A 72,089-nucleotide genomic window follows, 5' to 3' on the forward strand; every position below is an offset into this window, starting at 1 on the left:
CAGTTTTACTCAATTCGTCGATGAGTTACCCCGATTCGTCGACGACTTTACTAATTCATCAACTAATCACGTAGGCAGAAAACACAATTTAGCTATTGGTTTAATTAGTAGACAACATGCTCCAATTCGTCGATGAGTTGCCTTAATGCGTTGATGATTTACCCCAATTCATCGATGATTTGACTGGGCAGAAAACCATGTTTAGCTATTGGATTAATTCATCGATGAGTAGGGTTAATTAGTCGACTAATTACCTTATTTCTCATACTTATATGCTTTTTAATGAATCAATCCATTATATGACAAGTGTACATGAAAGATATTAAATATAATGACAATTAGAGCTTGTCCTTATGAAGTTCCATTTGATTATAAGACATCTTGTTTATGAAAATACATTTGAAAGCTCATTTTGATATCTTATAAACTAGTATGTCCTATATAAATAATATACTTGATATTCTTGAACCATTAGGACATAAAACTCATTTTGACTCAATTGGAACCAAGTATATTAAAGCTCACAAAACTAAGATGTCAAAAACTTGTCCCTTATGAAAACATATTTGAGTATAGGATATTTTTGTCAAATTCTTTGTTTTACCTTGAAAACCATGAGAGTTGAAATTATGACTTAGTGAGATCCTATACATGTTGGGAAAGCAACAAGGCAACTAGCACAACGGATAAATTTTTGCCAAAAATTAAATATGTGACGAGCAAAAATAACTAACCAAAAATAATAATAAATCACACACCACAATAGGAACACCACGATTTTTAACGTGAAAAACCCCTCTAATGTGAAGGGTTAAAACCATGGGGCCTATGAAACCCAAAATTTACACTATTATAAAGGTAACAATTACATCAATACAATCACCAAAAATGCTCACAAATTTAGAGCAAAAGGACTCCCAAAAGAATCGCGATAAACTAAGAATGAGCATAAAGAAGTCACCCAAACGCAATTAGTGTCAGTACTACAAAATAAGGTCATTCAAAGTTCTAAAATAGATCTTCACCGTCTAGATCAAAGGTCGACAAATCCCAAAAGTTCTCTCCAAATTTTAGCAAAATCGGATGACAAAAGACCTTCCGATCATCGAGTTGATGAATAGTGCACAACACACTACTACTGCCTTACACACTACCGCACATACACTGTTTTTTTTTTTTTTTTTTCACTATTGCGGCGCTCCACACTGCCACACACACTTTAATTGCCCTAATGGGCTTCAAGCACATGGACCTCCCTTTTTTTTTTTTTTTTAATTCTTATGTGGGCTTGACCCAGTAAATCTCCCCCTCCAACCCATAAGAGGAAGGAGACATTCATTGAGATTATCAAATAATTTTGATATCGGTTGCCTCGACACACAACTCAAGCTGCACACGAGGCACCACCTTTGTCATCATATTAGCAACATTCTTATTAGTGTGGATCTTCTCAAGTTCAAGCAGCTTAGACTCCAAAACATCTCGAATCCTTTGATATCTCACATAAATATGCTTTGATTTACCATGAAAGGTTGAATTCTTACTGAGACACTTTGGTTATCACAAAGTAACACAAACCTTTTCTGAGTGAATCAAAGTTCACGAACCAATTTCTTCATCCACAATAACTCTTTACATGTCTCAGCAGCTACAATGAACTCAACTTCTATAGCAGACAAAGCAACACATTTCTGCAACCTGGATTGCCAAGACACAGCTCCCCGTGCAAAGGTAATCAATTAATCTGAAGTAGATTTCCTCGAGTCCGAATCTCCGGCCATGTATGAATCTATATAGCTAACCATAATAGGTTTTTTAGAACCAAAATATAGTTTTAAATCAGCTGTACCATAGAGATACCTCATAATCCATTTCATAGCATTCCAATGCTCTCTAGCTGGATTAGAGAGAAATCTACTAACTACACCAACTGCATGAGCTAAATCTGGCCTTGTGCAAACTATGACATATATTAAGTTTCCAACTACAGATACATATGAAACACTTTCCATATCTATTTTTTTTGCATCATTAGAAGGAGATTGTTTACTACTTAACTTGAAATGTGTAGTAAGATGAGTACTTACCATTTTTGGCTTTTTCCATGTGAAACCCTTGAAGTACCTTCTCAATATACTTTTCCTGAGATAACCATAACTTCTTATCACTTTTGCCACATGAGATTCTCATGCCAAGAATCTGTTTCACTAGACCCAAGTATTTCATGGAAAAAGACTTGCTCAACACGTGCTTTAACCTGTCAATTCTAGAAGCATTGTGACCAATAGTGAGCATGTCATCAACATAAAGCAAGAAAATAATGAAATCATCATTAGAGAATTTTTGAACAAATACACAATGGTTTGAAGTCGTCTTCCTGTAGCCTTGCTGAACCATGACAGACTCGAAATTCTTATACCATTGTCTAAGAGCTTATTTTAGGTCATACAAGCTCTTCTTCAATATGCAAACATAATTCTCCTTACCTATCACCACAAAACCCTCAGGCTAGTTCATATAAATTTCTTCCTCAAGATCGCTATGGAGGAAAGCAGTTTTCACATCCATCTGCTCAACCTCCAAATCAAGACTAGTAGCCAAGCCCAAAAATAACACGGATTGACAACATTTTAACTATCGGTGGGAAAATATCCCCAAAATCAATCCCCTTTTTTCTAACTAAAGCCTTTGACAACTAATCTAGCTTTGTACCATGGGAGTGAAGAAATTTCTTCCCGTTTTAATCTATATACCCACCGATTTTTCAAAACTCTTTTACCTTTAGGTAATTTTACCAACTCAAAAGTGTGGTTGTCATGCAGAAATTTCATTTCATCTTCCACTGCACTAAACCATTGTTGCTTCTGCTCACTTTCAATGGCTTTTTCATAACACTTTGGTTCTCCCTTATTAGTTAAAAGAACATACACATCTATAGGATATCTCGTGGAGGGATGTTGATCTTTGGTAGACCTCCTGAGTGAAGCTGTAGGTGGTTCAATAGTCGAAGTACCTTCCTCATCAACAGTTTCATGATCTTCCACCGCATGATCATTCTGAACATCTACCTCTATATCGCACTGATTTCCAATCTCAACTGTATCAAGAAAATTTTCAGAAGGAATTAGATTCAAGTCTACTAATCCATCACTATCTTGAAATAGAGAATTCTTTATCTTGCCAATGTCTTTAATGGTTTGATTCTCACAAGTTTATTTTCCACTGGATCATAAAACATGTAGCCAAACTCATCCCGACCATACCCAATAAAAATGCACTGTCTTGCCTTGACGTCTAATTTGGACCTTTCATATTTAGGCACATGAACAAAGGCTTTGCAGCCAAACACACATAGGTGGTCATAGGAAACATCTTTCTCATACCAGATTCTATCAAGGACATCAGTCTACAGCGCAATAGTACAAGACAAGTTAATTACATGAACAACAATATATAATGCCTCACCCCAAAATGATCTGGGTAGTTTTGCTTCTAAAAGCAAACATCAGACTCTCTATACCAGTGCTTTGTTCATCCTTTCTACCAAACCATTCAACTTAGGAGTCTTAAAAGGTGTCTTCTGATGTCGGATGCCCTGTTGTCTATAGTACACATCAAGTGGATCACAATACTCACCACTATTATCAGTGCAAATACATTTTATCCTCTTTCGTGTTTCTCTCTCAACTAAAACCTGAAAATCTTTAAACATATCAAGCACCTGATCTTTGGATTTCAAAGCATAAACCCAAAGCTTTCTTAAATGATCATCAATAAAAGTAACAAAATAAAGTGCACCACGAAGTGTCCTTACCTTCATTGGGCCACAAACATCTAAATGAATCAACTCAAGTAACTCTGTTTTTCTGGAAGGAGGATGACTCTTAAATGAAATCCTTTTTTACTTCCCGACCAAACAGTGAATACATCTTTTTAGTTTTGAACCATTTGAGCCTAACAACAAATTCTTCTTGGCCAAGCAATTAAGTCTTTTCCCACTTATGTAACTGAGTCGCTTGTGCCATAACTCTGATGTGATATCGCTATCAACTGCATTCACAGAATTCAAGTAAATAGAAGTATTCATAAAATATAAATTAGAAATTTTGTTACCTTGGACCACAATTAAATTTCCTCTGGTAAGTCTCCGTTGTCCATTACCAAAGAAGTTGCAATATCCATCATCATCAAGTCTTCCAATTGAGATCAAATGTAGATGAACACTAAGAGCATGCTTGACATTATTGAGTACCAATTCTGTTCATTGTTGGTCTTTAAGCAAACAATTCCAGTGCCAACTATCGATCCACAACATCGTTTCCCATCTTCAAAACTCCAAAGTCACCGGAATTATATGAACTGAAGAAATCCTTCCTTGATGTCACATGAAAAGAGGTATCACTATCAACCACCCAACTAATTTCATTACAGGCAACACTAATTACATTATCATCATAAGCAAGAACCAAATCATCTTCCACAGTAGTGGCAACATGATCATTATTATCCTGATCCTTCTTTTCTTGCTTGTCACTGTTACTTTTATTTTCTCTCCTCTACTTCTAATAGTACTTCTTGATATGACCACTTTTACCACAATAATGACACTCAGAATTTTAAAATCTTGACCTTGTCTTGTATCCGCTTTTACTTCTACCCCTTTCATTTTTGTATTAGCTTCTCCCCTTATCTTTTGTAACAAGTACCTGGGTATTATCTGTAACGACCCAAAAAATAATGATTTTTAAATAATAAAGAGGAAGGGAAAAGGAAACAAAAACAAAAGGTGGCAGCAGGCTTCATCGATGAATGTGGAGCGATCGTTTATGATGTTGCACTTTGGACATAATAACCTGGAAGTTTTACACAGAGCCTCATCGATGAACACAGGGAGTTCATCAACGAGCTCATAAGTAGGCCTCGTCGACGAAGCCATGCCTCATCAACGAGAAGATGCCAAGAGGGGCTTTTGAGCAGTCTAAATTTTGTCGACAAGGAGGTAGATTCGTCGACGAAATTACTTAAGGACTTGTCGACGAGGTGACGTGTCTCGTCGATGAATTCGAGCCTATAAATTTCCAAAACCTGGATTTTTTAGCAGAATTTCGATGCAAAAACTCTTTATCTCTCTAAAAAAACGCCTCTCCCTCTATCTCTCTTTGATTCCGAGCTCGTTTCTCGTCGGATCAAAAATCCGAGGCCACCACGACGCTCCTGGCAAAGTTCTATGCAAGTCTACAAGAGTTGATCATGAGAGAAGCTTTGGAATTCATCCCAAATCCAGCATAAGCTATTTTATTTAGATTATGTCTTCCTTGTAGTTATAAGAAATGTTATAGGTAAGAAAATACTGATATTTTGTTCTAGGGGATGTGGTTTTCAGGGTGTTGAGTAGAGAACCGTGCGGGTATCGGGCTAGAGTATAGTGGGGACTTTTCAGAGATAAGGTAAGAGAAATATGTTATGTTAGGAGATTTATTTACGTTATCAGAAATTTTATATATATATATATATGTATGCATGTATACCAAATATTATACAGAATGTGAATTTTCAAAGTATGTGTGGCCTGAGTACATGATAGTGATATGGAGTTTTATATAGTTTTTCAGTATTTCAAGTTATACACCTATAAATAGATATTTACAGATTTTATACAGATAGAATATGTATACATATACAGTTTTATTTCAGATGATTACATAGACAGTTATATATATATATATATATATATATATATATATATATATATAAGTATACAGATATTTATTTAGAACAGTATCTACAGTGTATATAGAAAGTTATGTTTTCCTAAATGCCATAACACTTAGATTATACAAAAAGGAAGTATAGACAGATTATATAGAAGGAAAGTACAGACAGATTACACAGTTATAGCATCAAGATACTACAGATATTACAATATTTACAGTATAGCAATATAGTGTTATGGTTATTTTGGAAATATAATGAAAACAGTATAAAGAGTATAGTATGTATATATATAATATTAGATCCCTGTGGAAAGATTACAAATAGATACAGTACAGATACAGAATACAGAGCATGGTACTGTTGCTAGATACAGATAGAGTGCAACCACATATCTCAGATAGTGTGTGTGTACTGTTGACTGTGCTCGGAGAGTATGCAGCTCCTTAGTTCACTGGGTTGAGGGGGCTGGTTTGACGAGGTAGCAGCCAGTCCCATGCCTAGGAGAGTATGCAGTTTGGCCAAGCTAAGGTAGTATAGAGTATAGTGACTTACTTGGAGGGCCGACCAGGTTAAGTCCCGCCTACGGGCCGCACAACCCTATCATGAGGGGTCAAATCATGGCATACAAAGTTCCAGGGAAAGAACACAGATATGTATATGTATACAATTTTACATCTTTTATTGTATATAGTATGATATAACACTATGAATGATAGAAAGTTCAGATGATACAAATATTTTAAGTTATTATACACGTGTTTTACAAAATTGCTAGACTATGCAGTTTTTTTAATACTATTATTATAATTTTATGACTCGGTCGTCACACACTAGTAATATCATATTTCCACTTACTGAGCATCGACTCATCCCATTACTTTAATATTTTTCAAGTGAGCCAGTTAGGTGAGCAGATCAGGCTCGCAGATAGGAAGTTTACTTGATTACCCCAGTTGTAGGGTGAGTTATGACAGAGTTTTGTATTTTTGGGGTAAATGATGTTGGAGGGCTTATTTTGTATGGCTATGGTCTGTATATACTGGATTCTGGTATTGTATAGTATATATGTAAATGGTTTTATGATTTGTGTTTCCGCTGCTTAGGTATGAATGTGGATATAAAAAAAAATGATAAGAATTTTGAGGATGTTACATTATATGTACCCATTTCTTTCCTTCTAGTCTCTTCATTAAGCAAGCTACCTTTAACAAATGACAAGGTCAACATATCGTTTGGGGTTGAGTTGCTAAGAGATACTACAAGAGTCTCTCAACTATCTGGCAAAGAACTTAATAGCAACAAAGCTTATAGTTCATCATCTAAAATTATCTTCATGTTGGTTAACTGGTTTACCAAATTTTGGAAATCGCTTAAATGCTTAGTAACGTATTTTCCTTCTCTAGGCTTTAAATTTACAAGCTTTCTAATTGTAAAAACTTTGTTGTGAGCAGTCTTTCTCTCCTAAAGACTCCCCAACTTTTTCCAAAGTATTTGGGCATCTGTCTTTTGAGCCACATGATGAAAAACACTATTATCCACCCACTGCCTGATTTTTTTAACTGCTTTCTTATGCATTTTCTTCCAATCAGTTTCAATTTTTTTTTCCGAATTATCGCTACCCAACTCAATCTAATCAAATAAATCCTTACAATAAAGAAAATCCTTCATCTTTGGTTTCCAAATTGAATAATTTGAAACTGTGAGCTTGCATATAGCACCTACGTTGTCTTCAACATTTTATATGAACCAAGCTCTGATACCACTCGTTGGGAAAGTAACAAGACAACTAGCACAGTGGATAAATCTTTCCCAAAAAATAAATTTGTGATGATAAAAAATAACCAACCAATAATAATAATAAAACACACACCACAGTAAGAACACCACGATTTTTAACTTGGAAAGCCCCTCTAATGTGAAGGGTAAAAACTGGGGCCTATACCCAACAAAATTTCAACTATAATAGAGACAACAATTACAGTAGTACAATCACCAAAAATGCTCACAGAATTAGAGCAAAAGGATTCCCAAAAGAATCGCGATAAAATAAGAATGAAAGAAAAAGAAGTCACCCGAATGCAGTTACTGTTAGTACTACAAAGTTAGGTCCTCCAAAGCTCTAAAACAAATCTCCACCATCCAGATTGAAGGTCAACAAATCTTTAATGTGCTCTCCAAATTTTAGCAAAATCGGATCACAAAAGACCTCCCAATTGTTATGTTGATGAAGACTACACAACACACTACTACTGCCTCATGTACTGCCACACAAACATAGTTTTTTTTTTTTTTTTTTTCACTATTGCGGCGCCCCACACTGCCACACACATTTTAACTGTCTTAATGGGCTTCAAGAATATGGGCCTCCTTTTTTTTTTTTTTTTATTCTTATGTGGGTTGGACCTAACAATATACTCTTATGTCCAAGTATGCACATGTATTTTGCTAAACTCTTGCTCGGTAATCATGGGTGAAACAAAACCGCAAGAGTTGCAACAGACACTACCTCAAACACTCCCCATTACATATGATTCTATATTAGTTTCCTTAGATGTGCTTGAGTTCTTCCAAGTGAGTGTCTTTATAATCTTTCTTTCTTGAATGTTTACTCGGTCCGATTTTTTCCTTTTGATATCTTTGTCACTTGAACCTATACTTAATATGATCTGCAAAGATAGGATACACTTGGAACAACAAATAGATTAATATCTTCAAAACACAGTAAATATGATTATGTAGCCACTAAGGCTAACATATTTGTTGTGTGATCTTTGAATATAGAGTTCATTTATGTTTTACCTAGGTGGGAAGGAGAAATGGGTTAAAAGCACCATATAATATGTGAAATTTATTTCAATTGTTTGCATATAAGATGACATATCTTTATATATATAAAATTCATGTTACTAGGCACACTCTTGCATCAAATAAGTATTATTATCTTGTTGATGTTGGATATATGAACGGTGAAGGATTTCTTGCTCCTTATTGTGGGCAATATTACCATCTGAATGAATGGAGAGATGGACATCAACCAAGTAGTCCCCAAAAATTCCTCAACATGAAGCATGTTGCAGCTAGGAATGTGATAGAAAGGTGTTTTTGCTTAAGATGCATTGGATGACTCTTAGAACCCCCTTTCTTTTTGCCTAATCAAATCACAAAATCATATTGTTGCACCTATTGTTTGTTGCACAATTTTATTAGAGGAAAAAATGCCTTTGGACCCACTAAGGAGGACCTTGTTGGGAATTAAGAACAAATTCCCGAAACCTGTGAGAAGCAAAATAGAGAAAGAATACACACCAAAGAAAAATCAATCACACGCACAAGACAATATTTACATGGTTCGGCAATTTTTCCTACGTCCACGGAGTTGCATGGATTTCACTATTATCAGGAAGAAAATACAGAGAGTGTGGTTGTACAATGCTCTCCCTCTCGCTCTCTTGCAAAGTGTGACCGCATAACCCTAATCACCAAAAAAAAAAACAATCATTTTATATGCTGCGCATAGGGTTCCGAATGGGCTACAAAACGGGCCCAAAAATTTTCTCAGGGACGTTGACCCCGGACCCCCACGAGTACGGCTTGGGCCGCTTAGTCCATGAGCGCTGCGGCTTGGGCCGTCACTCCATAAAATAGGCTTTGGATAGAAATCTCCCATTAAAAAAAGGTCAGGTCATCATCTAGATTGAACACAACTAAGCTTCACAAAATCCCAACAGACCTTGATATCTAAGGAACATGTACACATGTTGAATCAATAACAACGATTGAGACATCAGATGAATGGAGCTCTTTTAGAGTTAGTCTAGCACATCAAATGCATAATGGTTGGAGGGCAAGTAGAGAAGCTACTTGAACTAGTCATATTTTTAGTTTTGCTCTCTTTTATATATCTTAGATGATATGTTTGTTGGAATACAAGACTTTTTAATATGTATTTAGAATATATGTTAATTTGATCGGCTATCCTTTTATATGAATTCTTTCTCTCTCTCTCTCTCTCTCTCTCACACACACACACACACACACACACTCATGAATATAAGAACACATAAATGTATTTACTGGTCTTTGGAAAAAAAAATTACTCTCTATCCCCAATTTGAGTAAATATTTTCTAACCTTTTAATTCACACTAGAGCATGTGCATGCGATAAACTTCATGTGTACGTAGATGTATGTGTGTGTATTTTAATGTTTGTAATAGGGAGGAAATCATTACTAAAATATGTTTATTTTGGCACATAAAGGCATTATGATAATTTTTATGTAATTAAAATTTTATAATATACATTCATGATCGTTTTAAATGTCCATGCATTTTGATAGTAGTAGTAAGGGCATTATGGTAAATATAAGGAAATTATTTCTTGAATATTAATTTTTGGGACATAAGGGAATTATGTTAAAATTTATGAAAATATAATTTCATAATATACATTCATTGTCATTTTAATTATTTTGATGTATGTAATAGTAAGGGCATTTTTTTATTAAATATTATATTTTTTCACACAAGGGTGTTATGTTAAATTTTATATAAACATAATTTTCCGTATTTTACATGCATATGTTCGTTTTTTTTTTTATTATATACACATGTTCATTTTTCTTTATTATCAATGCATTTTGATGTTCGCAGAGTAAGGGGCCAGGGGTATTTTGCTAAATATAAAACAATGTTACTAAAATATTACATTTTTTATAAGGGCATTATGGAAAAATTATACCAATAAAATTTCCACTATAATAGATACAACAATTACAGTAGTACAATCACAAAAAAATGCTCACAAACTTAGAGCAAAATGATTCCCAAAAGAATCGCACTAAAATAAGAATGAGCGGAAAGAAGTCACCCAAATGCAGTTACTGTTAGTACTATAAAATCAGGTCCTCTAAAGCTCTGAAGCAAATCTCCACCGTCTAGATCGAAGGTCGACAAATCTTAAATGTGCTCTCCAAAATTTAGCAAAATCAGATCACAAAAGACCTCCCAATTGTTGAGTTGATGAAGACTGCACAACATACTACTACTGCCTTATATACTGCCACACACACACTGTTTTTTTTTTTTTTTTTTCGCTATTGCAGCGCTCCACACTACCACACACACTTTAATTGTCTTAATGGGCTTCAAGAATATGGGCCTCCTTTTTTTTTTTTATTTATTTATTCTTATGTGGGTTGGACCTAACAATATACTCTTATGTCCAAGTATGCACATGTATTTTGCTAAACTCTTGCTCGGTAATCATGGGTGAAACAAAACTGCAAGAGTTGCAACAAACACTACCTCAAACACTCCCCATTATATATGATTCTATATTAGTTTCCTTAGATGTGCTTGAGTTCTTCCAAGTGAATGTCCTTATAATCTTTCTTTCTTGAATGTCGACTCGGTCCGATTTTTGCCTTTTGATATCTTTGTCACTTGAACCTATACTTAATATGATCTGCAAAGATAGGATACACTTGGAACAACAAATAGATTAATATCTTTAAAACACAATAAATATGATTATGTAGTCACTAAGGCTAACATATTTGTTGTGTGATCTTTGAATATAGAGTTCATTTATGTTTTACCTAGGTGGGAAGGAGAAATGGGTTAAAAGCACCATATGATATGTGAAATTTATTTCAATTGTTTGCATATAAGATGACATATCTTTATATATATAAAATTCATGTTACTAGGCACACTCTTGCATCAAATAAGTATTATTATCTTGTTGATGTTGGATATATGAATGGTGAAGGATTCTTGCTCCTTATTGTGGGCAATATTACCATCTGAATGAGTGGAGAGATGGACATCAACCAAGTAGTACCCAAAAATTCTTCAACATGAAGCATGTTGCAGCTAGGAATGTGATAGAAAGGTGTTTTTGCTTAAGATGCGTTGGACGACTCTTAGAACCCCCTTTTTTTTGCCTAATCAAATCACAAAATCATATTGTTGCGCCTATTATTTGCCGCACAATTTTTTTAGAGGAAAAAATGCCTTTGTACCCACTAAGGAGGACCTAGATATCTAAGGAACATGTACACGTGTTGAATCGATAACAACGGTTGAGACATAGATGAATGGAGCTCTTTTAGAGTTAGTCTAGCACATCAAATGCATAATGGTTGGAGGGCAACTTGAACTAGTCATATTTTTAGTTTTGCTCTCTTTTATGTATCTTAGATGATATGTTTGTTGGAATACAAGACTTTTTAATATGTATTTAGAATATATGTTAATTTGATTGGCTATCCTTTTATATGAATTCTCTCTCTCTCTCTCTCACACACACACACACACACTCATGAATATATGAACACATAAATGTTTGTAATGGGGAGGAAATCATTACTAAAATATGCTTATTTTGGCTCATAAAGGCATTATGATAATTTTTATGTAATTAAAATTTTATAATATACATTCATGTTCATTTTAATTGTCCATGCATTTTGATAGTAGTAGTAAGGGCATTATGGTAAATATAAGGAAATTATTTGTTGAATATTAGTTTTTGGGACATAAGGGAATTATGTTAAAATTTATGAAAATATAATTTCATAATATACATTCATGCCCATTTTAATTATTTTGATGTATGTAATGGTAAGGGCATTTTTTATTAAATATTATATTTTTTCACACAAGGGTGTTATGTTAAATTTTATATAAACATAATTTCCCATATTTTACATGCATATGTTTGTTTTTTATTATATACACATCTTCATTTTTTATTGTCTATGCATTTTGTTGTTCGTAGAGTAAGAGGCCCAAGGGTATTTTGCTAAATATAAAACAATGTTACTAAAATATTACATTTTTTATAAGGGCATTATGGCAAAATTCATACAAATAAAATTTCATTCTTATAACTTTATTGCACATAATAAACAATGGAATGAAATTAACATTCCATTTTGATTCCATGATCAAACCAAACATCGGAATGGAATGTGTCATTCCTATTCATCCTTACTTTATTCCTCCCTAAATTCCATTTGACGAACCGAAAATGTTGTTAGAAGTGAGGCAATGGTGTCCTTATGGAATTCCCAGGGCAAGATAGTAATGGGACTATTCAATGCATAAAAAGTTGGTGAATTAAATTAACATGCAAGATTCAAGAGTCATGTTTAATTGAGTATAAAAGGTAATTATTGTCTAATAAGGCATTATTTGTTACACGAATGTATATGGGGCATCAATACATTTTCCATGCATTTCTGAACCCTACTCGTGTTGCGTACGCCAAGATTACAAGCTTACTGAATTGAGGTTAGTAGCAATTTTGTTGAACATTATAAACGAATAATATCATATCTTATTCTCTTGATTATCATTTGAGTTGAGGTGATTAGACCGATCCTTAGCCTAGACATGTTGACAAATTTGATTAAAAATATATGAATTATGTTATTAAATATGTGTATTAAAATATATTTTAGTTTAATAATATATTAAATTATTTTTAGATCACATTTTATAGTTATTAAAACAATATCTTCAAATTTACTATGTTTAATTAACTTATTAAAACAAATTAATATATATTTTTTATGTATTCAAAATATTAAATTTATAGGTAGATAGTTTTATTAAAGTAACTACATATATATATATATTTTAATAATATATATGTCAAAATATAGTTATTTTATATGATTTATTAAATATATATATCTATAATGTAAATATATAATTTATAAAACATACTTTATTAGTTTTTAATTAATAATATTTGTTAATTAAATTACATGTCAGCTAGCATTAAATACTAATGAACAAAATTACAAGTTTACAATCATATAGGTTTTATAAAAGTGTCATAAATTGTTTATGATTGCTTACAAAAAATTAACTTAAAAGAAGATATTTTTTTCTAAATATTTTACATATAAGCATTTCTTAGTTCACAATGTCATTTACCACGCACCTTTTTAATTATAAAAATCCGAAATCACTTATTATGTACAAGAACTTACTGTAAGTGATATGTTTGTTATTAGTATTTTCTTAAGCGTGGAGGCATTTTCCCCAACGACATTTGGCAACGACATTCTTCTGCCTTTAATAACTTTTGGCAACAAAAGTATTTTGTCGTGAAAAGCCTCACGCCGGCCCCCGTTCCCTTCGACGGTTGTTTGACGGAAAAAATTGTTGCCAAAAGAGACAGACGGAAACGACGTCATTTCGTCTTGCACATTAAAATCCCTAGAATTCCCTTTCCCTCCCTTCTTCCTTCGCTGTTTTTCCTGCTCCCGCCACCATAGTCGCCTGCCGTCGCATGTCACCGTCGTAGCCGTGCGTAAAGGAGTGCGAAATTAGGTACGTTGTTCACCCTTCTACCGTGCGCACCCAGCTGCACCCGCCCCACCACCGCCGGCTTCGACATCATGTAAATCATCTCCACTCTCATTCTCCTTTTTGTGCAGATCCCTCCCCCCCCCCCGGTCTCTATAGCTCTAGTCATCTCCACTCTCATTCTCCTCTGCACATAAACAGGTGCTGCCAGCCTAGCACTGAAACTGGCTTCCCCTCCCGGTCTCTCCTAAGTTAGAAGCACCACTGCTCCATTGCTCACGAGGGAAAGAGGCTGAACCAGGGTTAGCAAGGAAGATATGCTTCATAAAAGATTATCTGTAGGTTTTAATTCTCTTCTTGTCCCATACTTCGATTTATTGAATTATCTGTTTGTTATCTGGTAGTGTTATGAACATGCTTTGATTCTTGAAAGAACACTTGTTACCTTTTAGAATAAGAGGTAAGAAATACTAGCAAAAGTTGTCGTAGGTCTTCTCTACATTAATTTTCTATTATGAAAAATTAAGCTGAAACTTCTTTGAGGTAACATGTATGACCGTGTGACCTACTGTGGAGTTCATAGACCCATATTTATGGATTGATTAAACATAACTGAATTTGTTCTACAGCTATCTTCCATTTTTGCTTAGAAAAAAATATTAATTTCAATTGAAAATATTTTGCAATTTTCTTTGATGAAAATCCTAGTCCAAGGTGTTAGCAAGTTCAGTATCAGCTTCAAGAGCTTTGATTGATTCTTTGTTGGAAGATGTATTGGGCTGTGTTTTTACCACATATATCTGCCAAAAAGATGCCCCACTGTAGAAGATTTTAGCAAACTAATTCCACATATATCTGCCAAAAAGATTTTAGCAAACTATATCTGCCAAAAAGATGCCCCACTGTAAAAGATGCTATATATCTTTTTGGAAGCGGAGAATTTTTCACTAAAAAATGCTATAGGATGGCCCTCTTGACTCAAGATCCCCCCTATACTTGTCCCAAAGACATCCCAAGCCACCTAAAAAGCTCCACTAAAGTCCAGATGCCTAAGTATATGTGCTTTAGTCATCTTCTGTATGAGCTCTTTAAAAGCTCCAGTAGTTGATGGGGTCCAATGAAACACTCCTTCAAACACTCAGTGGTAGGAGCCATGATGGTGCTAAATCGCCCTATGAATCACCTATGGAAGGTAGCGAGGCCATGAAAGCTACAAACCTCAGCAATTGTCCTAGGCTCTGGCCACTCTCTAATGGCTCTAACCCTTTTTGGATCAATGGCTATTCCATGCATGGAGATCACAAAACCAAGAAAGAGCACACTAGATTGTAAGAAGCTACACTTCTTGAGGTTAGCAAACAACTTCGTTTTCCTCAAGGTGAGAAAAACCTTATGACGATGTGTCAATTGCTTCTCCTTAGATTTACTGTAGACAAGTATATTATCAAATTATACGGCTAGGAACTTTCCTATGAATGGCCACAGAACATGTGTCATAACCCTCATAGAAGTGTTAGGGGCATCCAAAAAGTCCAAAGGGCATGACCACCAACTCAAATAACCATCTTGGGTCTTAAAGGCTATTTTCCATTAATTTCCTAGTCTAATTCTAATTTGGCGATACCCACTATGTAGGTCAATCTTGGAGTACCAACTAGTGCCAGCTAGCATGTCGAGCATATCCTCAAGTCTAGGGATAGGGAACCTATACTTGATGGTGATTTTGTTGACGACTCTACTATTTACACACATTCTCAAGATCCATCCTTTTTCAAAGTAGGAGAGCCGGTACAACACATGGACTAAGGCTATGTCTCACAAAGCCCTTGTCAAGGAGTTCTCCTTCTTGCCTATTCAATTTAACACGCTCTTTAATGCTATAATGGGGCAAGTTAGGTAATTGTGAACTTGGAATCAGATTATGGCATGCTGAATTTCTCGCATAGGTGGTAGCTCACTCAGTAGCTTGCTAGGCACAACATCAGAGAACTCAATTAGCAACTCTCCTACCTCAGGTGGGTACTTACATGACAACTCTCGATCCTCAGAAGGAACCTATTAAGTGGTGATAGCTAAAATGCATCAGTTTTTAAGATCTCTCGCTCAAAAGCCCTATGATCAAGCAAGTGAATGCTTCTTTGAATTGGGACTTGACGGGCTACCTTGTTCCTTAACTTTGGATCTTTGGGAGTGGGCTTGGTAGGAGTCAAGATGATATTCTTATCTTTGTGCCTAAACAAAGTGTTTTCCCTAATACAATTGGTTACATCATGATCAAATAACCATGGTTGCTCTAACAAGAAATGGGCCACATCCATCGGGAGACAGAGTACATCACATTAGACCCTATCCTTATAGTCTCCCATTTGGATGGGTAGAAGACACCTCTCAATAACTGGACGATTTGTCCTATTTTCCCAATTCACCTTAAAAAGTTGAGGGAGTGGCTCTCCCTTAAGGTTTAGTCTACCTAAAGCAGCATTGGAGATCGCATTCATGTTGCTACTCCCATCAATAACTAGTTTGCATGTCCTATACCCACAAAGAATGAAAGTGTGGAAAATAGTGGTCCGTTTTCACTTCTCACTATCCATGGTAGTGGTTAAGAAACACCTAACCATACTAACATGGCAGTTATTCTCCTCAAAATCATGTACAAGCTCACCCTCAACTCCCGAGTACTCAACAAAAAAAAGAAAAAAAGAAAAAAGGGCAGCCCAATGCACAGAGTTATTGTGTATGTGGGGTCTAGGGAAAGGGCAGACCACAATGGGTCAACATCTACAATTTGATCCTTGCAATCGGGTAGATCATCAATCTTATGCTCTAAAGCTAAGGCTTGTTGGGAGGCACTAATGAGCATAACACAACCTCCAAGAGACAAAAACGCCCTTGGGTCTTTAAAAATTATATAGTTAGGATTTCCCCTAAGAGGGAGACCAGAAAAGGAAAGAGACTACTCTAAGGAAACACAAATCGCTGAGGTTTAACTCGCCAAGTCTTTACTGCCCAAATTGATACCAACCACCTTGCTAGGGGATAAGTTGATCTTCAAACCCGTTATATTTTTCAAGATTTTTAACACAATAACAACCTTTCATAATTTTGTGACATTGTCTTCGAGAAACAGCATAGTATAATTGACAAGTTGAAGATGTGATGCCTCCACTTCCTTCTTCCCAATTCATAAAACTCTAATCACCTCCAAACCCTGAGCATTTGCACAAGATATGCACATCCAATGTATACAAAAAAGAAAGACAATGGCCCCTCTTTCCTAAGGCCCCAAGTAGCCTTAATCCACTATTTAGGTTAACCATTGACAAAATTGCCAAATGGTTTGAGCTTATGCAACCTACGATCCACCTCCTTTGCAAATCCTCAAAACCTTACCTACACATCACCTTGTCCAAGAAAACCCAATTTATCATGTTGTAAGCTTTCTTGAAACCTAGCTTAAATATAAGCCCCCTTGTACTGTTTCTCACATCCTTAACCAACTTAATAGCCATGGCAATGATGTTTAAAATTTGTCTGTCTTGAATAAATGTCGATTGACCCATGTTCATATTGCCCCTTGAAACCTCTTGCAAACTCATAGATAAGACCTTAGAAAGAATCTCACGAATACTAATCACAAGACTAATATGTTTAAAGTCTTCCATTGTCATAGATCTCTCCTTTTTTGGGGATAAGGGATAATAAGGAAGAATTCACACTATTTCCCACCACCTCAAATTCCTTAAAAAACCTCAATATGTCCCCTTGCAAAACCTCCCAATTCTCCTAAAAAAGATCCTCGTGAAACTGTAAGACTAGGAGCTTTTTCCTTGCTCACCTCATATATATCTGTGTGTGTATTTATTTATTTGTTCTTCAATTTGAAAGGGTCTTTCAAGCCATTGAAAACTTGCCTCGATGGGGCTTCAATCGATGGGAATTGCAATCACCTTTTTGTACCCACTCTTTTCTCTTTTTGGCACCAACTTATGCCCTCCCTCACTAAGACCAACATCAAATCATTACAAAGAATAGATTTTTGGCCCTAGTTACCTCCTCAAGGATTTGCACTCCTCAAGCCTATCCAACCCAACAATTTAAGAGAAAATGTTGTTTTTAATCACTTTGAGATTCTTAAAGACCCCTTTTGTTCTAGTGTTTCAACTTCAATTTGTGATACTTAAATTTATATATATATATATATATATATATATAAATTTATGTCTGTGTGTGTGTAAATATATATGTGAAAAAAGAAACGATTGAAAAATATTTTCTTCATTATTTTGTTCATATGTACAATCCAATATATAATACGATTACCTATTCTAAGCAAGGAAACAATTTCCTACTGAATAATATCAAATCCCCCATAATTACCCACTTTCCTAATTTGTATATTATTTACAAAGATATTCGGGATTGAGATTTTAACACTCCCCCTCAAGTTGGATCATAAATATTAATCATCTCCAACTTGCTAATAAGATCATCAAAGCTCTGTCGTTCCAACCCTTTAGTGAGAATATCTGCAGTTTGTTCCTTGGTTGGTACATAAGTCATACATATAATTCCTTCTTCAATTTTTTCTTTGATGAAGTGCCTATCTACCTCCACATGTTTAGTCTTGTCATGTTGAACTGGATTAAGAGAGATGCTAATAGCTGCCTTATTGTCACTGTAGAGTTTGATAGGAAGGTTCACCGGTACCCGTAATTCCTCCAATAGTTTTCGTAACCACAATCCTTCACAAATCCCTTGAGCGATTGCCCTGAATTCAGCTTCAGCACTACTACGAGCCACCACATTCTGTTTTTTGCTTCTCCAAGTTACGAGATTTCTCCAGACGAATGTACAATATCCTGTGGTGGACCTTCTATCTTCAACTGATCCTGCCCAATCTGCATGTGTAAAGATCTCTACTTCCTTGCTTTCACATTTCTTAAAGAAGAGTCCTCTTCCCGGGGATCCCTTGAGATATCTAAGGATCTTGTATACAACATCTAAGTGAACTTCCTTTGGTGAATGCATGTGTTGACTTACTACACTGACCGTAAATGCAATATCTGGTCTAGTATGTGATAGGTAGATCAGCTTGCCAACCAATTTCTGATACCTCTCCGTTTCTACCGGTTTTCTACAATCTTCAACCCTCTTTATTGTTTCTATCGGGGTTTCGCTGGGTTTGCATCCTAGCATGCCAGTTTCAACTAGGAGGTCGGTAACATACGTTTGCTGAGAAACACTAATTCCCTTTTTCGTTCTTGCCACTTCCATGCCCAAAAAATACCGCATCTGTCCCTAGTCTTTAACTTCAAATTCAGTAGCCAGAACCTTCTTCAATCTCTCCATTTCTACAGTATCATCACCAATAAGGATTATATCATCAACATACACTACTAGAATTATTCTCTTACCTCCTTCAGACTGTTGGAAGAATAGTGTATGGTCTGATTGCCCTTGTCGATACCCTTGATTCTTTAGTACCTTTGCGAATCTGTCGAACCACGCTCTAGGAGATTGTTTGAGGCCATATAAAGATTTCTTTAGTTTACACACTCAGTTTTCTTCACCTGTTCTACTGAATCCTGGTGGTATAGTCATGTAAACTTCCTCTTCTAATTCTCCATTTAAGAAAGCATTTTTAATATCAAGTTGTTGTAGTGGCCAATCTAAATTGGCTGCCAGGGACAAGAGAACCCGAACCGTATTTAAGTTTGCCACTGGTGCAAATGTCTCAGTATAGTCAATGTCGTAGGTCTGTGTAAAGCCTTTTGCAACAAGTATGACTTTATATCTTTCAACTGTTCCATCAGATTTATATTTCACTGTGAAGACCCATTTACAACCCACTGACTTCTTCCCTTTCGGTAGATCTGTCAACTTCCAAGTTCCATTCTTTTCTAGGGCTCGCATTTCTTCCATGACTGCCTCTCTCCATTCTGGTATTTCTAGAGCTTCCTGAATGTTTTTTGGCATTTTCATCCTGTCAAAATTAGAGACAAACGCACGATATCCTGTAGACAAGCTTTTATAAGACATGTATTTTGACCAAGGGTATTGAGTACATGACCTGGTTTGTTTTTTGATTGCAATAGTTAAATTGATATCATCAGGTGCAGAATTATCAGGGGAAGACTCAATTACTAGATCAGGATAAGGCAAGGGCTCATGGTTATTCAGAGCCATCACCGGTTCCAACGCTCTTGGTGCCTTAGGTATGAGATTCTCCCTCTCCTTTGTTTTTGGCTTTCTTGAGTAAACCAGTATGTCTGCGTTGTTTTGCTCTCTTGCATCTCCCCCTGAGGGTAAGTGTTCAGTTGTGTTTGGCAAGTGGGGAAGTAATGCAATGGAAGACTCATTAGATGGGTCAGGGAATGGAGTAACTGGAGTAACCGCAGATTTAGTAGTAAAAAGATCAAAGAACCGATTTTCACTCCATATCTCCCCCTGAAGAGAGGGCTTTGGGAAATAAGGGGTGGTTTCAAAGAAAGTGACATCAAGACTAACGAACAGTCGTTTTGAGACCGGGTCATAGCATTTGTAGCCTTTTTGGGTAAGTGAATAATCAAGGAAGACACATTTAATGGCACGAGGATCCAATTTATCACGATGGTGTGCATGGACATGAACAAAAGCAGTACAACCAAAAATTTTCAGTGGGAGACTGGAAGGGAGTCGAGAGGTAGGAAAGTGTTCTTGAAATTTCTGAAGAGGGGTGACAAATGAGAGTGCTCGACTTGGCATTCGATTAATGAGATGTGTGGCTGTTAAGATGACATCGCCCCAAAAATAATGTTTCATGTGGGTAGTAAACATTAATGCCCGGGCTACTTCAAGTATATGTCTATTTTTTCGTTCAGCAACCCCATTTTGTTGAGGGGTATCTACACAAGAACTTTGATGAACAATCCCATTATCTTGAAGGTAAGTTCCCATGATGGTATTAAAATATTCCATACCATTATCAGTACGTAGGATCTGAATATGAGTTTGGAACTGTGTATGAATCATGGTATGAAAATTGATGAAAATGGAGCGGACTTCAGTTTTTTCTTTCAGTAAGTAGACCCAACAAATACGAGTATGGTCATCGATAAAGGTCACAAACCATTTTATATTGGTGCGATTTAGGGAACGTGAGGGACCCCATACATCACTGTGAAACATAGCAAATGGGCGAGATGGTTTGTATATGGATGATGGAAAAGAAGTACGACAATGTTTAGCAAGCTCACATACTTCACATTGAAACTCATAAGCCATTTTATTTGAACAAAGAGAAGGAAACAAACGTTTTAAATATTGAAAATTGGGATGACCCATCCATGAATGCCATAACAAAAGTTCACTATTTCTAGAAGTAAATGCAGAATCACAAATTGCAGTATTACATAGTTCACTCAAACTTGCCTCCTCAAAGTAGTAGAGTCCCTCATACGCTTTAGCAGTGCCAATCGTCTTTCCCGATGATAGCTCCTGAAAAACACAATGAGAGGAAACAAATTTAGCAGAACAATTCGAGTCTTTTGTTAACTGACTGATAGATAACAGATTGCAAGATAACTTGGGGACATGTAAGATCGATTGTAAAGTTAAGGAATTAGATATGCGAATACTTCCTTTTCTAGCAACTGGTGAGAGAGAGCCATCTGCAATTTTTACCCTCAAATTCCCGGCATATGGTGAGTAGGATGAAAAATATTAATAAGACCCTGTCATATGATTGAATGCAACCGAATCAATTATCCATGGAGATTTGTAACAAGATGTGGTATTTAAAGTTGACAGATGATTACCTCGGTGAGCCAGGGAACCAGAGGAAGATTGACCCGATGTCTGCATTGATGAAATCATCTTATATAACTGATCCAACTGTTCAGGACTGAATGCATTGCTGGATGGGGTATTGTTGTTCTCTTCTTGTGATCTTTCAGTTGATCCGTCAGTGTTGGCCTGGTATCCACGATTTTTTTGGTATTGTCTCAGTTTCCAATCTGCTGGTTTTCCATGAATCTCCCAGCAGGTATTTTTTGAATGGCCTGTTTTTCGGCAATGTTCACACCATATTTTTCCTCTTTGCGGTCCTTGACTAGGTCCCCCTGGGCCTTTTAATACAAGAGCTGAGGCATCCGGCCCAGTGTGTCTAGTGAGCCCATCTAATTTTTGGGCGGATACAGGTACAGGAAGGTCCAGCCCAGCGGATTCGTTTTGAGGCCGCAGCATCACCCGCCTCCTGTTCTCTTCCCTCCTGACCTCTGCGAAGACTTCTCGGGTTGAAGGGAGAGGTCGCCGGCCAAGGATCCGTCCCCTCACGTCATCGAGCTCTCGATTCAGGCCGGCAAGAAACTCAAAGACCCTCTCGTTTTTGAGCCTCCTTCGGTATTGCGTGCTGTCGCCGGAGCACTCCCACTCCTCGTCAATGCTCAAATTGAGCTCCTGCCAGAGATGAGTCATCTCCATGAAATACTCGGTAACACCTCTCTCACCTTGCTTCATCTGCCACAATCGGGTCTTGATGTCGAAGATTTGTGAGTAGCTTTTGACATCGGAGTACGTCTCACGTACGGCTTCCCAGACTTCCTTCGCCGTCGGCAAGAACAAGTAAATTTTTCCGATTGATGGTTGCATCGAGTTGATGAGCCAAGCCGTGACCATGGAGTTTTCGAACCTCCATCTTTGCAAGGCTATAGCGTCGGAAGGGTCTTGTTTCCTCTGCTCACTGGTAAGATAACCAAGCTTCCCTTTTCCCTCAATCACCAGTTTCATGGACTGAGCCCATTCACGGAAATTTTTTCCGTTTAGTTTTTCCAATGAGAGTGGAAAGACTGTATTATCTAGTCCATTCATACCCCCACCGGACGTAGCCTCTGAGTCACCGGTGATGTTTGCAGAGGAGGTAGAGCCTCTGCTGTTAGCCATCGTTTAGCTAGGTTTAAGAAACCCTAGCTCTGATACCATGAAAGAAGAAACGATTGAAAAATATTTTCTTCATTATTTTGTTTATATGTACAATCCAATATATAATACGATTACCTATTCTAAGCAAGGAAACAATTTCCTACTGAATAATATCAAATCCCCCATAATTACCCACTTTCCTAATTTGTATATTATTTACAAAGATATTCGGGATTGAGATTTTAACAATATGTGTGTGTGTATATTATATGCATGTGTGAGGAAGAGTGACTTAGTTACTGTGGGGGGCAGTAGAAGGGGAAGGGGTAGACGTATAATAACTTGGGAGGAGATAGTGAGTAAGGATTTAATATCCTTGAATCTATCAAAAGAAATGGTCCATGATCGTATAAATTGGCGGAAAAGGATTCATATAGCCGACCCCACCTAGTGGGACTAAGGCTTGGTTTTGTTGTTGTTGTTGTATATTATATGTGTGTGTGTGTGTATTTAAATCCTTTTGTTCCTTGATCATCACTCTCCCCATTTGTCTCTTTCACACTCTCTCCCAAAAGGAAGAGTGTGTTGACCACATGTTCTCAAAATGAAAAAGGGTTGGTCCCTACTGCATTGGGTTGGAATCTAAAGGAGATGGAAATGGTTAGAAGGAGGGTTCTCTTGCACTAGATGTGAAAAAGTGTTTTCCCACCTGTTGGTAAACAAGCTTGTCTATCTTGAATAGAGAAATCAATCCTCCTCATATTGCTAGAGATCCTCATCACTCCTATTTATTTGTGGAATTAGGGATAATCCCAACCCACTCCCCCCCCCCCCCCAAAAAAAAAAAAGGAAAAAAAAGTGAAAAAACAATTGCCCAATGCACATCCCTCTAATCTCTAACTAAGCCCATGGAGAGAAGAATTTGCAAGACTATCCTTAATGGAGGGGAGCTTAGACGCAATGGTAAGGTTGTCGCCGTGTGACTTGAAGGTCACGGGTTTGAGGTGTAGAAATAGCCTCTTGCAAAAATGCAAGGTAAGGCTACTATAGACCCATTGTGGTCCGCCCCCTCCAGATGAATGGAGGAAAAACACTTTAATACCTATATAAAAAAATAAAGGAGATATTCAAAATTGTAATAACTATCGTGAAATTAAACTTATGAGTCATACGATGAAACTATGAGAAAAGGTAGTAGAACAAAGATTAAGGTTAGAAACGAAGATATCTGAAAATCAATTTGGTTTTATGCGTGAGAGATCTACCACAGAAGCTATTTATCTTTTAAGAAGATTAATGGAAAAGTTTAGGGAAAAGAAGAGGGACTTGCATATGATATTTATTGACCTTGTGAAAGCATATGATAGGATACCTAGGGAAGTTCTATGGTGGGTTTTAGAAAAAAAGGGTGTATGTTGTAGGTGTATGTCATTAAGGATATGTACGATGGAGTAATGACTAGTGTAAGGACTATAGATGGAGAAACTAGAGAATTTCCAATTACCATAGGTGTACATCAAGGATCTGCTTTGAGTTCTTATCTTTTTGCTTTAGTGATGGACCAATTGACTAGGGGTATTCAAAAGGAGGTTCCATGGTATATGTTGTTTGAAGATGATATTGTATTAATTGACGAAACTAGAGACGGAGTAGAGACTGAGTTAGAATTATGGAGAGAAGCTTTGGAATCTAGAGGCTTTAGGATAAGTAGAAATAAAACGGAATATATGAAATGTAATATTAGTAATGATAGGAGGAATATTGAAGACAGAGTTAAACTTGATGATGAAAAAATAAATAGCACTTGTAGATTTTGATATCTTGGATCTATTATGCAAGTTGAAGGAGAAATTGAAGATGATGTAATGCATGAGTTGAAGCAGGTTGGGTAAAATGGAGAAGTGCTTCAAGTGTGCTATGTGATTGTAGAATACCCTTAAAATTGAAAGGGAAGTTTTATAGGACAGCTATAAGACCAGTTATGCTATATGGATCGGAATGTTGGGCAACGAAAAAATATAATATCCAAAAAGTAAATGTTGCCCAGATGAGAATGCTTAGATGAATGAGTGGTATAACATTGAAAGATAAATTAAGGAATGAACATTTCGTGGTAAGTTAGGTGTAGCTCTTATAAAAGATTAGATAAGGGAGGGACGACTCAGATGGTATGGACACTTGCAACGTAGGCCACATAGTGTAGCTGTGAGGAAGAGTGACTTAGTTACTGTTGGGGGCAGTAGAAAGGGTAGGAGTAGACCTAAAATAACTTGGGAGGAGATAGTGAGTAAGGATTTAATATCCTTGAATCTATCAAAAGAAATGGTTCATGATCGCATAAATTGGCGGAAAATGATTCATATAGCCGACCCCACTTAGTGGGACTAAGGCTTGGTTTTGTTGTTGTTGTTGTATAATATTTTGTTAAAAGATTCAAAGGGTGAGCAACCCATAGACACTAGATGAATGCATAATCAGATTTTTGAGAGAATACTATCAACCAGATCTATGAAAAAAAACTGTGACCTAATAAAAAAATTTCTTGTTTCTTGTCAGCAAAAAATTTGAAGTGGAAAGCAACTTTAATTTGATAATTCCCAAACTATTTCAACTTCCTTGAAAACTCTCAAGTTATTTTCTCTCCAAATTAGCAACCAAATCTACAAAAAAAACTGTGACCAAATAAAAAAATTTCTTCTTTCTTGTCAGCAAAAAATTGGAACTAGGAGGCAACTTAATTTGATAATTCTCAAACTATTTACAACTCCCTTGAAAGCTCAAGTTCTTTTCTCTCCAAATTGTCAAAATGATGGCTGAGGGTATGATATCCTTTGCTTGCTTGTTTTTTGCTTTTGTACTAATAACCTCTCCAGGCTTAGAGTTCTTTCTATATCCCAGCTGAGATTGACAAATACACCCCAAGAGTTGTATACACCAACTCACCAAGTAGTAATGTGTTCTTACCCAATTGCAATGGAGAAATAAGCAGTTGACTGATTCTCCTGATTCTTTCAAAGACAGCATGTATTCACCAAACAAATCCTTCTGTTCTTCAATTTCTCTACAGCTTTAATTCTTGCATAGAGCATCCCAAGCAGAATAGGAAACTCTAGATAGCCCATTAACCTTCAAATAGATTTCCAAGGAAAGGAGATCTGCTTAGATAGTTAGACATGCCATTTACAAGGATTTAGCTGCAAACACCATATTGTTTGACAGCTTCCAACTAAAGTTATTCAGATCTCCCTTGTATGCGACAAGTCCCAACTATTCTTATCCAAATTTACACCTTAGATATCCAAATTTACACCTTAAAAACAATAATTAGCACTTAGTAATTCAAGAATGGTTTTCTTCTTTACCCATTTACACCTTAGATGCTTAGTTTCATTTTTATGGCAGCCTTCTGGCCTACTACATGGTAGATATATTGTATAATTTTAACAATTGTTAATGTAACTAACTACTCTTCACATCATTCGGAGATTTTGGATCTTTTGCTACTAAAGGACCTTTCTAAAATTGGTTAGAATCTTCAATAAATACATATTTTTCATGGGGATAACTGAATTGTCTATATTTGTCAAATGCTATTGCTCTTCCAGAAACACATAAGCCTGATAGTGAAGATGTTTTCATGGAGGAAGATGAGGTACCAAAAGCTTCTGACACAAAAAGAGAAAATGAGGCTGGGGGTTGGACAGAGGTAAAAGATAATGAAGACCCTGTTAATGAGAACAAGGAGGAGATTGTTCCAGATGAAACTATTCATGAACCTGCAGTAGGGAAGGGATTATCGGGTGTGCTTCAGCTGCTTAAAGAGCAAGGAACACTGAAAGAGAGTGTTGAATGGGGTGGCAGAAATATGGACAAGAAAAAGAGCAAGCTTGTCGGTATCTATGGCGATGAAGGGCAAAAAGAGATACGTATTGAGAGGACGGATGAGTTTGGATGGATTGTAAGTGATTCTTTTTCTCTTTAAATTTATTTGTTCACATTTAATGCTTTAGCATTTTTACGTCCTGCGAATGCCATTAAGACTTGCAGCAGAAATCTGGGGACCTGGTGTGGTTGGTGTAAGAGCTATGATAGTTATCAATGATGACAAATTTGTAGGCCAGATTCCTATTTACGCTGTGGCAGAATGATAGTGATTTCTTGATTGATCATATTCTTGTGAACTTTTTACCGTTTTGTTCATCTAGTCCCTGTTGCATGAGTCCACGGCTCTATATCTTAAGGTGGAGACATTGATAAATCATGCCGTCATCTGTTCATGACCTTAGAGAAAATAGAAAAGAGACAGCATTGTCTCATCCTCTATATTTTATATGCGTCAACAGAAGACATATCGCAAGTTGCTATCTAATATTGAGGAGAATGATTTAATTTTAGTGGCACCAAACTTAAACTTTGATTTCTATGGACATTGTATTTATTTGTGTAGACATGATAGCACTAAATATTATTGTTGATATAAGAGCCATGGTTCTCCTATTGAAAAAAAAAAGATGTTATGACTGAAGCTAGTAAGTTTGTGTAATTTATATAATGGGGATGCAGACAGCAGGGTTTTTGCACCCCATGGATAATGTTTCAGTCTTTATGCTCTCTTCAAAATCTTGTTTGCCTGCATGGTGAAATATCATCAAATACTGCCATTGGCATGCTTACTAAACTATCAGCCTGCCAAAAAAGTATAAGATTGCAGTGGCTGGTAGCAGTGGAAGTGTTTTAAAGCTTAGAGGGGCTTGCTAGTCTGATAACTAATTGGTACGGTGTGTGGTCTTCCGTTTCATTAAGTGTAGTTTTATTTCATCATAACAATCATATTGGTGAGACATAGAAATCGTATAAATTTAGTGTTATTTTGCAGTATATATGTTGAGTTTCTTTGCTTGTTTTTTGCCAGCTGACCCCAAAGGAAGCCTTTCGAATAATTTCTCATAAATTCCATGGGAAGGGACCTGGGAAAATGAAGCAAGAAAAGCGCATGAAGCAATACCAAGAAGAGTTGAAGTTGAAGCAAATGAAGAACTCGGACACACCATTACTTTCTGTAGAGAGGATGAGGGAAGCTCAAGCTCAACTCAAGATCCCCTATCTTGTTCTTAGTGGGCATGTTAAACCTGGGTATGCTTCAATCTTTTTTTCCAATAATCCATTTAATATATTTATTATAAATGTTGATTTGTTTTGAGCTGGACATTTTTGGGTGAATGAATGTGTGTACTTGTGAAGCCATCCCAATCAGAACAGCTCTCTCCTTCTGTCTCTCTGTCTCTCTGTCTCTCTCTCTCTCTCTCTCACACACACACACACACACACACACACACACACTACCCAGAGAGACTCCATCTCTATCTATCAATCTATTTATCTATCTAAATACTTCTGAATGTCTAAAGTTTATATTTAGGGAGGTAACAAGAAATAATAATTTATAGGGATGGCTACTGGAAGATTGTTCATTGACTAATGTTACAGCCTGCTGCCATGCCATAAAATGGTGTTTCCTTGGGCTTTATGCTACATCTACAAGATTCTTTTTAAAACAATTGTGGCATTTCATGATAACTGAAGGTATAATTATAAGTGTCAAGCTTAGTTTATTGGATTAATCTGCTGATATTTAGATTCTGGTTATGGTTTACCAATTATGGCCTTCTTTTTATGGCAATTTTGCATTGTTATACCAGCTTGGGATATTATAATATGTCCCGTGGATATGTATTTATGTCATGGAGAAACTGTTTTCCAGACCCTTCTGAAAAGCTTAGTTTCTTGCATGGATAGCTTGTGTAACTGGAATTTTAGGCATATGCAGTGTATCCGCAAAGGAATTATTTTTAAATTAATTAAACAAAAACTCCATCCCGCCTTCCGCCACCCACCCCCTCCTAAAATTTGATTATAAAAAAAATAAGATTATGGAAGAATACAGTTGGAAGGAGGAGGTTGGAGTTGCTAATAGTAGTTCTTTAACTTTTGATATTGGGTGAAAACATTCTTTACCTTTTTATTTGTTTTCTTTTTTAAGTTGGCTATGGCTGATATTATGGCATAAAGGGTGCCACAACAAGATGACTTCTTGCTTAATGTATAGTAAATGATAGGGCCAAAGATCTAGAATAGTGAAACATGTGTTGAAGCATAACCTGTTCTAAAATGGCTTCAACTTACGATTCATTTACTTTTTTAAAAAAATATGTATCTTACTGTTTTCAGGCAAACTAGTGATCCTAGAAGTAGATTTGCTACTGTTGAGAAGGATCTGCCTGGTGGCTTGACACCTATGCTTGGTGACAGAAAGGTCAGTCAACTTCTACATGTATAATTTTTTTGTTGCATGGTTTGTGACAAATAGATATGTTGATTAAACGGATTCATGTGCAATTCATATCCACATTTGTATTGTTACAGTTTTTTGTTTGATGGAGCTGTAGAGGTTATTCTTTAGTATCACTATAAAAAACTATGAAAATGAAAATAGAAAGGAAAACTAGAAACCAGAAACGAAGGCTAAAATTGAGAAGGCTAAATCTATGGTTATACTCAATTGAAACAAATTAAAATCCTTATTGAACATCTTAGTGTTGTCCCTAGATCAAATAACAATTAATTATGATGCCATCATTCAACGACTATAAAATTTTTCATCAAGTAATTTAACAATGAAACCAAAATTACAAGTAAAATTTAAAGTTTGAATCAATAAAAACATGATTAGAGTAGTGAAAATGCAAAAAGGATACAATTTAAGAAAAATTATAATAAAAAAGTAGGAATTGCATGATATTTATTTTACTTAATAATTATAATTTTTTTTCAATGTCTTTACCATGCATGCATGATTCAACCCACAAAAGTTAATGGGGCTTTAGATTCTTTGGTGAGGGGCGTTGACTTGTCTGCAAGTAAAATCGGAACAAGTAGTCCTATCATTGTAGCTGATGATTCTGGGTCTTCTCTCCAGAAAGCATTCCAGGCTGAATGGTGATCATGGAAGTTTAAACAAGGTCCAAGGTTGGGGTGTACTCGGTTCTAATTGGTTTGGTTATGGCCTAAACCAATGAAACACTGAAATTCTCGGTTTCTAATAATGCGAAACCAGTGCGAACTGAGAACCATGGTTCAGTCAAAGTAGAGACTGCTGGTTTTTCGGTTCTGTTTGATTGTTTTATCCGTTTATAAAATTTTTAAAACCTAATTGAACTCGATAACTATGGGCCATCATTGAATACATGCTGTTGTTCAAAAGCATGTTTGTGTGCTAGAACAACTCCAGCCCAAGCCCATATATTATGAACAAAGCAGCCCAAGCTGTCATTTTGTAAGGGAAGGGTGGCTCTCAATTTTTGGTTGTAACCGATGTGGGACTGAGGGGGGTGGGGAGTGCTCTGAGCTGCACTTGTGCGCTGCCTTCAATGCCTTATGAAGAAACACAAGTTGTCCCACATCGCTTCAGGAGAGAGAAATGGTCCTCATCCACATCTATAAAAAACTCTTATCCCCACTCAAAAAATATTATTGGAAATATATATCTTGTTAAATTGCAGCTCAGTATAATTTGTTTTAATAATATTTTCAGAGTTAAAAAGAAAGAATAAATAAGCGTATGAAACATAATACATTGAATTTAAATAATACATGTATACATTGGTTTTTGGTTTTTTTAGTTTAGTTATTAGCAAGACTTAAACCGAAACTGAAAGCAGATTTTAAAAAATTACAAAACAGAAACTGAAAACTGTGAATATTTTTGTACACTCCTAGTCCAAGGTGGCCTGTCTCAAAACTAGGAGGTCCCTTATGGAAAACAGGCCTGGTGAATATTGATGGTGGAAGGGATAACTCTATTAGGGATGAGAAAGAGGTCTGTTGAGGCTGGGGTTTAGTAAGGTATATTCTTGGGGAATGGTGATGCTGGTGAATGTTGCAGTGAGAAATTGTTTTGAAGATGAACAAATTAGCATTGATATGATGACACCTCCAACTCGTTGTGAAAAAATTCGGAGAAGCATTTGAGTGTTATGGAGACACCGGTTGCTCAGCTGATTGAATCAGGTGAGAAGTAATGTGAGGGAAGTTGTTTTGAGGAAAAGACAAAATTGGGCAATGAGTCTGGTCTGAGAATGAGAGTGATATTGATAGTGGGTTTTTTTTATTGCACTGGTTTATTAATGGATGAGGTCTGGGAGCAATTGGGGTATGTTTCTGATTCGTCCAATTTAGTATCAGTTCATGGATTCTTGATTCTTCAGGGGAGTATTCTTGGAAGTATTTTTTTGTGCATTTAACCAATAAAAATATGTCCTTCCTGCTTCACATAGTCCCCTCAAAGGAGGGCTTTTATTTGGTTAGTTCTTCATAGGGTTAACTAACAATTTGTTGCAGAGTAGGAAGCCTTTTAAGGCTTTACCTCTGGATGTTTGTTTGTTTGTTTGTTTGTTTGTTTTTTTTTTTTTAAGTTTAGAATCTGTCTCTCGCCTGTTCTTTCTTTGCTCCTTTTCATAGAGGGTGTGGAATGATGTTTTTATGGCTTATTTGGAGAGTTTGGTGTGCCCAGAGTTGGTGGAGGATTTATTGACTATATCATTTTCAGGTTATGGGAGGGGTAGAGATGGTTTGGTATTGTGGAGGTATGTGATTTTTTTGCTGTTTTGTGGGGATTTAGCTGGAGCAGAATGGTCAAATTTTTACGGGAAAGAGGGTGTATTTAACTATGCTTTTTTGCAGCAGGATGTTTCAGAGGAGTCCCTTCTTCAGACTACAGTGAGTCCTTAACTTATCCACTGAAAGACCTTTTGTCATTGCCAGATATCAGACTGTTCTCCTCACCCGCCCAAAGTGCCACATGGTCACTACATTCTACTCAAAACCATAGTTAGAATCTTATGATACACGATTCAGAACTTACTAGTAAATCTAAAAATAGATGACTTGTTGCCAAAAGTATCAATTCACCATGTGAATCTAATGAATTGATCTGATTCTATCAAATCTCATGAATCGAGACCTATCATATCCTGACAGACTTGACTAGTTTAGAACCCCAAAAATAGATTTTATTTATTTATTTTTTGCTTTTAACTTTACAGGATTACCTTCCATTCCTTGTGTTCACCAGTTTTGTGCTAAAAGAGAGGAGAAAATAGAACTTTAGGTCTTATGTTGCTTCACAAAACCATTGTTCACTCTAAGAAGAGTATAATGTTCTGCCAATAAGAAGGGGCGGAACACTTATAGGCTAAGGTGGTACTCATGTTTCATTGTGTCGTTAAGATTCAAAAGTAGTTTTTCCTTTTTGGTAGTAGTTTTTTCAATTTTATTGTCATTTTTTGAGGTTAATTATTATTATTATTTTAATATGAGAAGGAATATGCATGAAACGTTAATTTTTTTTTTCACTGTCAATAAACACCAAAAGTTCAGTTTTTTTTTTTAATTATTTTTTTCTTAATTCCCCCCTTAAACAACATAAAGTTCTTTTTTTAATTAATATTTCTTGACTCGTTCCCTTAATTTTCATTTGTTTAGGAAAAGTTTATTTTTTTTATTAGCAAAGTTTATATGTGACCTATTTGCTTCTTGTTCGTATATCCATATATACATGTCATTTATAATTGATTTTGGAAATTTGTACCGAATCTTATGATTCAACTTGAGTCTTGATTCTCCATTTCCACAATTGAGATTTTGATTCACAATTGAATCTCAATTCAAAACACTGATGGGAAGCTGCAAGTGTCCCATTGCCCATCCTCTTCCCTGGCATGTGCACAATTTGCAGTTCCACAGTCACAAACCAAGGTTTCTCCAACCGCAAGATTTTCTGTTGCCTGATTCACAGTTTAACAGTCACAAGCCGAGGCTTGATCAACAACAATAATTTCTTTCACCTATCCCACATCACCAACTCAAGCCAAAAGCCAATCAGCAATAAGAATCTACTTTGTCCTATTCTCTTTGAATGTGAACGGCATGATCTCCTAGTCTCATTTGCTGTGAGGAATCTTAAAAAAAAAAGGGAAAAAAAAGGACCTGCTACTTTGAAACCTGAAAGTAATTTAAAAGAGCCACAATAGTGGCAGACATTAAGAAAACTGTACTACCAAAGAACCCTGCAGTGAACACCCTTGTGGATGTATAAGAGAAAATCCTGTTCCACATTGGCATTTCTCTTCTGCCAAAGAATCCAAATTACAGTAAAATCGCATACTGTCTCAAAATCCTTACCTTCTTACACCTTCCAAAACCACCAAAATCAAAAGCCTGCAAGGACTAAGGATACACCCAACAACTTACCAAAAAACCAAGTAGTTTGTTCTGTAAAGACAAAGTTACGTGCCAATGCAGGAATAAATAAGCTTGATCCTTGTGTTAGCATAACACATGACAGCACATCTAGAGATAGGGCCATGTATGATTTATGAACCTGTGGCAATTATTGATGTTAACTCTACTAACGGTGGAGGTCCACACAAAAGCCTTTACTTCTGAAGGAACTTTTGCTCTCCAGTGAGAGGAATATAATGAGAAGACTTGTTTAGATGAGAAAAAAACAATTTACAAGATGAAGCTCCTGAATTATTCAAACATCAAGTCGTAACTTCCTCATGATGAGAATAGGGAAAAGAGTCTTAACAACCTCAGGAAGGGAAGTTCTTCCATCTCCTTATCAAGAAGATTTCAGGGAAAAAAATAAAAAATTGCGTGAACCATCCCTCATGAGAAAAGAAGAAATAATTGCTCCATGATGCAAAGAAAATGAAAAAAAGAAGAAAAAGCAACAGAAAAGCTTACTTCCCCCAGACAAAGATCCTTCCAAAACTAAACCCTACAGCCACCTCCTACTTTATATTTGAAACAAGGAAAGAAGAAAGTAGTTACCTGCGAGATGAGTTTCCATGGGCATACATGGGCTTATATGCGAGACTGAGTCACAGCAATAGCATCCTGCTCCTGCAAACTAAATCTACCTTTTGAAAAACCTATGTCAAATTGTCAGTTTCCAAAGAAGAATGCCATAGCCACTTACCCAACGAAGTAATGTTTTTAGACACAAAATTACAGAGGCCCGTCGTCTTTCTCCCTAGATCTACAACTATCTCCCTACTTGCAAGATGCTCTCTCCTCACCTGCCCCTGACCAAAGAAATAATGCAATAGACCCAACAGTGTGTTGGGCTTTGCCTTTTTGGATACCCACATAACATGAGGCCCATTTCCTTTATTATCCATATGGGCTAGCTCATTAGCTGGATAAGATGTACTTACTATTAGACAAGACAGGCCAATGATGTTAAGACATGGCCCAAACTATTTCTGCCAAACCTATTTTCTCCTATTTATATGCAGGCCTACCATATTTGAATGTATTTCCAGGCACATTCCCGTCCAGATTCAAAGAAAACCTGGTACTCATATTGAAGGGGAGTCATGCCCCTCCAATCTACAATTTCCAAAGTAGTTTCCTTCTCCAGTCCACATTTTCCAATTATAGCAACTTCCATTGGGAAACAACTATTATTGACTGAAAGCACAATCATTCTTCAATTGTCAGCTGACTTAGGCCTCTGAATAAATGGTTGTTCTTTCCGAAACTGATTTATGCTCTCCATTAGGCTCCAATTTAATTTTTTACATAATTTTTTTAACCCAAATTTGCACATCTCGTGGCAGTAGCTGTTCTGTTAGATGGCTCATTACCTGCAACATGACAAAGCAGTGGTCATTCGAAAAATTTCTATCTGCCTATCGCATATATACCTGCATAAATTTCTCAACAAGAGAGAGGCCCGTCCTATTCACCTAAAGCCTTGTTAGAAATATGAATTTCAATCCTTCAAGATTTGCCCCACTTGATGATTCTTCTTTTAAGTCCAGTAAAATCAGCTGATCCAAAATCAACGGAGCATTTTCTGCTTGAGAAATAAAGGTTAATTTTTATCCTGCAACTCTGATGCAAAGCAGAAGCTTTGTATCTTCTAGAAGTTCAAGCTTGAACGTCTTCTTGTCATTCAGTTTGGCTGAACCCCATTAGAATCTAAACTTATTTGGAGAGTGGAATGCTGCAAGTTTTGAAAATCATAAAGAAGAACCTCCTTGGATGGCCCTCCATCTCATCCTATTGATCATACAGATCATGGGTAACAAACTAATCCTTTATCACAACTACTTTGGACTGGCTACATGTATTTTTCTCCATTTAATTCGGTTCAACTCTATGCCTTTTGTATGATTGTTAGATGATTTTATAATGAAGGGGCCAAGTGATAAGGAATTTATTCCCCTGTATTTATCAATTCAATGGTAAGATTTATTTTAGGCTGCAATCAAATGCATTGGTACAGTAAATTCGTAATTCTACCCCAATCCTGACCTCACCAAGGGAGTGGGTGCATTTGACTCTTGATTCATGAAGTGTAACCGTGGCCACATGATTTTGTGAAACTAGGAACTCATTGAAAATGTCATAATAAAGTGATGGTTAAATTACATGGAGCCTAAGGTTTGTTGATCTTGAGCATGAGTTCTAAAAGTACAAAGACCTTTTAATGCTGTTACTCTTACAATTTATTATCCCTTCATTAGTCGACTATCAAATGCCGTTGCAAAAGTTATTATGTCACAATAAATGGACAGTTCTACCCTTCAACAACAATTAAGTGATAAAATATTCAATTTGCCACTCACTTCCATTGGTACTCCCCTGCTCTCTCCTAGTCAAACTGATTTAATATGTTTTATATAAACAATTTTATGCACAAAAAACTCATTTTGTATATTTCTACATGAGAATATAATGCACAAAACTAAATATATGTGAAATTCTCCTAGTAGGCTAAAAGGAAAATTTTAGGGTCTATTAGGTATTATTTCTATTTTCTATTTTCTATTTTTGTTTCTACTTGAAATACATTTGTTTATGTTGCCAATTTTTTGTTTCCTTCGTAAGTTTTCAATTGTTCTTAAGGAATTGAAAACCATATTTTATGGTTTTCAGTTGCTTGGTTTATTTATGTTTTCTATTTTCTATTTTCGTTTCTACTTGATGAATAATAGATTATGAAAATACATTTGTTTATGTTACCAGTTTTTTGTTTACTTTGTCGGTTTTCAATTGGTCTAAAGGAATTGAAAACCATATTTTATGGTTCTCAGTTGCTTTGTTTTGGCAACATGTTGCCAAAATACTTCAATATTTAGAATTAACTTTTGTGGATTAAATAATTCATTTATACATAATTTTTAATTAAATGAAAATAAAAATGGCCATATGAATTTAAAATATAATTAAAATAAAAATATCCATTAACTTTAAATTAAAAATAATAAAGCGATTTAGAAAATATTTTTACTATTTTTCAATTATCATCACAATAAAATTATTCTTGAAAAACGAATTTGAAATATACTAATTACGTAAAATAATTATAATATATATATATTTTTATTTTAATGTATCAATCTTCTATTCTTTTGTCCTTTATTATTTTAATCATATTTTTTGAATTGTTAATTGATTCAAGGAGAAAAATGAGGATTTGTTCAGTAGGAAGTTTTAAATTTTTTTTTTTAGTTTTGGAAATATTAAGCAAATTGGTTGTTGGTTTTTTTATTTTTAGTTTCTATTTTTGGTTTTTGATTTTTGTTTTTGGTTTTATTTTTCATAAATTTTGACAATGATACAAAACAATCCCTCAATTTTTCACGTCTAATTTTTTGGGTAACCTCCGCATTTTATCCTTTAGGTGTTAGGTATCACTATCAAAAATTAGAGAAACAGAAACCAGAAATGAAAACCAAAAACCAGCCACACAAACTAAAAACTAGAAACCAGTAACCTGTTTGGTTAACATTTATAAAACTAATACAAATTAAAAACTTAATTAAAAAAAAAAAAACTTATTTTCATCTTTAAATCAAATAATATTATAAAAATATGATTAAAATAATAAAATTACAAATAATACACATTAAAAAAATACTATAATAAAAATAAAATTTATTATAATTATTTTACTTTATTGTTCTACTTTCAAAATTTACTTTATAATGAAAATTTTACTAGACATGACAATTGGAAAATAGTACAAGCATTTTGTAAAATTGGATTTATTATTATTATTATTTTGAAATTTATTTATATTTTTATTTTAATTATATTTAAATTCATATAGTCATTTAATTTTGATTTTAATTTAAAAGTGTATAAAATGAATAATTTAATTCAAAAAAATAATTTTTGGATATTAAAATTTACTAGTTGCCAAAATAGCTGAAAACCATAAAATTTTGTTTTTGGTTTTTTGATAAATAGCTGAAAACCAACAGCAGAAACAAAAAACTAACAAGATAAACAAAAGTGTTTTTTGTAACTTGTTTATTCACTGTGGAGAAATAGAAATAGAAAACAAAAAACAACAATAATACCAAACATACCCTTAGATTCTCTTTACATTGTGATATTAGTTTGGCTGCAATTCTTTCATGGTGTAGTCACTTTGGAATAGGAAGAATTGCCATTGCAAGAATTAGGGGTAATAATTCTTCTCTCCTTCTTGGGTTCTTATTGAATCCAAGGTCCTTGCCAGGCACAAGGGATGGAATCCTCAACTTGTTACTGTCTGTGTTAAGGATGCTTTATGAACCATGGAGTTTTTGAGAGATTGTGGAACAAAGGAAACATGGGTGTTTAAACATGGTTTTAAATCACGGTAGCGGGTAGCATAACGTAATGGTAACGGGTGTAACGGGAAGCAAGAGTAGCAGATGTTACATAACGGAAAGCGGGTGTAACAGCCGTGAATTTTTTGAAGCACGCACAACCTTGTGCGTATTAGTGTACTTGCATGTTTTAAGCTTTTAGCCATCCTTAGAAATGGTTTTAGTGTATTTTGGACCCTTTAGTTCGAGTAACTAAGTTATTTGGTAAGGGCAATAAGTTTACATTTGTTTTAAACCATCATTGATAGAAAATTACGTGTGTGCGAGTATTTATACTTCTCATTGTTCTTATAAGTGATAAATTCTTATGTGTGCTAAATGAATTAATAAAATAAAATACATTATACACTCCATTAATCTATTAGACACATAAGACATAAGAATAATATAAATGTTAAATAGCTAGAAAAGAAAGAAGGTTGAAGTTGAAAAATAAAGAGCATAAATATCACATTACTAATATTATTAAAAAAAAAAATTCCCTAACAAGTTAGTATTTTGAAATTGTTAATTAATGCATCTATTGTGAGTATTTAAAAAAATAGTAAATTTTGTATCATTGTCATCCTCATTATAATCTTTTCCCCCTCTTGCCACTTGGTATATTGAGAATGATATATGAAAGAGAGAGAAAAAGTGATAAGAAAAAGTAAAAAATAAAATATTTTTTTGGTGTAACAGTCCTGTAGCGGTTACGTAACGGCCGTAGCAGCCTATACGTAACAGTTGCGGTCCGTAATGGTCGCTATGGCCGTGATTTTTCTTCCCACCGATTTTGCGGTGCGGTGTCGGTAACCCAAAAAACCTTTACGTAACGGCGTTATGTAACAGTCGCGGCCTTTATTTAAAACCAACTGTTTTGCCTATAGGCTATCTCACTTGAGTTTCATTTGCATTGAGAAAGACTTTAAATATGCTATTGGGAAATGTGGAGCAAGATTGTGGATTTTAAGTTTAGGGGGATTGGGATGAATAGCAAAGCATTGGTCTGGATCTGCTGGATAAGTTTTTTGGAGGTTCATCATGCGACTTGAGGTGGAATGTGCTGGACCATGCTCCCTTGGATTGGTTATTCCCCGACAATTACCAAAAATTCTCCATGCCAAGTCTAAAAGATTGGGAGTTCCCTGCTGGAAAAAAATGGCAGTTGGGTGCTGTGTGGTGGTTCCTCCCACTAAACAGTCTGGAATGTGATACTTGATGTTGAGGATGGAGATTTCTTGCTTAGCAAAAAAAAAAAAAAAAAGTAAGATGGAAATTATTTTATACGGTGGTTTTGACATGGTGAAGGTGAACAATGTGAATTTAATAGTTGTGGATTTTGGTTTATGTGATGGTAGCAATTGTGTGATGGAGTAAACTGATAAAAAAGAAACTCTTGAGCTTGACATGGACAACCGTGTGCTTGGTGTATCATTTAGATTCATCTCTCTTTTGCATGTTTTTGAATCCATATCAGCATATTGCTATTATATATTGCTTCCCATTTGAAAAGACACTTTTGTTCCTAATTGTTTAGAATGACACCAACATTTGCATGGTCATTTGCTTAAAATAATATTACATTTTCTTTTTGTAAACCAGTATGTTTGTATACATTGGCTATTATATTGCTCTATTCCATTTTGTGAGGTAAATGTAACCTTAGGGTTTGGGTTGATGATAGATGTCACTTGTGATGTAAAACTGTTCTTTCTTTATTTACCTTATTTACTTTCTTTGCAAATCTCTTGCCTAATCTTTTTCCTTTTTGGGGATATATTCATCTGTAGACCTATCTCAGCCAAATGCACATTTGTGTTCTCCATCACTTATCTCATGGCCTTGGCCATGCTCTCCATTATTTTCTGTGGCACATTCAAATTTCAGTTTTTGTAGCACTCGGCTGAATCTTGTCACTCAATTTTCTCTCACATCCTCTTGCTCTCTCCCACATTTTAGAATGTGTTCAAGTCCCAGACCTTTCACCAGTCTCAAATCCCAATATGTGCACCTTCAGGCTGTTTGCCTTCTTGATCTTAGGTTGCAAGTATCAGATCCTTATAATCATAAAATATAGTAAAATATTTTATTGCATTAACTATTTTGATCTCTATTTTTCAGGTTGAGCATTTCTTGGGGATTAAGTGCAAGGTTGAGCCTGGGAATATGGGCTTGTCAAAGAAGCCGAAGAGCTAAGTCTTCTGTAGAAGCTTCCGGCTAATATACGAGGGAGTTCAAGGCATTTTTGTATAGTAACACCATCAAGGAAAATTTCCTTTTGTTATTTTATTTATTTATTATTATTTTTTATTTTTTAAAGTATGCTCATGATTAAGGCTTATGATAATGCAAGCAGCTAATCTGTACTGCATTGGGCTCTAGGTGTAGAATTTGTAGATTAAAATTTTATTGTTGCAGGAAAGAGATATTGATGGATGTAACACATGCAATTTTGTGTTATAACAATTCAATGTTATTACTGTCCAAGATGTTGACTCGGACATTGGAGGGTCCTTGGGATCCATTTTGCACTATGGAGCTGGAAAACGTGGCAGCATTTTTGGCTTCGTGCAATGCCCCTTGGAGACGGCCAAATAAATAATTTTCCTTTTTCCTCAGGAACCACAACGCTCATAGTATGGCTCTACATTGTGGATGCTCGAGACTTTTGAGTATGGCATAGCATTCTTGTGGTGGATTAGTATGGTTGCGGGGTTCGTCTATTCCTTGTATCTGTTTTGACAAATTAGTTTTGGGGTCATTTTTAGTTGTGTGTGTGTGTGTGTGTGTGTGTATGTATCATGTTTGTTGTTTGTTTATTTTATAAAGCTGCAATTAAATGTAGAGCCATGCACAAAAATTCAATGTTTGACCACGGACCTTCAAGACTGGTCCGTTTGGTTGTGTGAACTTGTGTGTTTTTAGAGTGGTCATAAAATGTTCTTAAACTTAATGTATTATTGTTAGTGCACATGGAATATTTGATTGAAAAATGCTCTCAATCAGCTCTATATATTGCAGGAATGAATTTTTGACTCTTCTATTTTATTTTTTTCCACAAACTATTTCATTCTATCATTTGCTTTGCAGGATTTTGTTCCAATTTTTGTATTCTACTACTATCACCTCAGACTAATTTTGGTCATGGGCAAGACGAGACTTTCTATATGCTTGAGTTTGACTTGGGTAATTCTTGCCTTATTAGCTCAACTCGTCTTAATATGTTTTCCTTGGCAAGTTGATGGTGAGTGGTCCAATCCATAGTTTAGGTCCTTTGGGCAATAATTATCTTATCTTTTTTGATTGATTGGGAACCAGCTAGTTGTTAGGGTTACAGTTGACCAAGCAAGTTCATGCTGACTTAGCTTCCTTGCCCCAAATATTTAAGGGTGTAAAAGATTGTTCAAACAGAAGATAAAGAGCACAAGGGATTGGGGTTTGAGTGGGAGCCACAGAGAGCGAGAGAGGAGGGAGTGTGATTCCATCGAGTTTGTTAGGAATATTTTCCTGGGTTAAAGGTTTTTTAGTAGCAATATTTTTGTTTTCAAGGAAACGTAAGTCGGAATGGAATGTTCAGTAGCGACTATATATGCCCAAAGGAATCAACGTTCCTATGATTTAGTGAGTAGCCAAACAGAAAAAGGAATAGGGATTGGAATTATGATTCCATCCAAGCTCGATTATTTCCATGGGACACACTTGAATGGATTCAAAGCTAATTAACACGAATGCATCTTCTCTCATATGAAAATAGATGAGTGGATCCTCCTAGAATCCTAAAGGACGTGGGAATCGGAATAAGGTCTACATGGGTTCTTACGCAAATTTATTTATGAATTTAGAAAATTCCAAACTTATTCCTATGAAGATGAATTCAGAAATAATATATTGAGGATACAAAAGAATTTGCATGAATTTGTGCAAGCGCCATAATAAAGGAAATATATGCGCGAAGAGCACGGTGTTTGTAGAATAACAGTTGCGTATCCAAAGAACGGTTCCATTAGACTACATTTACTGTGTGTTTTGGGCTTACAATTGAGACTTTGAATTCAAATTTGTTTGGATTTAGACAAAATTTAATCTAAATTTTTGTGAAATTTCTTCCAAAAATATGCACACAAATCCAAATCAAGCCTTTGAAATTCATGCTTCAACGCTACATTACTAAAGTAGTTGTAGATTTTGTATCCTATAAATGATGTCAAAGAAATATTTGGGATTTTACCTCTACTTTTACGATTTTACCTCTTACAAATTTGGAAAATTGCCAAGCCGTGGAATGTGGATGAATCTCAAACATCTGCACTCATGTTTAGTTAGTAAATATGTTTACAAACTTGGAAACTCAACACAATTGTGACTTTGCAATGTGAACTGAGCCCCATACACTGCACAATTAAGGAATAAGTGAACACACTATCAAAAATGCATATCAAATATTAGTCAAAACCAAATTTCTCACTAGAAAACGTAACTTTTTTTCATATTCAAAAAATTGACATAAGAAAATCTATTCAATTATTTTTATAATTATTGCAAGATACAAGTTGCAAACATTTCTACCATTGTTAATAAAATATACACATACGTACAATTGTCACTTTTAGCTTTGGTAAACACAATATGCTCAACACAACATGGCTAATTGTAAACAAGGAAATAACCGTATATTTCTAAATGTAAAATATAAAAATATGTCTTTTTTAATGTTTAAGCACATTTGTGCTTTAGAAGTACCATACAAGAAAAAATAATGATGGATGTTATGATTACTAATGCAAATCTGAACAAAAAATATTATCAAGCTTGTATAATTTTTGCTATAGTTTTGTATAAATGAAACTGTAAATGGAAGCCTTTAGAAGTATACACATTGCAATCATACATATTTACATGGTTTCTAAATCCAAAGGCCTCTATCATTTCATATCATATCATGGTTTTGAAATATGCAACGAATGTGTTGATTGATGACATTTGAATTGGAAAATCATAGAAAATGGTATTTATGTTGATCTAACTTGAAGGCTTTGAAATCTTAAGAAGCAGGAATTGACATGTATATTTGGTGGAAGATCAAAAGCAATCAGATTTCTTAGCAAAATCAATTGATCCATGTTTTTACTTGATATCTTAGAGGATTTTCTTTCTCCAACATAGGTCATAAATAAGTGAATAAAAAATATCACATTTTTACACCACAATCACAAAATCATAAATCACATATTATTAATGCATAACATACCTGTCGACTTTTTGAGTCCGATCCCTCCTTTGATGCTGAGAAAGCACAAATATCGTGTGTGTGCAATTAGTGTGTGAACAGGTTTACATGACTGCATGGACATAAGATATAGGTGAAGTGGAAGCCGAGATGGAACTTAAAGCTCACATTATCTGGCGTTTTCCATGCACACGAGCAAAAGAAGAAGAAGATATCTATTTTTATTGTAAATGCACTTTAGTTTTTGGGTTGTAATAATTGCATCACAAGGATGATAAGTATTTAATGTTCAAAGGCCATAGATTGACCGTTGGGAAGATCGATCGACGTTGATTTTTTGGTCAAATTTAGGGCAAAATAGTAAGTTTAAAATGCCCTTGGTCAACCGACCACCTTGTGTTATATTACCACGGTCGATCGAACAACTTTGCCATGGAGTCAACTTTTGACCAAGCCTCGGCTGACCGAACCCAACATGCCCCAATTGGCTTGGTTGACTGAACAGGTCCGAAGTCAACATATTGACTTATCTCGGTCAACCGTTCTATTCTGAATGCACAGTCCTCGGTCAAGTGACTCATAAACCACTGACACCCCAACTACTTGGTTGACCAAACCATGTAGTTCAAACTTGAGATGGTCGACCGAAGCTATATGAATGGTTAATTGAACTTTGCCTTGGTCGACTGGACCTAAATCGCCCTAATATGGTTGATCAAATCAATAGTTCAAATTTACCTCGGTCGAACGAACGTATAAAAGTGGTCGACCGAACCTTTCCTTTGGTCGATCGAACCTCTCGGGTTGCCAAGTTTTTACTGTGGTAAATAAGGGTTAATTTTAACCTAAAATTTCCTTTAAGTCCCCAACGATTATATTTTATGGGAAATCTATGAATACCCTTTCATTTGGTCAAATTAAGGGTGATTAATATTTTTGATTAGCAAATTTTCTCTGAAAATCTTTTTGTGCTAAAACCTCTCATACTCCCACATTCTCATAAGCTCATTGTTAAAACTCTTTCTTATACTCTTTTGATTGTATATTTTTTGAAAGAGTGCATTCGTTTTATTCATCTTCATTTGCAAAGTCATTGCAACTTGAAGTTTGAATAAACACTCAAATCTAGTGGGCATTTATACATTTTGATTAAGCTAACTACTCTCACACACTTGCATTGTTTGATCTTGATTTTTGAGAGTAAGCTAAAGTTTTTCCCATTATATTTTATTGATAAATATTATTCGGGAAGAACTCCTCCTTACTTGTGAATCTTGGCATACTTATTGCAAGGTTTAAAAGCTTACTTTGTGTTCTTGATAAAAATATCATTTGCAAGCTTAAACCCTAATATCTATTATGCTTGATATTTGATAAAATATTTTGAGATATTTGCTTAGGGTTTTTAAAGTACCTTTGATTATTCATTTATTGAATATACTATATTGAATCAAAGGTCTCACTCTTATACACACACACACACACACACACACGCGCACACACACACACACACACATTCTTGAGAGTTGACATATAACTTCACATTAGCATCTCTCACATTATCATATAATTTATTTATTTTATTAAGAGATGTACTTGACCAATCTCACTTGAACATAAATACTTATCATCTGCGAGTGCATTGGTTGTGTTGTGCATATTGGTACATATCTACTTAGTGTAAGAAGCATCTCGATTGTACACAAATTTTATATTATCTGATTGTATTCCAGGTAAAGTCTGAGGGAGTGTTGATCTAACCCGTAAAGGTCAGGTTATAAAGGTTGGGGGTCAACCTTGTGAATTTGACTTGGGGTTTCTTTCGCCCAGCAAGGAGAGGGTGTTGTAAACAGTGTCGCTTCACCCGTAAGTGAGCAAATGTAGTGAATTCTCCTGCTTGTGAGCTTGAGGCGAGGATGTAGGTAGTGTTGGCCAAACCCCGATATCAATTTGTGTGTCATTCTTTTTTTCCCTTATACTCTTTATATTTCCGCACTTTGATATATGCACATGTATGTTTAATTATTTATTGCTTTGATCATTCTTCATATATGCTTTAAATATTGTGGGTATTGGAATCTGTTTAGAAAGACCCTAGGTTGCAATACACTGCTTGTGGACTCGAATTAAACCTGGGAAAGTTTTAAAATTCCAATTCACTCCCTCTTTGGAATACACCAAAGTCAATAATACCAATTGTTAGATTTGTTCTTATGTTGAATTCTCAAGCTTGTACTTAAGTCATTTACCCAAATAAATTTTCTTTTTCAAAGGTAAAAATATTATTCAAGCATATAAAAGGTATACAAGAATAAAGAAAATTAGTTGTAGACACCTCACTTTGTCTGAGGCCGAATTTAACAAAATTGTACAATTTTTTTTATTTAACAAAATTGTACAATTTTTTTATTTATTTATTTTCATACAATAGAGAATACAAAAGAACATACAAAGAAAATACTGAATATAGTAGAGAACACAAAAGAAAATACTAGATACAATAGAAAATGTAAAAGAAAGTTTTGAATATAGTAGAAAATACAAAAAATGGAAAAATAATATTCGGGTCTTCCAAAGTCCCCTATGGTACTTGCACTCACACACAAAGAGAAAAGGATTAGGGAATCAAAAATAAAAGACAGGAGATTTCTTTCTTAAAATCCATTGATCTGCAATAAAATTGAATAATTTGTTTCTTAAAATTGAATGAATTGCAATAAAGTGGGAGGATTTGCTTCCTAAAATTGGCTGATTCTTTGGAGATTCACATGGAAATAAATCAGTAAGGGAAATCCAATTTCAATGCTCCTGAGATTACGATGGAGATTTTCCGTCAATAGGAAAGCACACGCATGGAAAAGCAGGTAACTAGGAAATCAGCAGTAGGGAAAGGATTGATTTACTTCCTAAATCATTTGATTTGGTCTGTAATGCTGGTCGATATCCTAACCCTATAAATAGAGGCCTCCACAAGAGGAGAAAACACACCAGAAAATCGAGAGGCATGCACAAATAGAATAGAGAACACAATTGAGAGGCTATCTGAGTGATAGACATAAACATAGACATTCGATGTCTCTCGAAGGGATACACATATATTGAGAGAGTATAGTGAGGAATACTGGGGAATTCTGATTGAAAGATGAGTAGAATGAGTCCTTCCTGAGCAAAACGAGGGTTTAGATTGCTGAAGAACGGAGGACCTACAAGCAGAATTCAAGAAGGCCTAAAATAGTTTCAGGGCAAAAGTCCGAGAAGTATAGAAGAAGAGACTTGAGACCACAGAAGAGCAACTTGAGGATTGACACTGGACAAGAAGATTGGAGGAGTTGAAGGCTCGACGTTAGATTCAGTTTCATATATATGTGTTACCTTGTTTTCCTAGCATACTTTCATTAATGTAAAAATTTGTTCAAAGATTGACCCAACAAACCTACCCGTTAACCCAAAAGGCATAGCCCATTCGTGACTCACTGACCCCAAGATCTAGGTCCAATTTAGGCCTGGGTCAACTAACCATTAAGTTTAAGCCAATGAAGCCCAAGAACCTTTTTTTTTTTTTTTTTTTAAAGAAAAAAACCTTGGCCCAGAACATGTTTTAAAAGACAAAGCCCAAGAAACTATTTTTAAAAGCCTCGACCTAGAACCAATTTTTAAAACTCGGCCCAAACCCATTTTTAAAAAGCCCAGAGTTCATTTTTTTTTAAAAAAAATTAACCTAGAGCTCAAACCATCATTTTAAAAGCCCAAATCTTAGAGTCCATTTTTAAAGCCCAAAAACCAAACCCATTTTAAAAGCCTCGACCCAAGTCTTAACTTAAAATTTTTTTTTTACTTTTAAAATAAAGCCCAAAAACCCAAGTCCCAATGGCCCAGGTCTTGTAAGCCTATCCCAACCACTGGTCAAGCACAAGTGGGCCTAACCAAACCCAGGCCCAACTATCCTTGGTCTCAGCCCAAACTTTTTTAAAATAAAGCCTAAAACTAACCTTAGTTAGGCCCAACCATCTTAACCCATGCCCCAACCATCCTAACCTGACCCAGGTTCAAACCCAACCCAGGGAAAGCTAGGGAGCCTGTTTAGCTCTCGAGAAAATGCCAAGAAAATCTAGAAGAACAAAAACAGCAAAATAAGAGTCATTCAAATGAAAAAACAAGAAAGAAGACTAAGGAAAGGGGAACTTATTTGCGTCTAGAATCTTATAGCCCCCACTCCTATTGTTGCCTCAAATCTTCAAAAACATAAAGGGGGGGGGGGGGGGTAAGCACATAGGAAAACATAGAGGTAGAGAGAATGTAACAAAAATAGAGAGAGAGATATGTGAGGGATCAAATCACAGAGAAAAGAGAGAGATGCAGAGAGAGAGAGAGAGAGAGAGAGAGAGAGAGAGAGAGAGAGAGAGAGAAGAGAGGAGAGAGAAATAGAATGGGAGAAAAGAAAAGGAAAGAAGGAAAAAATGGATTTGTATACTTAGGGTTACTAGGACACTTGTCATTGCACGAGTGGTGACACGTGTCACAACTTGGCCAAAGCATTTTGGGGGCAACGTGGAGCAATCCTGGCTATCCGATCTGTATTCTTTGGACGGTCGGATTCCTGTCACGTTAGCGATCCATGTCAAAATTTCAGAACCAATCAGGGATTGACACGCGGCAGGTGATGTCATGCTAATGTTACCTTGCTACAAAAAATAAAAAAAAAAAAGGAAAAATAGAGAGTGATTGAAGACTAACATGTGGCAGGTGACGTTACGTTGACATCACCCTACTACATCAACAATTTTTTTAAAAAAAAGAGAGGAGTCACATGTCCTTACTGTGGTTGGACACATGACCCACGAAGCTAACCAGACTGAGCCCGATCCAGACTGGTTCAAACTGGTTATGTTTTTCCTGAACCATCTTCTCTTTATTTATTATTTTATTTTATTTTTATTTTAATGTTATTTTTAATTGGTTTTAATTTTAAAAATGGGTAAAATTAGAGTAAAGTTAGGAAAAATAGAGAAAAATATTTTGAAAGTCAAAAAAATAAGGAAAATATATTTGATCTTTTTTAAGACAAAATAAATAAGGAAAAAGTCTTTAAAATCATGAAAAATTTTAGAAAAATATTGGAAAATCTTAGGAAAATTTCTAGGAATTTTGAAAAAATTAGAGGACATTTTTAAAGATTCTTTTTGCTCAAAATTTGATAAATTTTCTCCATTTTTTCCTGAGAACGTCATGATGATTTTTTAAAAAAGGTAAAGAGGTATTTTAGACCTCACCTAAATTAGTTCTGAGGGAGATTTATCTAACAAGATCTCCTCGTCTGAAGGTCTTATTAGACATTCCTAAATCGCACTGTAATTTTCTATTCATCAATTTATTTATTTATTGTTTATTTTAAAGGAGTTAATTAAAGACTATCAGATTCAATTTAGGGATAATTCATAATTAATTACGGACCGTTCTTAGAACAGGTGCGTAAGGGGTGCTGATACTTTCTCCTTGCATAACTAAACTCCTAATCCCAACTCTACTAAAAATAGACCGAGACTACTAGTTCTTTGGCTTAGGATTAGTCTAAAGACGAATCAATGAATAGTAATTAGGTCTTCTAATCGCACCTATGTGAAATAATAGGTTAGTGGTGACTCTAATAAATTTCCAATATCTATATAAATCCCTTGCCCGTCCTGTGGACACATTAGCCGCCGGGCATGTCGCGACATTAACAATAACTAAAAGAAAGAGAAAAAAAAAGAAACAAGAAAAAAGGGAGAAGATTCACCCTTGGGTTGAACAAGCCAAAGAAAATAAATATTTCAAAAAAAATGATTTTTTGGGAACCTAACTCCTCTCAATTAAAGTAACATTGGTTGTTCTCCTACTAAACCTCCGAAAAAATAGTTTGAGGAATTAAGTAGCATACTTTTGATCTATAGGCCTTAATATCCTTTAAATGCCAACTGTGTAAAAGATTAAAAATAGAACCTAACGCAATCCAGTAAACATTGTAGGGTTCAAAAAATAAGTCCAAATATTAGTAGTAAACAAGCAATGTATAAGTATATGGTTTAAAGATTCCTCAACACTCTTGTAGAGGAAAAATCGACTAGACATCAATTTGTAGCCGAATGAAGCAAACATATCATAGGGAATGGATGCTCAAAGGTTGTAGTGTCCTACACATAATTCATTGGGATTGGTGTATTCCCAAGAGAGGGGGGGGGGTGAATTGGAAATTTAAAAATTATTGCCTAGTAAAGTCCAAATCCACAAGTAGTATATCACAACCTAGGGTCTTTCTAAATAATCCTAATTATCACAAATATTCTACTGAGCTAGTACATAAACAATTAAAGAAATCTTAGTATATCAATCATTCAGAACAATAAATAATAACATACATGTGTAGTAAATAAAGTAAAAGAATTAAAGAGTATGCACAAGATATGTTATCGGGGTTTGGCCAATATTGCCTACGTCTCCACCTTAAGCCACAGCTCAAGGATTCACCACTAATTCCCACTTATGGGTGGAGCGGCACCGATTACAACCTCCCTCTCCTTGCTAGGTGTTGACCTTATAGGTCATACCCGATTTTGATAATGACAAATACTCCGGTATTTTAATGTCTATCAAGTTTGTGTGAAAGTCCATATGAGCAGATCACTTGATGACATACGTAGACTCCAAGTCTAAAGACCTAGAAGAATTATTTTTTATTGTAATATATATTAATTTGGATCTGTAATAGTAACATAGGAAAAAGGTTTGTAATAATCCCTACATATAATGCATGTAAGTTCTAATAGGCTCAAAAAGACCTTAGAAATACCTTAGGTCCATGCATAAGCATATAAGATGTCCCCAAAATCACTTATAATATTAAGGGATTTAATTGAACTGAAAATGGACTTATAGGTAAAAATTGTGAGGCTTCGGACGACCAAACCTGAAGTGTTCAAAACACCTCGGGCGACCAAACCCTTGACGAGTCATCTTGTTGACTTGGATTTTGGGCGACCAAACCATTTGGAACGTACCGTCCATAGGCGACCGAACCTTATTTTTAACTTTTCCCACTAACTTGGCAGCCCGAATTTTACATTCAAAATTGCCTCGGGCTACCGAACACATGGATTTAGCAGATCGAACTCACGATCGGGCACCCGAATCTTGGACAGTGTGGAAATCGCCTTAGTTTGGCAAACCAAACCCATGCTCAGGCGACTGAACTTCAAAAACTGACTTTTTTCTTTGTCTCTGTTCAGGCGACCGAACGATGGTTTAGCCACCCAAAACTCTCGGGTTGTTTTATATTTTTACCACGGTTAAGATGGTTAAACAGGGTTATTTTAGCTAAAATGTTTTAAAACAAATTTAAGAATGCCCTATATGTCCCCAATAGCTATAATTTTGCTAATGCTTATAAATACAACTTCATTTGCAAGGATTAACAACAAATTAGAAAATTAATTAGTGAGAAATTCTTTGAAAATTTCCTAATCCTATTCTCTCCTACTAAGTTCATAACACTCAAATACCTTCATTCCTTTGAGAAATCGTACATTACGAGTGTTTTATTCATCATTCTAAATTTCTAGAAACCCTCAATTGATTTGTGCTCGTGATTTTTATTGGAGGGTTGAGCAAAGACTTTTCCCCTTTGATTTTATCAATAAATCTTGGGTTGGGAAAAATTCCTACAGCTTAGTGGGTCTTTGCATTTGGATTGCAAGATTCATTAGGCTTATGTTTTTGGTGTGCAAAATATTTTACAAACTTGATTTCAAACAACTCTTTTGCTTGCTATATTTGAGAAAATACTTTTGAGTTTGTTTGAATATTATTGCTAGCATCTTTGAAACACTAATCTGACATTGAGATTTGGTATACTTGGTTTTCAAAGAATAACTTGTAGAAACACTCTTGTGCATATTTGAAACTATACATTACACTGAGTGTTGCTTGCACATATACACCATTGAGCTTACTATTCTTACATGCTTGGTTTGTTATGATTATTATCTTTGGTACATATCTGCTTGATTGAGAAGCATAATCACTATACCCAGTTTATATTGTGAATCTGATTGTATTCCAGGCGTGGTCTGAGGGGGCGATAATCCAACCAAGGAAGGATTGTTTGTAAAAGTTGAGGTCAGCCATGTGCTAATTGACCTGATTGTATTTAGGTGCCGCTTCACCCTTTAAGTGAGCTTATAGTGTAATATTTGTGCTTGTGAGCCAAAGCGGGGATGTAGACAGCTTGCCGAATCTTGATAACATTTTTGGTGTCGTCTCCATTTGCTGCTTTATTGTGCATACCTAGTTAAATAACTTGTGCAATTTAATTTCCGCTGAATATTCATATTGATTTATTTTATATGCATTAGATTGACCTTAGGCTTGTGTTATACTGCTCTTAGTGGATTGACCTAGGGGATTAAATTTTAAAATACCAATTCACCCCCCTCTTGGGATTACAGTAAAGCTAACAATTTGTATAGAGCTACGTAGCCTAGACTTAATAGTTATTTTGCAAAAGATCTAAGATGACTCATATCACTGTAACCCCTTTCCTTGAGAGAGCCACTTCCCCACTACCTCCGATTTTCAGTGGTGTTAATTACACCTTTTGGAAAAAGCGGATGCACATCTACCTTCAAAATATTGATTAGAAGGTGTGGAAAGTTGTCTCTAAGGGAATTATGTTCCTATGAAAACTGAAGGTAAAACTAGAGTTCTTAAGACTGAAGAGGAATATAATGATGATGATATGAAAGTTGTTAGTTTGAATGCCACTGCCATGAATACTTTGTTTTATGGTCTTGATGTGAATGAATCTAATAGAGTTATTGTCACACCCCAAAACCTAAAAATGGGACCCAAGGGTGAAAATATAATCTAACCTATCCCTGTATCATACAAATCATCATAGATACATTACAAAGGATGAGGGTCCGACCCCGTGGGGTTCCCAGGCACCCTAAACACATCCAATCATAATCATATATGCAGCTGAAAAGTCATTCTATATCAACATATGCAGTACCATATCAGAGTCTATACAAGAGCAAAACATGGCTCTAACAAAACATACAAACTAGGTGCCCAAATACAACGCAAAATGGCAACCCAACAAAACTACAATCCTAGCACTTACCGAAGCGCTAACGTAGTACATCGGCCACTACGCTCCCTACACTAGGACGCTAGTTCCGATTACCCGAAGGACCTGTAAAAATGTACATACAGTAGGGGTGAGACACCTCTCAGTAAGAAAGAACATAGGTTATATCGGTGTGTGGCATTTGAGTGTTATCATGATACAACATACACGCAGTTAAATGCATTCCAGTACTAATTTACACAGTGCATATACGCACATATACGACGGCCATTTATATGCAGTCCCGTCACAATACATACACATGATTAGTAATCCTCAGTGTCGTCACACTCTTCGGCCCGAAGCCAGCCCACGACATATGGCGTTGGCCCGTAGCCAACCCGTGAACACGGCGCCACTGGCACATGGCTAGTCCTCGACTCCCATGGCATCGTACCGGCTCTAAACTGGTGGATCCACACCCTTCGGCCTGATCTGCCAGAATAGGCTCATGCCCTCGGATATAGAGTAGGACACTCTTGCCTACATGGCAGGTGATAACACGCCCTCGGATATAGAGCCGGTCACTTTCAGTACCTGGACTCACTTTGGAATCGCGGTCCCATCAGCAATTCAGTACATCACACACACATGCATGCTCATATAACCAAACAAACCACACTCATTTGGTAATCTAAATCATGGTTTTTCAAACAAATGCAGTTTAAACACAGTCAAGGCACGGACATCCCAATCACGTAGTATAAATCATACATATACTCGGTTTTCAACAAAACTCAGGATTCAACCCGTTGCCTCCTTTTTCCCAAAACTGTAATAATGAAAAACCCATAATTTTCCCCTAAATGAGTAGCCAAAACACACACAGGACCGTGGACCACAGTTCCACTGAGTTCGATTTCAAAAATAACTAATATAACACAGTTTCACCTTATCTTAACCCCGTATAACAAATCCCGAACTCCAAGGCTCCTAAACAGTGAACTGAGTTCCAAAACCTACAAATCACAGTATATAATATGTTCACAAGATAGTTACCTACAAATCTACTGGATCAGAATTGAAAACTGAGCCTTACCTCGATTTTACGCCGAAACCCAAAAATTTTTTAAATGAGATTTTGATCCGTAGAAGTTGTAGAGAATCCTTCCACGATCCTTGTGGTAGCTTCCGTTTTCCGATTCCGTCAATGATCGGTGAAGAATTCTAGAGAGAAGGAGTAAGGAGAGGTTTAGAGAGAGAGATAAAAATCTAAGTTTGCTTAGCTTGGAAGAAATGAGAATTTCCTTTATAGCCCTTTGACTCGGGAAATTTCCAATTTTGCCCCTCTCTTAATATTTAAACCCATTTTTCATATTTCGGGTTCTTACAATCTCCCCTCCTTACAAAAATTTCGTCCTCGAAATTTGCCATCTCTCATTCCTAGATTCACACATACAATCAAATATATAGACACAACTTAAGAGCGAACTGATGATCATCACAACGCAATCCCATCATACACATACACATAGAAGCTTCCTTGACCTCGTGGTTTCACCACAATACCTTCCCTAACATTATCTCTTTGGTACGAAGCTTCTGAACTTTACGGTCCAAAACCTGAACAGGTATTTCCTCATACGCTAAAGTATCCCCAATTTCCAACTCATCATAACTAATAACATGCAAAAGATCCAACACGTACCTTCTCAACATGGAGACGTGAAACACATCATGGACTCTTGAAAGTGCTGGAGGTAATGCAACTCTGTAGGCTACCGGACCCACTCGCTCAAGTACCTCGAATGGTCCGATATATCTCTGGCTCAACTTGCCCTTCCTGCCAAATCTAATCACCCTTTTCATCGGAACAATTCGCAGAAATGCCTTACCCCTCACCTCAAACTCTAAATCAAGGCGGCGAACATTTGCATAACTCTTCTGCCGACTCTGAGTTGATCTAATCCTCTCCTGGATCAAACCCACTTGCTGCACGAGTTCAGGTCCTAACACCTGACGCTCACCAACCTCATCCCAACATAAGGGAGATCGACACCTCTGACCATACAAAGCCTCAAACAGTGCCATCCCGATACTAGACTGGAAGCTGTTGTTATAAGAGAACTCCATAAGTGGTATAAACTGTATCTAGCTACCACCGAATTCTAACACACAAGCTCGCAACATATCTTCCAATATCTGTAACGTCCTCTCCGACTGTCCATCAGTCTGGGGGTGAACGTTGTACTGAAAGTAAGCTTCGTCGTCCCCAATGCCTCCTACAAGCTCATCCAGAATCGGGAAGTAAACCTTGAGTCCCGATCTGATACAATGGACACCGGTATCCCGTGCATTCTCACAATCTCATGCACATACAAATCTGCTAGCCTACTCAAAGGATGGCTAACTTTCATCGGTATGAAATGAGCAGATTTCGACAATCTATCCATGATCACCCAAATAGCATTCTGCTCGTGAAGCGCTGGTGGCAAACTGGTCACAAAATCCATGGAAATATGCTCCCATTTCCACACTGGAATACGCAAAGGCTGTAATGGCCCTGCTGGCCTTTGATGTTCAGCTTTCACCTTCTGACACGTCAGACACTGCTCCACGAACTGATCAATCTGCCTCTTCATACCAGACCACCAGAAGGTCTCGCGCAAGTACCAATACATCTTTGTACTACCAGGATGTACCGTATACATAGAACGATGCACCTCCTTTAGAATCGTCCTTTTGATCTCATCATCATTCGGAACACACAGTCTGGTCCCAAGCCTCAACACACCTCCTTCAGAGATGTTAAACTCTATAGCCAATCCTTGCTGTACCTTTTCCATAGCCTTTGCCAACTCTGTAGCACTAGCCTGGCGACTTTTATATGCTCAAATAGGGTCAGTTGGACCACCAAACCAGCAAAATAAGCTTAATGATCAGCAACCACCAACTCTATACCTGAGCTCTCCAAATCCCGTATGATGTGACACTGAGTTACAACTGCAGATACAGCTGTAGGTCCTGACTTTTGACCCAACGCATCAGCCACCACATTTGCCTTCCCCGGTTGATAACTGATCGTGTAATCGTAGTCCTTGATCAATTCTAGCCACCGCCTCTGCCTCATATTCAACTCCTTCTGCGTGAAGAAATACCTGAGGCTCTTATGGTCAGTGAAGATCTCACACTGCACCCCATACAATTAGTGTCACCAGATCTTCAGTGCATACAAAATAGCAGCCAACTCCAGATCATGCGTAGGGTAATTCTTCTTATACTTCTTCAGTTATCGAGAAGCATATGCCACAACCTTACCCTGCTACATAAGCACACATCCTAAGCCCTATAGAGATGCGTCACTATAAATCACAAATCCACCATCTCTTGAAAGAATGGTCAACACTGGAGCAGTAACCAGCCGGTGCTTCAACTCATAAAAGCACTACTCGCAATCATTGGTCCACTCAAACTGGACTCCCTTCCTAGTAAATCGAGTCAGAGGTCCAAACAGTTTAGAGAAACCCTCTATGAATCGACGATAGTAACTCGCTAGTCCTAGAAAACTCCGAACCTCCTGCATATTCTTCGGCCTTACCCAGTCGACCATAGCTTCAATCTTGCTAGGATCAATTGATATTCCATCCCCAATACCACATGGCCTAAGAACGCAATTTGACTCAACTAGAATTCACACTTCTTCAACTTAGCATACAACTTCTTCTCCCTCAGAATCTGTAACACTAACCTTAAATGTTTCACGTGCTCTTCTGTACTCCTCGAGTATACTAGAATGTCATCAATGAATACCAACACGAACCGATCTAGGTACTCATGGAAAACCCTGTTCATCAGATCCATGAACACCGTCAGAGCATTCGTCAACCCAAAAGGCAAGCATAAAAACTCGTAGTGGCCATATCTGGTTTGGAAAGCCGTCTTCGCTACATCCTCCGCTCTAACCCTTACCTGATGATATTCTGACCGCAAATCAATCTTCAAAAAGACCCGCGTCCCTTGCAACTTGTCAAGGAGATAATCTATACGAGGTAAAGTATAATGATTCTTCATAGTTACCTTGTTAATCTCACAGTAATCAATGCATATCCCCATCGACCCGTCCTTCTTCTTCACAAACAGTACTGGAGCTCCCTAGGGTGAAACACTAGGTCGAATGAATCCCCTGTCCAGTAATTCCTGCAGCTACTCCTTCAACTCCTGAAGTTCTGCTGGAGCCATCCGGTATGGAGCTTTAGAGATCGATGCCTTACCGGGCAGCAACTTTATCGCAAACTCCACCTCACGATCCGGAGGTAAACCGGGTAAATCATCTGGGAACACATCCAGGAATTCGCTAACTACCCGAATATCCTCGAGTCTCAACTCATCCCACGGCGGTTCCTCCACACAAGCTAAGTACCCCTGATATCCGTCCAAGAGTAGCCTCCTCACCTGTAGTGCTGACAGAATCTGTGGTGCTGAACGTACACACGATCCCACGAACTCGTACTCCTGCTCCCTAGGAGATATGAATACTACCACTTTTCTACGATAGTCGATCAAGGCATAAATGGAGAATAACCAGTCCATCCCCAGAATGACGTCGAACCCTGACATGTCGTATACCACAAGATTCACTGGTAACAACTTTCCCTGAATTTCCATTGGGCAGTCTATCAACATCTTCCTACAGAAAGATACCCTCCCAGATGGCGTAGTAACAACTAATACCTCATTCATGTCTCGGGTCTTAATCCCACATCGTCCCATAAAATTTACAGATACAAAAGAATGGGTTGCACCCGAATCAAACAAAACATCAGCTTTACTCGAAAGCAATAATAAGGTACCTGTCACCACGTTACCTGCATGCTCAGCGTCCACTGGAGTAAGAGAGTGTACTCTGGCCGGAGCTATATTCGTCTGAGCAGTTCCCTAAGGTATCTGATTACTCCTTCGATCCCCACTAATTGCGGGCATGTCTCGCCTCGGTGCTCGACAATCACGAGACATGTGGCCTGGCTGGCCACAGTTGTAGCAACTACCCCCAAATGACTGACACTCTCCCTCGTGCCACCTGTGACATCTGGTACAACGACCACCGGTCTAGTTCATCTGAGAGTCCCAACGCTCGGTATTTTGGCGGTAACCGGAGCCCTTGCTCCTCTTCTTCCATGATCCCTGATGAGATCCTGTCTGAGAACTAGAAGGTACCGTCCTCTTCCTCGATTCCTGATCCACCTCGTCCTCTCGGAAACCAATCTCGATCATCCTGGCTTTATCCACCAACACCGAGAACTTGCGGATCTGAAGCATACCCACTAGTCTTCGGATATCCTTCCTCAAACCCTTCTCAAGCCTCTGAGTCTTCTCATACTTGCTCAAGATCATACATGGTGCAAAGTGGGACAACTCTATGTATCGAGCCACATACCCTTGCACCGTCAAACTCCCCTGAGTCAGCGCAGAAAACTCATATGTCTTCGCATCTTGTACAGAAGACGAGAAGTATCTGTCAAAGAAACCTCCTTGAATTGGCTCCACGTCATCTCCTCAGGACCAACTCTCTGCTTCTCCAACAGATTCACCGTAGTCCACCATCGACCCGCTTCCCTAGACAGCTGGAAGGTACATAAAGAACTCGCTGCTTATCCGTGCAGTGCAAGACCTCCAAGATCCTCTCAGTCTTTTCCATCCAGTCCTCTACTGTCATCGGGTTAGGTCCTCTAGAGAACGTTGGAGGATGCATTCGTGTGAACCTCTCAATGGTGCACCCCACAGCAGTAGGAGAGCGCTCGCATCTCCTCACACTTTGCCCGATCTCCCGCAATACCTGCCTCGTCAAACCCCGAGGCACAAAAGGAGACTCATCACTCGCAGTCTCCTCAGAGCCACTTCCTAGATTATTATCCTTGGGCTCCATTCTGAAACACAATAGGAATCTATCAGTATCCCTATAACACATACAATTAACACAATGATCTACACTAATCGTGTTAACTACTTCCTGTCAGGTCTAGGTTTGTCCTATCACACCGACATGAAATTCATCAATGATCTGTCCTGGTTTTACTGGAATCTTCATCCTAGGAAAAACACGGAATACTGTCGACAATTCCCGATCTAGCAACTGAACAACCCTCAACCAACTCTACCCATATCCTCATCCTATACTTTGGTATGTACTCATAACTAAGCCTAACCAAGTCTACAAGATCTAGTAACTTGGTTAGCTCTGATACCAAGCTGTCACGTCTCGAAACCCGGAAATGGGACCCGAGGGTGAAAATATAATCTAACCTATCCCTGTAGCATACAAATCATCACAGATACAGTACAAAGGATGAGTGTTTGACCCCGTGGGGTTCCCAGGTACCCTAAACACATCCAATCATAATCATATAAGCAGCGGAAAAGTCATTCTATATTTACATATGTAGTACCATACTAGAGTCTATACAAGAGCAGAACATGGCTCTAAAAAAATGTACAAACTGGGTGCCCAAATACAACTCAAAATGGCAACCCAACAAAACAACAGTCCTAGCACTTACCCAAGGGCTAATGCAGTACACCGGCCACAACGCTCCCTACACCAGGACGCTAGTTCCGGTTACCCGAAGGACCTGTAAAAATATACGTACAATAGGGGTAAGACACCTCTCAGTAAGGAAGAACACATGTTATATCGGTGTGTGGCATTTGAGTGTTATTATGATACAACATACACACAGTTAAATGCATTCCAGTACTAATTTACACGATGCATACACGCACACATACGGCGGCCATTTATATGCATCCCCGTCACAATACATACACATGATTAGTAATCCTCAATGTCGTCACAATCTTCGGCCCGAAGCCGGCCCGCGACATACGATGTTGGCCCATAGCCAAGCAGTGAACATGGCGCCACCATGGCATCGTACCGGCGCTAAACTGGTGGATCCACACCCTTCGGCCTGATCTGCCGGAATAGGCTTACTCCCTCAGATATAGAGCCAGACACTCTTGCCTACATGGCAAGCGATAACACACCCTCGGATATAGAGCCGGTCACTCTTAGTACCTGGACTCACTTTGGAATCGCGGTCCTATTAGATTTTCAGTACATCACACACACATGCATGCTCATATAACCATAATCTAAATCATGGTTTTTCAAACAAATACAGTTTAAACACAGTCAAGGCACGACCATCCCAATCACGCAGTATAAATCAAACATATACTCGATTTTCAACAAAACCCGGGATTCAGCCCGTCACCCCCTTTTTCCCAAAACTGCAATAATGAAAAACCCATAGTTTTCCCTATTAGATTCCCCCAAATGAGTAGTCAAAACACACACAGGACCGTGGACCACAGTTCCACTGAGTCCGATTTCAAAAATAACCAATATAATACAGTTTCACCTTACCTTAACCCCGTATAACAAATCCCGAACTCCAAGGCTCCTAAATAGTGAACCGAGTTCCAAAACCTACAAATCACAGTACAGAATATGTTCACAAGACAGTTACCTACAAATCTACCAGATCAGAATTGAAAATCGAGCCTTACCTCGATTTTACGCCGAAACTCGAAAATCTTTGAAACGAGATTTCGATTCGTAGAAGTTGTAGAGAATCCTTCCACGATCCTCGTGGTAGCTTCCGTTTTCCAATTCCGTCAACGATCCACGAAGAATTCTAGAGAGAAGGAGTATGGAGAGGTTTAGAGAGAGAGAGAGAGAGAGAGAGAGAGAGAGAGAGAGAGAGAGAGAGAGAGAGAGAGAGAGAGAGAGAGAGATAAAAATCTAAGTTTGCTTAGCTTGGAAGAAATGAGAATTTCCTTTATAGCCCTTTAACCTAGGAAATTTCCAATTTTGCCCCTCTCTTAATATTTAAACCCATTTTTCATATTTCAGGTTCTTACAATTATGACATGTTCATCATTCTAAGGAGATATGAGATAAGTTAGAGGTCACATATGAGGGTACTAGAGATGTAAAAGATAGTAGGATTGATATGTTGACTAGTGAGTATGAAGAATTTAGGATGAACATTGGTGAGTCCATTCAGTGCATGTACACTAGATTCACACACATCATTAATTCACTGCATGCATTAGGTAAGACCTATCCTGCATATGGGATGATTAGGAAAGTCCTTAGAGGCTTACCTCCTGTTTGGGAAGTTAAGGCTACGACCATATCTGAGGGTGAAGACCTTAAGGCCATGTCACTAGACGAACTAATAGGTTCACTTATCACCTATGAATTAGCTATTAATGAAAGACTTAATGAGCACAATAGGCTAAGAAAAGCCACTGCATTAAAAACGTCTACTAATTCATCTAGTGAGTGCAGGGAACCTGATTTTGGAGATGATATGGCCATGCTAACTAGGAAATTCAGCAAGTTCTTTAGGAAGAATAGTAGGCCATATAGAAAGTCTAAGGATTCTATATCTGAGAAGGGAGAGTCTAGTAGAAGAAAAGAAAAATCGAATGCTCCCACGTGCTACAATTGCAACAAGGTTGGGAATATCAAACCTAATTGTCGTTTGCTGAAGAAGGAGTCTAGGAAAAAGAAGAAAGCCATGAAAGAAGGCACTTAATGGGATAAACTAAGTAGCAGTGACTCAAACTCAAACTGCAGTGATTCAGAGGTTGCTAACCTATGCATGATGGCACATGGTGATGAGGTGTGTTTGAGATTGTCCTCCTCTAAGGACAAGTGGTACCTGGATAATAGGTGCTCACGACACATGACTAGTGATAAGGCCAAATTTGCATCCATCACTCCCAAGGATGGAGGATATGTGACATTCGGCGACAATGCTAAAGGGTGCATCATCGGCGTTGGTAAGGTTGGTAAGGAACATTCTCTTGTCATTGATGATGTTTTACTAGTTGATGGACTAAAACATAATTTGTTGAGCATTAGTCAACTATGTGATAAAGGCTATAGGGTATCATTTGAAAATGATAAATGCATAGTTGAAAGTAAATCAAATAAGGAAATTCTTTTCACTTTAGATTGCCATGAATGGGATAGCACACTTAAGAACCACTACATCAAAACAAGTTGGAAAGAGGACCCTTAACCACTAGGGCTAACATTCTCCTCCTTTTTGATGATGGCAAACCATTAGTGTTCTTTTTGATAATATAATTTTCTTTAAAAAAATGCCCCCCCTTAAACTGTGCATATTTGTTAAAACTTTTAACAATCCCTCCCCCTTAATGTATGCATATATGTTAAAACTTTTAACAATTATTTCCCTTTAATGTATGCATTATGTGATAATCATATTAGTTTTGGAAAAGGGGATTCAAATGAAAATTTCGGCTGCATGCTGTTTATAACTTAAGCAGTTTTCCATGTTTTTAAACCTGCATCAATCTAATATATTACACAAGCAGTTCAATATTACCATTCAAAACAACCAGCTCAGTATTTTCCATTCAACACAAGTGTCTTAGTACAAACAAGTATCCCAGTTATAACATCAGTCTATTCATGATTTCAAAGTGATTACAATGTTATGAAAAATAGTAGATGTACTGCAACTTGCATAAAAAAAAAAAAAAAGTGATGCAAGGTCTTTAATATCTTCACCACAAAAGGAATCATCAGAAAGTGACAGCCTACATTAGAAATGTCAACCTATCAACCTAGATTATCAACCTATCAACCTAGATTATCAGAAATGTCAACCTATCAACCTAGATTATCAACCTATCAACCTAGATTATCAACATATTTCATTTTTTCCCCTTTTGCCATTATCAAAAATGTTGACTTTATTGGTCACGCCTGATTTTGATTATGACAAATACTCATTGTATCTAATGAGTGTTTGAGGTTTTTTGCAGGAACTAAAGGTGTTAAGACAAAGATGTGCACAAAGTCAAGAAAAGCCCGAAGACCAAAGTTTTATTTCATAATGTAATATATTTAATTGGTCTGTAATAGTAAGTAGGTATTTGGTTTGTAATAAGCTCACACACATCACATGTATGATTTACTACGTAAGCTTAAACCAAATCACGAATGGGAAATAATCATAGAAAGACCTTAGGGTATTTCCTTCGGTTGACCGAAGGTCGAGCGACACCGAACTTTCTCGGTGTCTTCAAATTGGACCCCAAGTGCCTCTAGGACACTCACACTTTCACATATATTTGCTAGGCACTTAAATAGGGCTTTATTGTATTAAGACAGGACCGAAATGCACACTCGGTGCACTTTCGGTCGACCGGCCAAATCAGTTCATTTTGGCCTGGTCGACCGAACCATCCCTGGGTCAACCGTTGACCTAGGTCCCGGTCGACCGAGCCCTTACAGTTCATTTGACCCCGGTCGACCGAACTACCTGGGAGTCAATATTTTGACCTCCCAGTCGACCGACCAACTTTGTACTCCAACTACTTGGTCGACCGGAAGGTCCTCGGGAGAATTCCCAGCGGTCTGGTCGACCGAACCATGCAGTTCAAAAAGGCCCGGTCGACCGAACCTCGGAAATTTGGAAAATCGCCTTGCCTCGGTCGATCGACCACTCAGTTCAAAATACCCCTGGTCGATCGAGCCACTTGAGTCCTGGTCGACCGAACCATTTCTGGTCGACCGGACCTCTCGAGTTACTCTTATTTTTTTTACCGTGGTTAATAATTTTAAACAGGGTTAAAATGCCTTAAACGTCATTAAAATTTTCTAATAATACCCAATAGGTCCCCAACGGTCATATTTTCTCCCTTGCCTATATATATGAGTTCATTTGAGAAAATGAAGTGAGATTAGCCACCTTGATTAGGGAAAATTCTTTGAAAAACCAAAACCTTATAACACACATATCCAATCCCCACTCACTCATGCTTACCTTCTTCAATCTCTTAAATCCTCTGTAAGTCGATTGAGTGTTTATAGTTAATAGGTTTGCTCTCCCATTCATATTTGATTGATTTATTTTCATTGAGAGCTAAACCTAAGTATTCTTAGGAGACTTAGTAAATAAGTCTATCCTAAGAAGACTTTGATAGATCTTCTAAGATTTGCACTTTCATTGCAACATCTTAAGAAGATTGTATTTGTTTTTGGTTGCAAAACATTTTCAAAATACTTTCAAATATCTAGTGTGCTTTGCCTTGATAAATCTTTAAAGAGATATTTGTTTGTGTGAGAAAAGAAATCTTTGTTGCAATATTCATTGATTTATATCTATAGTTGAATACAAAGATTAAACTCTTTTTGCAAACCAAACTTATACATTGCTAGAGCTTCATATACATATATGTATTGAGAAAACTTGTTGATTAAAATATATGAAGTTTGGATAATATCTGTGTTTGAGCACTTAGATTGAATATCCTGTGATACAAAGATCATTTAGGTTTGCACTCTCACGCACTCATTACAACGATAGTAAATCTATTAGAGAGTTGACATCTTAGACCACATTGAGCTTACATATTGAATCACACTGTGGTGTTTGTAATTGCGCGTATTTGGGTACACATATGCTTTACTTGAAAGCTTATTCATTGTACCATTTGATTGTATTTCAAATACTGTTGTATTTCCAAGCACGGGCCTGAAGAGGGAGACTAGCCCTGGAATAGTCCCGGATTGGCTTAGACCCGGTTAGGAAAGCTAGGTGCGTCGTCCTGTTAAGGCGTGTAGGTTGAGGTCAGTCCCACTAATTGACCTGGTTAAGGTTGAGGTCAGCCCTGTGTTAATTTTACCTGGTTGTAAACGGTGTCGCTCCACCCTTAAGTGAGCTATTAGTGGAATCCTCTAGCTTGTGAGCTAGAGGCGGGGATGTAGGCACAGTTGGCCGAACCCCGATAACATATCGTGTGTTCATTTACATTTCAGCACGTTATATTTACCGCACATTTATGTTATGGGTGAATGATGCGTATGACTTAATTTCCACTTTATATTTATATACGCATTTGGAAATTGAATAGACTAACCCTAGGTTGTGTATATACTGTTGTTTATCTAGTTTAACCTAGGCGATAAATTTTAAATTCCAATTCACCCCCCCTCTTGGGAATACACCAATTCTAACAAAAAAGTAGGGGGGTGTCAACTCTAAAGCTATTATGGGGGATGATCGAGTTTGGCGAGGAGAGCGGCTAGGGAGTACTTATCAAAAAATTCAAATATGACATCAAAGGCAGCAAAACGAGCACTGTTTAGAGTTTCTTAGAGTTCTAGGGCTGCATCGATCAAGTCAAAGTAGGCATGATTGTGCTGATCAGATTGTGCCATGGCAAATTGGAGATTATCAAGACGCTCGATAATGGGATCAACTTGTGGTGCCTCAGGTGCCGCAGCCTCATCCAAAGTGGCTTTGAACTCATCGACCAGTGCCCTCGTTGGTGCTCTAGCTTTGACCCAAGCTTTCTTTTCCTCGTGTTTTTCGATGCGCATGTGATGGAGAGTTGTTTTAGAATAAACATCGTACTAAGAGGGGACCACAAAGGGCATGCTAGTGCCGACTAAATCAAAGTGCTCAAGAATGCGAGTAAGAAGTCTACCATAGGGCAAGCATCCTCCTTTCCATTTGATGCAATCCTCCATATTTTGAATAATGATAGATGACAAATAAATCCCCCATCCATTCCAGAAGCAAAACATAGCAAAAATGTCATCCATAGTTACCCAGTCACGCCCACCTGTTCGAGGTGAGAGGTTGTATGTGATCATGTGGTGAAGTACTTGAAATTCGACCATGAGATCCTTACTTTTGGGTTTGGCTACTTTGGGAATCTGAGGATTACCCGTGACCAGATTCAAGGCCTCATGGGGATGGAACCAAGCATAATGTGTGGGCCACATGGCTTTGGGGAGACCTTGGACATGATAACAATCGCAGGACAAGATATCGGAAAATAATTGATCGGTTAGGCGAATGAGCTTGCCTCTGACAGTGGAAAATGTGTCGCAGCCTCAGGCTGATGAGACAAAGTTGGTGTAAAATTCATGAATGAGGTCGGGGCAGATTGGCTCACGCAGGGAGAACAATGTGTCCCACCCAACAGTCTTAATTTTTTTGAGTAAGGTGGGGAAGTTTGCTTAAAGAAACTCGAGGCAAACGATTTTACCATGAATAATGGGTCTCTTGGAGATGTCGGTGTGGAACTGGTAGGTGGCTTCCGATGACACGAAGCAGCGGTCTGCTTCGGCTGCAGCTTTGCATGACTGCTTAGCGGAGGGATTTGAGGAGCCTTCTCCTTACTCCAGTTGAGAGGAAATGAGGGACCTATTCTTTGATCATGGAGCCATGAAGTGAGGAGAGGAATGGAGGGTTGGCATGTTGGGAGAGCAGTGGAGGGAGACGCCAGAGGCACATGTGTTCATAGTGGACCTACTGGGGCTTTGGAAGGAGGAGGTGAAGGTGGAGGTGGAGGAAGAGATGAAGGAAGGAGGGATAATGGAGAAGGAGAGACGGAGGAGTTTGAGAAGAGATTAGAGGGCGAGAGGAAGCCAGAAATCATACGGGCTAGGGTTAGGGCACGACAGATGAATAGTGAAAATTCTGACTCTTAAAATGCTTTGCCGACACTCGTTGACGAGTGTAAATTGGACGTCGAAGAGGACATGCTGAGGTATCATCTTCGAGTAGAGTGGTCGTCGATGAGGACATGTGATGTCTCGTCTACGATTAGAACTTTGTCATCGATGAGGACATGTTGATGTGTCGTCAACGTGAGCCACTAGCTCGTCTGTTCAAAGAAATCCTCAGTTTTTGAGTTAAGTGTAGCCATGAATTCGAGTGAAGTTTTCACTCATTCTTTCAAAAACAAATGAGGAATGAAAGTATTTTATTTTATGCTTAAGAGATCACTCTAAATGTTAAGATAGGTCTGTTGGAGTGCATATTCCTAATTCACATTGAATTTTACTGAATCTTTCTTTGTTTAAGGGTTTTGTTAAAATGTTAGCGAGTTGATTTTCTATATTTACGTATACTAATTCAATGTCCCCTTTTTGAACATGATCTTGAATAAAACGGTGCCATATCTCGATATGTTAAGTCCTAGAGTGTAGGCACGGGTTTTTTGATATATTGATGGTGCTAGTGTTATCACAATGAATTGGAGTACCCTTAATTAAAACTTTGAAATCCTCAAGTTATTGCTTCATGTATAAAACTTGAGCACAACAACTACTGACTGCATTGTATTCAACCTCGGTGGTTGAGAGAGCAATAGAAGTTTGCTTTTTGCAAAACCATGAGGCAAGCAAATGTCCTAGGAAGTGACATGTTCCACTAGTGCTTTTTCTATCGGTTTTGCACCCTCCATAGTTGGCATCCGTGTAGCAGGTGAGATCAAAAGGAGCATTCTAAGGGTAAAAGAGTCCTAACTCATGTGTTCCTACTGGGTACCTAAAAATTCTCTTGATGACATGAAGATGTGACTCTTTGGGACATGATTGGAATCTAGCGCATAAACAGACACTGAACATGATATCAGGTCTACTAGAAGTGAGATACAACAAACTGCCAATTATCCCTCAGTAAAGCTTTTGGTCAACATTCTTCCTTTTTTCATTAGTGTCAAGTTTTGTTGTGATGCTCATAGGGGTTGCTTTAGATTTTCTCATTTCAAGACCAAATTTCTTAAGCATGTCCTGACGTATTTTTATTGACTAATAAAAATTCCGTGTTTCATTTTTTTTTATTTGAAACCCTAGGAAGAAGGTTAATTCACCCATCATACTCATCTCAAATGTTTTTAGCATGGTTTGGGAAAATTCTTTAAACATATTCTCATTTGTAGCACCAAAAATGATATCATCTACGTAAATTTGTATGACTAGCATTTCTTTTTCTTTATGTTTTAAGAACAAGATAGTGTCAAATTTTCCTCTTGTGAAGCCATCTTCTAAGAGAAATTTTCTTAAACGTTCATACCAAACTCTTGGTGCTCGCTTAAGTTCGTAAAGGGCTTTTGAGAGTTTGTATACATATTTAGGATGTGGGTGACTCTCAAATCCTAGAGGTTGCTTGACATAGACTTCTTCATTTATATATCCATTTAGAAAGGCACTTTTTACATCCATTTGAAATAGTTTGAAGTCTTTGTAATAGGAAAAGGCTAGTAATATTCTAATGGCTTCTAGTATTGCCACAAGGGCATAAGTTTCATCATAGTCAATACCCTTTTGTTGGTTATACCCTTGTGCCACTAATCTAGTTTTGTTTCTTACAATATTGCCATATTTGTCTTTCTTATTCCTAATCACCCACTTTGTGCCTATTATTGTAGTGTTTTTGGGTTTAGGAACTAAGTTCCATGCTTTGTTTCTTTTGAATTGGTCTAGTTCTTCTTGCATGAGATTGATCCAATTTTCATCATTTTCAGCTTCCTCAAAGTTCTTTGGTTCTAAATGGGACACGAAAACTATATGATTACATCCACTTCTTAAGTGAGATCTAGTGCTAACTCCTTGGGATGGACTACCTATGATGAGATCAGTTGGGTGATTCCTAACAAATTTCCAAGCTCTAGGGAGTTCATAATTTTCTTCTTTTGGTTCCCTAGACTTTTATTGAGGTGATGATTCTTGATGATCATTTTTTATGTCTTGATAATCTTTATCTTGATCATTATTTATCTTAAGTTGCTCAAGTTCCTTTTCAATTCTAATAGAGGTGGCTTGATCATTTTCTTCCATGTTAACAGTTGTTTTGGGTGTATAAGGGTCAGTTTCATAAAAAACAACATGTGTTGATTCTTGAACAGTTTGGGTTCTTTTATTAAACACCCTATAAGCTTTGCTATTCATTACATACCCTATAAAGATTCCTTCATCAGATTTTGAATCAAATTTTGCTAGGTGATCTCTATCATTTAATATGAAACATTTGCATCTAAAGACCTTAAAGTGTGAGATGTTTAGTTTTCTACCCTTCCATATCTCGTATGAGGTTTTGTCTATTTTGGATCTAATGACGACATAATTACTAACATAGCAGGCTGTACTAATGGCTTCGACCCAAAAATATTTTGGAAGATTATGTTCATTAAGCATTGTCCTAGCCATTTCTTGGAGTGTTCGGTTCTTTCATTCAACTACTCCATTTTGTTGTGGAGTTTTTGGTGCGGAGAAGTTGTGTGAATAGCCATTTTTGTTACAAAAGTCTTCTAATTCTTTGTTTCAAAATTCTCTTCCCCTATCACTCCTAATGTGAACAATTGACATCCCCTTTTCATTTTGAATTTTTCCACAAAGATGAATAAAGGCATTGCAAGTATCACTTTTGGTTGCAAGAAAAATTACCCATGAAAACCTAGAGAAATCATCAACTATCACAAAAGCATACAGTTTTCCACTAATACTTGCAATATCATTTGGTCCGAACAAATCAAGATGGGTCAATTCTAACGATCTTTTGGTGGATACATTTTCTTGGGTTTGAAAGATGATTTAGCTTGTTTTCCATATTGGCATGCATCACATACTTTGTCTTTTGCATAATTATCTTTTGGTAAGCCATTCACTAGTTCCTTAGATGATAGCCTATGTAATAAATCCATGCTAGCATGACCTAGTCTCCTATGCCATAACCAACAATTTTCATTTGTTGTAGCCAAACACCTAACGTCACAAGTTTCAATGTCATCAAACTCAATTGTGTAGACGTTAGATTCATGTTTGCCTACTAGTATGGTATTTCCATTCAAATCATTTATCAAGCATTGGGTGGATTGAAATATAATATTTAACCCTTTATCACACAACTGACTAATACTCAATAGGTTATGTTTAAGTGTATCTACAAGAGCAACATTTTCAATAGCCAAGGATGAATTACCTATTTTACCTTTACCAATGATTCTTTCTTTGGCATTGTCTCCAAATGTTACCAATCCTTCCTTCTTGTAGGTGAGTGAGATGAATTTGCTTGCATCTCTCATCATGTGTCTTAAGCAGCCGCTATCAAGGAACCATTTGTTTCTTGTGGAGTTGGTCTTCAAGCATACTTGCACACAACACTAAGTGATTTGTTTTAGTACCCATATTGTCTTGGGTCCTAAGGGGTTAGTGTTCTTAATCACCCATTTATACTTCATCCCTTTTCCTTTATTTCCTCTAAAGGGGCAAGTAAAGCGTACATGACCCTTTCTTTCGCAATATAAGAAAACTTTATTGGCATGTAAGGGGTTTGGTTTAGGTGTAGGGATTTTCTTTGACAAAGAGCTTCTTTTAGTACAAAGGTTTGCAAAATCGATTGATTCGAATGACGATAAGCCATACCCTAATCCTTGTTTGAAAATTCCAAATCTTTGGACTCCAAGTAGCTTATCAAAATTCTCTTTTCCATTTGTAAATTTGTAAACTATGTTATTTTGATCTTCAACCTTCTTTTTCAAATTTGAGTTTTCTTGAAGAATTTCCATAATTTGGTTTCTCAAATTTCCAACCTCTTTTTGAAAAGACTCCTTGTCATTTTTACACTTCTTGATAAGTTTTTCATTTTCAAAACTGAGAGACGCATTTTCCTCTTTCAAAGTATCACATGAGTAGATTTGCTTTTGCTTACATCTTGCATGAGTTTCTTCTAAAAGCTTGTTTTTATTTTTAGCAGCTATCAACTCAACATAAAGCTTCCTACAGTTTTCTTCTAATTCTTCATATGATGGAAGGTATTTGTCGTCATAATTTACCTCATTGTGTTCATCTGCCATAAAGCAGAAATTTACAACTTCTTCTTTGATTTCTTCATCGGTTGAGGTTCCATCTAGCTCATCCCATCTGATTGCGTTCATGACTTTAAACTTCTTTTTGTCTCCTTGATGATTGTTGCCTTTGTTTTTGAAGAGTGGGCAGTCAGCCATATGGTGCCCAATCTTTTTGCAATTATAGCTCCTTATGCTCGATTCTCCTTTCTCCTTTTGTTTGCCACCTCGTTTGTTCATCAAGAAATTTCTGAATCTTCTTGTAAGGAGAGCAACTTCATCATCGTCGTCATTTTCTTCTTCCTCCACGAGCTCCTTTTGTTTTCTAGCTTTTAGGGCAATTTCGGTTGCCTTTTTCGATGCCTCAGCTTCTGCGATAGCGTTTTTCTTTTTGATCTCATAGGTCATGAGAGACCCAATTAGCTCATTAAGAGTGACCTTTGATAGGTCCTTTGCCTTAATTGCTGTGGACTTTGCGTGCTAGGATTCTAGTGGAGAGTGAAGGACTTTCTGCACATTATCTTCCGTAGAATATTCCCTACCAAGGTCATTTGATCCATTCGTAATATGTATAAAGCGAGTAAACATAGCAGTAATTAACTTACCCTCTTCCATTTTAAAAATTTCGTATTCTTTAACTAACATATAAATTTTTGATTTTTTTTACCTGGGTTGTTCCTTCATACGTTACCTGAAGCTTCTCCCACATCTCCTTTGTCGTGTTGCATCCGTAGATCCGGTTGTATTATTCATCGTTTACAGCACAATAAAGAAAGTTTTTTGTCTTGAAATTTAATTGTTCTAGCTTTGCATCAGCCTTGCGAAGTTTCCCAATCGGTATGTCATCACCTTCCTCATTCTTGAAAATGTAGTCTCCTTCGGTGATGACATTCCACATTCAATAGTCATAAGCTTGGATGAAGATTGACATCCGAGCTTTCCATGAAAGATAGTTAATTCCGCAGAACTTGGGAGGTTCGTCCATGGATTGACCTTGGGCAAACATATCCGCTATTTGATCTTTCCACCTGGAAATTACTCCGAACGTCTAGCGATTGGCACTTTGATACCACTTGTTGGCCCAGATATGGGTCTAGGGGGGGGGGTGAATAGATGTCTTTCACGGATATAGAACTTTTTCTACAATCACAAAGTTTTCTTGGCAAGAGCAAGGGTATTATATCACAGTATATATATTTAAAGCAAATAGAAATAAGTAAGCAAAACGAGAGAGAAGGGATAAGAGAAGCTTAACACAATGATGTTAACGTGGTTCGGCACCGAGCCTACATCCATGCCTTGAGACCAACTCAAGGATTCCCCAAATCCACTATGTAACCTTCCTTCCCGGTGGAGAAGCCTTTACAAACCAGCTGCTCACAAAGAGCTTTAACAATGTTGCTCACCTAGAGTAACCTTATAATGGTTCACAAGGAACCTCCAATACAATGAATTTGAAAGCAAGTAAATACAATGTAAAATGCTCCTCTATGAGCTGAATATACAAGTATAAACCTCACACTATTCTCCTTGTGAATGGTAGGTGAACCAAAAGTAAAGAGCAGGAGAAAGTGAACAAGGATAAACCCTAGATTTTGAATGCTCCACTAAATGTGCTTAACAACCAAATGCTCAACTACTCTAGAATGAATGCACAAGACTCACATTTATGAGCAAAGGGACCGAGCAGCTCGTTGTAGAGCCATTGGCATTAATGAAGTAAAGACAAGTTTGAAAAATAGCAGTTACTGTTCATTTAATGCTACTTGCAGCCCGACACTTGTCGATGAGGTCACGTACTCATCGACGGGTCCCATTCTTGGCCTCATCATTGAGACCCTGTGTTCGTTGATGAGACAACTTGTTCTTAATTTAGGTGGCTCTCGGTTTATCTTCGTCGATGAGTACCCTATGTATGTCGACGAGACTGACATAACTACTCATTGTCGAGACCATGTGTTCATCGATGAGACAGCTGTTATGAAATAAGGTAGGTCTCGGTTTATCTTCATCAACGAGCACCCTTTGTACGTTGACGAGACTAACATATCTACTAGTCATCGAGACCATGTGTTCATCGACGAGACAACTGTTTTGAAATTTAAGATCTTCTCGGTATTTCCTCATCGACGATTCCCCTGTATACGTTGATGAGTCTCTCGTGTGTATTTGTCAACGGGGCCTTGTGCTTGTCGATGAGCTACCCTGTTTTAGTGTATTAAAGGAGACCTTAAATGGAATTCTAACGAGTCCAAGGGTGTTCTTCGACTAAGTCAAGGCTCATACTTGTTAGAAATAATTTAGCCATCGTACAAGATGTCTTGTTTTGATAAAATATGTTTTGAAAACATTTAGACTTCTTGTGCAATATAAGGTGACTCAATATGCATGTGTGGTCTCAATGTCAATGTTTTACCCTAT

The 72,089-nt window shown here is 37.0% G+C and overlaps 1 protein-coding gene across 2 annotated transcripts; it reads left to right on the forward strand.

Moving 5' to 3' along the window:
* The first annotated feature begins 13,927 nt into the window (after nucleotides 1-13,927).
* On the forward strand, nucleotides 13,928-40,694 carry LOC131153320 (SART-1 family protein DOT2-like). 2 transcript variants are annotated; one of them, XM_058105542.1, is made up of 6 exons: nucleotides 13,928-14,062; nucleotides 14,170-14,376; nucleotides 26,545-26,897; nucleotides 27,852-28,072; nucleotides 29,168-29,252; nucleotides 39,775-40,694. In XM_058105542.1, the coding sequence occupies exons 3-6, from the start codon at nucleotides 26,577-26,579 to the stop codon at nucleotides 39,847-39,849; spliced, it is 702 nt and encodes a 233-aa protein (XP_057961525.1). In that variant the 5' UTR covers nucleotides 13,928-14,062; nucleotides 14,170-14,376; nucleotides 26,545-26,576; the 3' UTR covers nucleotides 39,850-40,694. The 2 variants fall into 2 exon arrangements, with proteins under 2 accessions (XP_057961525.1, XP_057961524.1); XM_058105541.1 differs by having other exon boundaries at nucleotides 13,934-14,132; nucleotides 14,240-14,376.
* The last annotated feature ends 31,395 nt before the right edge of the window (nucleotides 40,695-72,089 follow it).

Source organism: Malania oleifera, chromosome 4, assembly GCF_029873635.1.
Source record: "Malania oleifera isolate guangnan ecotype guangnan chromosome 4, ASM2987363v1, whole genome shotgun sequence".
Taxonomy (NCBI): domain Eukaryota; kingdom Viridiplantae; phylum Streptophyta; class Magnoliopsida; order Santalales; family Ximeniaceae; genus Malania; species Malania oleifera.

Excerpts from the sequence above, each read along its gene's own strand:
- LOC131153320 (XM_058105542.1), top strand. The coding sequence starts at position 26,577 with ATGGAGGAAGATGAGGTACCAAAAGCTTCTGACACAAAAAGAGAAAAT. Across the intron at positions 26,898-27,851 it reads CGGATGAGTTTGGATGGATT|CTGACCCCAAAGGAAGCCTT; the intron begins GTAAGTGATTCT and ends GTTTTTTGCCAG. Across the intron at positions 29,253-39,774 it reads CTATGCTTGGTGACAGAAAG|GTTGAGCATTTCTTGGGGAT; the intron begins GTCAGTCAACTT and ends TCTATTTTTCAG.